The sequence below is a fragment of the Odontesthes bonariensis genome, chromosome 21, assembly GCF_027942865.1.
Source record: "Odontesthes bonariensis isolate fOdoBon6 chromosome 21, fOdoBon6.hap1, whole genome shotgun sequence".
NCBI classification, from domain to species: domain Eukaryota; kingdom Metazoa; phylum Chordata; class Actinopteri; order Atheriniformes; family Atherinopsidae; genus Odontesthes; species Odontesthes bonariensis.
The window spans coordinates 30,403,940-30,476,028 of NC_134526.1; the positions used below are offsets into that span (position 1 = coordinate 30,403,940).

At 40.9% G+C, this 72,089-nt stretch overlaps 3 protein-coding genes across 4 annotated transcripts in view; all 3 read left to right on the plus strand.

Annotated features, from left to right (window-relative positions):
- LOC142371662 (uncharacterized) overlaps nt 1–189 on the plus strand; it is a 6,395-nt gene extending 6,206 nt beyond the window's left edge. The window contains exon 6 of the mRNA XM_075454374.1: nt 1–189. This exon is cut by the window's left edge and continues 98 nt beyond it. The gene's annotated coding sequence lies outside the window, so the exon portion shown is untranslated.
- A 5,177-nt stretch (nt 190–5,366) lies between these two features.
- abcc1 (ATP binding cassette subfamily C member 1 (ABCC1 blood group)) lies at nt 5,367–40,853 on the plus strand. 2 transcript variants are annotated; one of them, XM_075454876.1, is made up of 31 exons: nt 5,367–5,517; nt 6,487–6,663; nt 8,412–8,540; nt 8,919–9,056; nt 9,253–9,378; nt 10,146–10,207; nt 11,160–11,291; nt 11,556–11,783; nt 14,912–15,089; nt 15,389–15,550; nt 15,841–15,933; nt 16,074–16,277; nt 16,575–16,721; nt 21,541–21,628; nt 22,045–22,114; nt 22,288–22,414; nt 23,655–23,831; nt 24,424–24,591; nt 25,501–25,675; nt 27,456–27,516; nt 28,950–29,079; nt 29,205–29,412; nt 29,631–29,941; nt 30,293–30,492; nt 30,689–30,815; nt 32,462–32,563; nt 34,061–34,207; nt 34,321–34,479; nt 34,651–34,817; nt 39,219–39,413; nt 39,608–40,853. In XM_075454876.1, exons 1-31 carry the CDS (start codon nt 5,470–5,472, stop codon nt 39,714–39,716), a joined length of 4,545 nt encoding a protein of 1,514 aa, XP_075310991.1. In that variant the 5' UTR covers nt 5,367–5,469; the 3' UTR covers nt 39,717–40,853. The 2 variants fall into 2 exon arrangements, with proteins under 2 accessions (XP_075310991.1, XP_075310992.1); XM_075454877.1 differs by having other exon boundaries at nt 28,953–29,079.
- Nucleotides 40,854–48,584: 7,731 nt separating this feature from the next.
- Nucleotides 48,585–60,720, plus strand: scaf1 (SR-related CTD-associated factor 1). Its single transcript, XM_075453779.1, has 6 exons — nt 48,585–48,757; nt 53,128–56,481; nt 56,910–56,992; nt 58,309–58,605; nt 58,708–58,836; nt 59,725–60,720. The coding sequence occupies exons 2-6, from the start codon at nt 53,214–53,216 to the stop codon at nt 59,881–59,883; spliced, it is 3,936 nt and encodes a 1,311-aa protein (XP_075309894.1). The 5' UTR covers nt 48,585–48,757; nt 53,128–53,213; the 3' UTR covers nt 59,884–60,720.
- The last annotated feature ends 11,369 nt before the right edge of the window (nt 60,721–72,089 follow it).

The window sequence follows — 72,089 nt, forward strand, 5'->3', positions numbered from 1 at the left end:
TTTTCCTTATCTTTGTCATTTCCATTGAGAAGATAACCCAATTGCTTTACAATGATTGAATGGAAATTATTCAAACAAACCTTAATATATTTGTGTACTGTTGTTAACTGACAAGTTGTACTTTTAAGGAAAATGTTATTAAAGTAATTCCGGATGATATCAAATAAAAAGGATATTTTCAGTGCTCAATCTCATTTTCAAATACTCTGACTAATAGTCAAATAGTCTGACTGTATGGAGCATTGTATTCAATGAAATAATCTTTATCATCTTTTAATGCACCACTTCAGTTAAAAATGTCCAAAAACCTCCTGTGTGAAATTTACTAAGAAGTAAATAGAGACATATTTCAACTGACTAAAACACTGACAGAATGAGTGGATTTAAATGACTGTTGAAAAAAGGAAACTCATTCTTTATTTTGATTTGTGATGGGGATCTGAAGGACAATCCCAGCTAATCCTGTGTGGGAGAGCAAAGGTGAGATATACGAGGTCGGACATTGTGGGTGACACTTCTTCTAGATTGACTTTAAAACTCAAATAATAAATCCACATACCGTGTGACGGCAAACATGAAGAAGATATTGTAAAAGAGATATATACGGTTAAAATTTTTAATCTAATTAATCACATGATTTCCCTGATTAATCACGATTAATCGCATTTGTACGCAAAATCCAAAAACTATTTCAAAAGTAGTGTATAGCTTTTAGCATTTAGTTTTATTTTAAATGTGCTGCCATATGAATGAAAGTGCCATAACATTTGTTGTGCAAACACACTTTTAACATCAGCATCTTTCTGTAGTTTTTATGTAGAAGCCTCGCTCCACTGTCTGTTTCCTTGAATGACTTGCTGCTATCAGTTGTGTGTTTTGCCTTTAAGTGATATTTTAGACTGGAACTACTACGCTGAGAAGACAATTCAACTTGGCAGTGTTTACAGATGACTTTGGTTCTGTCGACTCCGCCGTCTGGAAGAACTTTAAAATGAAAATGGCCGAGTAAAAGTTCCGTACCTTTCTCCATGTTTGGTGGATCCGCCGATTACTTTCTTTTCCGGTTCCGCAGCAGACAGCAGCAGACTTTTACAAAATAAAAGCCTGTGAGCAACAGACTTTTACAATAACAAAATATTTAATAAAACAGGGGTGGTCCGTGGCGTAGTGGGTTGAGCAGGAGCCCCATGTACAAGAGGCTGTAGTCCTCGTTGCAGCTGGCAGCTGGTTCGAGTCCCGCATCGGATGACCCTGTGCTGCATGTCGTTCCCCTTCTCTCTGCCCCCTGCTTCCTGTCTCTCTGAACTTTCAAATCCATTAAAGGCACAAAAGCCCCCAAAAAATAGAAAAAACAAATATTGGAAAAAATAGTGGAGCAAATATTTTTTTGTAAAAAAATATTTTAAATAAAATAAAATATTTATCAGCGTTAAATAATTACCGAGTTAAGGCGATAATAACGAGTTAACTTGCCCAGCCCTAATACGGTCATTATAAAGTATATCTCCAGAACAGAAGCTCTAAATTGTTCAGCTGCTGTTTTATAGTGCTCACCTTAGTGATGTTGACTTTTAGCGCAGAAATTTAAAGAGTTAAAAGAATTAGCATTTGTATTGTAAACATCTGCTTTTGCATTTCCCTGGTTTGCTTTGCATGTCATTTTACACTAGTATTTCAAGGAAATGACATCCTGCCCTGTACTTTTGCTCCAAGCACTTCATGGTGTGTACCGTAATATTGGTGGTACATGATAGCAGGAGACCCTCCACCATACTGTAACCTAACCCTAACCCTTTGACGTGTTATTTGAACGGCGTAAAATGATGCGCCAAAGTCTTAAAACATGTTTAAAAGACATGCACAAAGTGCCAAAAGCAGAGTTCTATTTATAAACATTGCCATGAGAGCACATCGGATGGATTTTACTCCAGAGCAAGACCCAAAACCTCCGATAACATTATTCAACTATTGTGAAAAAAAAGGCACATTGGCACAATGTATGGGATTAACATTTGGGAATAATACAGCATAGACAAAAAAATTCAATGAAATGAATATTTCTTTTAGCCCAGGCAGAGGTGGTAAAAAGCAGTGGGAGTCTGGGGAGTGGCAGCTGAATGGTTATTTCAAATCAATTTAATTTAAGAGACCCCCGATGGAACATACATACAGTTTAGCTTTTAAGTACATTTAATTATCTATTGGAGCATAAGTGGTGAAAATCTAATTAGATGTGTATAATGTATGACACTTTATTGGCATACACTATATTACACTATTATCATGAACCTCAAATGGCAGACTGCAAAAGCAAAATCTTTTAGATTTAACAGACCTAAATTTAACAGGATCATATTTTAAAAAGCATGAATTTGCTGCCCTTTCTTTTATTAGCTTTGTTTAGTTTGAGGAATGAACAAAGCAAACATTGTGACTGGTAAAGGACTGGTAATCCAGGGTTGTACCCCACTTTTCACCCAGTGGCAGCTGTGATAGACTCCAACCCCGTGACCCTGAGGAGGATTAAGCAGGTATGGAAAATGGATGTTATAGTGCTTTTTCTTCTGTAAAGCCACTGCTTACTTCCTCCACCACTGATGCATTAAGATTTAAAATGAGACTTATCTGACTGAGTGGCTCTGCAGTACCTTCACTGCCTGCTAAACTTTGCTACCAGAAACTCCAGATGCTTATTACACATATGAGAAGATATTTCTCATAGTTCAGAAAAAGATTCAAATACAACGTTAATCACATTAACATTTGCCAAGTGCAAGAACGTTTTTAAAATCTGTCTAATATTATTGTAATCTCTCTCGTTGGAATATGTGAAATACATGAGCTTAACTTTAAATAGCTAAGGGAACTATGAAAGATTTAAGCAAAAAGAGTGGTCCATAAACCTGTCCGTCCATTGGACATGAACGCACGAGCTCACACATGTAGGATTCTGAACAAGGAAGCAGTGCTTCCAAACCTGGGACAAAACATGATATGATCTATAACTAAAAAAAAATCACAGTGAGCACAGTTACATTTACAGAAATAATATAAAGTGCAGTTGGTCCGTTGTTACCACGTGTGAAAGAGTCTGCAGGGGGTCCAGGTGTCTGTTCGGTGACCAGATTCCAATTCACCAGATGTGGGACGAAGACTGTGTTTGTGTGGGACAATGTGGGACAGTATGGGACAATGTGGGATACCAATTGAAAGAAATAAACATCTCTATTCTGCCCCTTAGCTTGTAACATTACTATGCTTTGTCATCTGGTTGATTCAGTAGCACATAACAGACTGCAAATGAAAAATTAACAAATATATCTTATTCAAATGCAACTTCCTCAAGTTCTCTCATGTAAGTAAACATAGTAAACATGGAGCTTTCTATACTATTTCACAGTACCTTTCCAGTTAACACACCTGACTGTGCACAATTAAACAGAATAGACACTCAGGACTACAACTGTTCTTTTAATTATAGTGCTTGAATAAGGGTATGGCGTTCCTGTATTTTCTCTAACTGTCCCAGACTGGCCTTGTACTGGTTTCACCCAGGGCTATATAGTTTCACAGTCTTTGTTGTAGCTGCATTTTCTTTTCTTAGTTGTACGAGTCGTGCTTTCCTCCCTTCCCGACCATATCTCGTGCTGCATGCAGGTGCCGTTCTGACCCGAATTGCATTGTTTTTTGTCGGTGGGCGCGCCCTTAACCATGCGTCCGCGTTCCGGTTTGATTGACGTGATCAAACAGCCCTCACTGCTTTCTCTACACAGCCGATTGATAAATGCCAGATGATAAAACACACATTTCAAAACTGGAGTCTGACTGTCAATAACAATGCGGGACAACGTCTCAATTTGTGGGACGTGTGAAAAGTAATGAAAATGCGTGACTGTCCCGCACAAAGCGGGTCATTTGGTCACCCGAGGTGTCTGTGTGCGTGTGCGTGTGTGTGTGTGTGTGGGGGGGGGGGGGGGGGGGGGGGATGTGAGTGCAGAGGGTCCAGGAAGACAGCAAAAAACTAACTAAAAACATATATAAATAGAAAAAAAGCTTTGCGACGCCATCTTGGAAACCTGTATGTAGACCTGTATGCAATCTTACAATTATTCATGTTTTCAATTCAAATTCAAATTCAAAAATACTTTATTTATCCCAGAGGGAAATTAAATGTTGATGTAGCTCATATACTCATAATGAGTACCACATACCCAGGGTTTCAACATGATCTTTGTACGTTTTTAATCTCCACATCAGACGCTGGGGCAGCGCGCTGCGTGGGAAGATTACTGAGAAAACCTCATCACAACTAGTTTAACGCTATCTATAATAAGTATAACCCGACTTTAAAACTATTATTATACTATTATTCATCTTATTGTATTAAAACATGAGAACTTCAAGAATATACGAAAGATTACTTTTTTTTCTTCATTGTAAAAAGTTGCCTTTTGGAGAAATTTGCCTTGTGGTGGTAGCACCGTCACTCATGGTGTTATCGGCTGCAATATTACATTAATATTATAATATGTATTATATTAAAATGTATTACATTATTATTATAATACATCCATGCTGCAAGCTCACATTACAGCAGAGCTCTTAGATCCGAGGACTCAGGTCAGCTGGTCCAGTCCAGAGTCCAGACTAAACATGGAGAAGCAGCATTTAGCTGTTATGCTGCAAACAAGTGGAACAAACTGCCAGTGGAGATTAAACTTTCACCAAATGGAGACATTTTTAAATCCAGGTTAAAAACATTTCTGTTCTCATGTGTCTATGCATGAAATCTGAACGGTATCTTTTAATTTATCTTGACTGTTGCTTGTTTTGACAATAATGCAAAGAAGGATTTTGCATAAAATCAAGAGAATTATGGACAACCCTGAACATCCTCTCCATGAGACTGTTATCGGAAAACAGAGTCTCTTCAGTCAAAGGCTTCTTCAGTTTGGATGCAAAACGGACCGCTACAGGAAATCTTTCCTGCCCACAGCCATCAGCATCTATAATGACTCCTTGACTTAATTGAGCTACATCAACATTTAATTTCCCTCTGGGATAAATAAAGTATTTTTGAATTTTGAATTGAATTGAATTTTAAATTCATTTAAATGATTTTATTTGTTTCTCTTTATATTATTTTATGTATTTTTAATGCTTCTTACACTCCCTGCTGCAATGCTTTTATTTCATGTAAAGCACTTTGAATTGTTTGTACATGAAATGTGCTATATAAATAAATTTGATTTGATTTGATTACAGAGGGACATTCATAAAGTGTTGGTGCTATACACGCTGCTTCCGCAGATGGCGCTAATTATCCTTTAGTTTAATTCCAACACTACTCAAGAGGAAGAGGAGGAGCCAGCCTTCCGCTTTGCTTTTACAATCAGGTTACAAAACAACAGCTGTAGTCCAAAGACCCTTCAAACCGCGAGGACTTGAACTTGCATTACGTAGAGGCCAATGGGGCTTGATAAGTTCTGCAGTCTGGACAGTTCTGATCCTTTTTGGGTAAGTAATTTTTTTTTTCCACCACCTCAGCAACTCACCTGTACCTTAAGCGTCTTACAGTTGTTGTTGCGACCGGCACACATGCTAGTGGACGGGAGTTAGCCTCGGTAAGTCGCTGTGGGAGCACACCTGGACTCCCCGTAATAACCGAATACACCCGCGGTGGGTAACGTACAGCACACCGTGTTCCGACGGTGCGATGCTTCGCATGCACAGCACACAGTGTATCAGATTCTTTGTGGAACTCAGTGGTAGTTCACTAAGTCCAGTATAATGTTCTGTGTGTAACCCCGCGGTGTTACATAAATCACACTCAGTCTTACAAGCACTTTGGAATCATCTTTATAGTCAACAAAGTGCTCCTTTATTAATACGAATAACTGTGAAAAATCAAGCTTTGTTTTCTGGTATGGAGGCTCAAATATGGGTCTATAAGCTGCAAAAGTTAAATTTCTCTGGGCTTTTTTTGTTTGTTGCACCGTGTTAATAAAGAGCACCAGTTGCTTCGTTAGAATACATAACATAAAGTAGACAGGAGTAGTTCCCACATTTCACCCATTACTAATCAAAGTGCATATGTCTAAACACTGGATTAACTCCTGCTTAATTGGGATGAGCTTGAACCACTAAAGGTAAAAAAAAAAAAAAAAAAAAGGAAAACCTCATATTTGTACACCCATTATATCATCTTTTTTTGTATGTTTTTCAATGCTTTTATGTTCGTTTTACTATTCAAATCCATGTTTAAATAAAGCTTAAATAAGCAAATAAAAGCTTAAATAAGCATGTTATCCTCTGCACCTAATGGTAAAATGACATCATTCCGGCCTTATAGGGGAACTTTGCAGCAAACTAAAGTGTTACTTTATCTGATTTTTATTTATTTTTATATAAAATGTATTGTACATGGAATTACACATTGCATTGATCTTGCAATTTTTTTAATTTATTTTTTTTTACCTCCGGCAGGATTGGAACCATACGTGGCATACTTCTAATCCAGACCTCACCCAGTGTTTCCAAAACACTGTCCTGGTGTGGGTGCCATGCCTCTACCTCTGGATTGTTGCTCCCATCTACATCATCTACCTCTGCAGCCATGACCGTGGCTACATATGCATGAATCACTTCAACAAAGCCAAAACTGTGAGTGATTTGATCATTTTTAGAATTCCTCTTAATTTTGCCTGTTGTTTCTTATTTCGTTCATTCTTCTCTCTCAGTAATATAATATTCTCAAGCACTGATGCACCTTTTATATGGGATGTTACCGTGTAGGATATTGAAGTTAAGGCTGCAAATAAGTTGTTCATAGGATGTGCTGTCCAACATTATCAAAAGTGTTTGTAGTTTTTATGATTGGTTACATAAAAGAAGTGAAGTAAATGTGAATTGTTTTTATACTCCATGTTAGGGATGGGCGATAGACTAAAACATTTATCCCGGTATTTATTACGGTAACAATAAAAAATGCCAATTCATTTTTATTTATATAGCGCCAAATACAACAAATGTCATCTCAAGGCACATAAATAATAAAGTCCAATTCAAGCCAATTGGAATTCAATTCATTGTAATCATAATTATTTAAAAAATAATCCAATTCATTCATATAGAGCCAATTAAAAACAATTTCCAAGCTAAAGACATTTTCTGGATATCTTCATCCTCTGGTTTGTGCTTGTGTTTGAGACTGTGGAACAAATTAGTGGCGTTACTGTCCCTTGTTGGCACTTTTTGTTTGCAAACCGTGCACGTTGTGAATTGCTGCTCCGCGTCAGATTTATTTATTTATTTTTTTGGGGGGGGGGCTTTTTATGCCTTTTATTAGATAGGACAGTGTAGAGAGACAGGAAGCATGGGGCAGAGAGAGAGGGGGAACAACATGCAGTAATGGGCCGTCCGATGCAGGACTCGAACCGGGGCCAGCTGCAGCGAGGACTATAGCCTCTTGTACATGGGGCGCCTGTAGTACCCGCTACGCCACAGACCGCCCGGCGTCAGACTTTTTAAAGCCAAAGCACTTCCAGATCATAGAAACGAGCTCCTCGCTGCCCGGCTATCTGCTCCGCCTTCCGCCATGTTTGTCCATATTCCACACGTGTGGGCTGTGAGTGTGTCGCGCACATGCATACGTCATCGATGGGAATGTCTCGTTTTATCGTGGGATGACGTATTCTTACCCTGGGAAATGTTTTTGGCGATGCATGGTAAACATTGCTACTCCATGCAGCACAGATATCACTGTGGGTTCCCTGGCACAGCTTCCCTTGTGTTTAACCAGTCCAACTAAAACGTTGGGACTGTCCTGTTGGAAAATAAAGGGCCAGTGCAGCGTTTAGACTGCTCAATTCAAGCGAGAACATAAAAAAAAAATGAGTGGGCATTTTTATGTGGACTTGAAGCAGATGAGCCCTTCTTTCATTTTCCTGTTTAATGTTTTTACATCAGTTAATCTATTGATTTCTTTTATTTATTTTTTTAACTAGTTGACTAATATAACTAATTTATTCTTTAAATCTAGTAATTGTTTTCTGTTTAGTTGATTCACATTTTTGTAATTTCCTAATAGATAATAACCAGAACTTCCAATCATTTTTAAACTTCTTGATTAAAATTATGATTATTTTTGGTCAATATTGTGTTCATGATTATTATTATTACCAATTAGGCAGCTACTGTCAAAACAATGTTGAATTATTGTCTTTTTAAAGTAAATTCAATTTAGAAGGCCATATTCTACTGGCCTTCTTGGTGTCTCTCCTCAGACAGTTTATAGGAGTGCTTAATATGTCTCCATTGGACAGTGTTGCATTGTAAAGTTCTTGGTTTATTTAGCAGAATTTCTAAAAAAAAAAAAAAAAAAAAGCTCAGAAGTTGTTATTTTCTCACAGGCCATTGGCTTCCTGTTGTGGATCATCTGCTGGTCAGATGTGTTCTATTCTTTCTGGGAAAGGAGTCATGCTAACAGTGTCATAGCACCCATCCACCTCATAAGTCCAACCTTGCTGGGCCTCACGATGGTAAGTTTCTCTTTTCGATGTCTCGCACCTCTCTATAGAGCAAAGCTTCCGTTTGGTTTGTTCAAATGCTTTTTTATGTTCTTTTTTTAAACCCAATGTGCTTCAGATACCTTTACGTACGTTTCAGTGCATTTTCTTGACATTGTTGTTGTGTCATTTACTGGAAATTCACTACTTGCCAAAAGTTTACTATATCTTTGATGTCTTTGATGTGTAGTTTTGAGATTGATTACTGTACATTTGTTCAGTTTTAACAAAATGCAGCAGCCAGGCTTTTAACCAAAAGAAGAGCAAACGGGACTCCAGTTTTATCATCCTGGCTACCAGTTAATGTTAGAATGAAACTGAAAAATATAGTGTGTTTGATGTGTTCTGCAGCTGCTGGCCACCCTGTTAATCCAGTATGAACGAATGAAAGGTGTTCAGTCATCTGGAGTTATGCTGATCTACTGGCTGCTGGCACTGCTGTGCGCCACAGTCACCTTCAGGTCAAAGATCATCCAAGCCCTGGATCAGGTCAGTCCTTTATTAGCAGGAATGAGTTCAATCTAATAAATAGAGTTGGTAATAAACCTCTGGTTATCTGACTTTTGTTATTACCAAAATGATTCCGAAAATTCTATCAGCTATACCACAAACAAAGTAGTATCCAACTGTACTCCAGCAACTTTAATGGATTAAAAACGTACAGTTTTTTTTTGTTTTTTGTTAGTCAGTTCCAGTGTCTGTGTGGAGGTACACCACCTTCTACATCTACTACACTCTGCTTCTGACTGCTCTGATCCTGTCCTGCCTTACTGACGAGCCACCGCTCTTCTCTCAGGCCGTAAAAGACTTGGTGAGAAATTTTTCCTTTTCCTATCTCCTCTTTAAAATTTTAAATTAAAACTTTTACATACTTATAACTAGGGGTGGGCGAAAAAATCGATTCATGGACATATCGTGATTTATTATTTTTTTTTTTTTTTATTTTTTTTTTTTTAATGGAATGATTTTAAAAATCTATTTTTCTCCCCTGAATCGATTATATTACGTCATATCCGTGTCCAGAAAAACTTCATTAATTCATTACATTAAGTTATGTTAAGACTAGCCCACATTTGTGCTGTGTGGACATTTCAATTAATTTTGTAACTGTAAACTTTAAAAGATGCTGTCCATGTTAAGTACCTCTTTTTGTCTGTTGAAATAAATGTCAGCTGCTGGGACTGACCGACACAGTGTGATGTGCGTTGCTTATGGGAACGACATTCATTCTAGAAGTGTATGATTCAACTTGTTTTTAAGAAGGAAAAGAAAATTGCAATTACTGATTATATCGAATCACAATACTTGTAGAATCGCAATTATCAAGAATCGTGATACAATCGAATCGTGACCAAAGCATATCGTCCCACCCCTACTTATAACCGTTAAGAAAGATTAACCACACAGCTTTACAATGATAAACTGCCAATTCCCGGTTGGATGTTGCAGAAAGTCTCATAAGAATCCCTTCTGGTTCACATTGTGTGGTCAGCTATACATTACACTGTGTGTAACTTGTACTGATCATTATTTCAGGAGCAAAAAGTCTTTTGGATCTAACCATATGTTTGTGCACAGAATCCCTGCCCCGAGGCAGGAGCTTCTTTCCTCTCCAGAATCACCTTCTGGTGGATCACCAGGTAAGCACGCAGTCGCTATCCCAGTGATACGTGTGGCGTTTAGACTCGTAATCTGCCATTTCTCCAGTTTAGGAAAGCTGTAAAGAAATGATAAAATATAATACACACAAAAGACATGTGCCATTTTGTGTATTATAAAAAGAAAAAAATGTCATCCCTGAAAAGCTTGTTGAAGTTGCATATTAACTTCAGAAAACAGCTGGATTTTCTCTTCCTACACCATCTTCAGAAAGATGTTTAATGGCCAGTATAAACAAGAGGGGTGTTTTCAACTAGCACAGCCTGTTCTCTCCATCTCTCTATACATATATAAGTTGAGGTGTGTTTAATATTTAATCTTTACTAATACCATTTCATCTATTGAAAAAGACAGTAAGACCGCTCAGACAGTTAGAACCCGATCTAACAATCAGATGGTGACATTGATGACATTACTCTGGAAAACCTATTTCCTGGAAACTTGGAAAAGATGTTAAAACGGTTGAATAGTGTAAACAAGCAGATCCTGCACACACACTCATTCAGGGTTCGACTTTACGTGATTTCCTCAAGAGTAATGAAAAAAAGCTTCTTTGAAGACTTTACTATTTTAAGGCTGGAAAAAGAGAACAGGAATGATGAGTGTTTCTTATAGTATCTATCTAATATAACTAAATATTTACATAAGATTACATAAGACATTATTTTTAACATTGTTGGACTTTTTATTTCTATTTGCTATAAATATATTTCTATTTTTTATGCTTAGTTAGTTTTATTATTATTATTTGTATATTCTATTCCTTTTCATATTCTTTAAATGGTTGCAGCTGCAGCAAAAGAATTCCCCCTGAAGGTCAATAAAGTATTCTGATAACAGAAGCACAGTGGATGACAGTCCTCCTGTTTTGCTCGTGTCTCAGACAGCACTTCGTCCTTTCTTGTGTTTTCTAACTGGTCTCGTATTTGTCAGGATGATGGTTATCGGATACAAGCGCCCACTGGAGGAGAAGGACTTGTGGTCTTTGAACCCAGACGATCGCTCCCACAGAGTTGTGCCTCAGCTGGTGTGCCATTGGAACACAGAGTGCCAAAAGGTCAAGAGGTCAGATGGGGGGGAAAAATGCTGTTCACAGTAACTGTTTAAATGTTCACTTTTACAAACCGGAGTATACCTGGTAACTCTGCTGCTGCTGGATATCCACAATTATGTAGACGATGGTGACTATGTGTCCGATACGGATCATTTTCACCAGAAAGTCACCCTGGGCTACAGGTCTACCTTTTAGGATATATCAGACAAATCATTTCTGACTCCTCTCCACATAAATGTGTTTTGATTGAAGCAGTTCCATTTTTCTCTTCCCAGGACTGACCAGAAAACAATGTATTCCCCCAAGTGTCCCCCCCCTAGTGACTCCAAAGAGAGTCGAGCTGTCGAAGAGGCTGAAATCTTGATTGGGAAATCCCCGAGGAAAACAAAAGAGCCCTCTCTGTTTTTGGCACTGTGCCTGACTTTTGGGCCCTACTTTCTCATCTCCTGTCTCTATAAGGCCATCCAGGATATCCTCATGTTTGTTGGGCCTGAGATTCTCCGGTGAGAAACTTTGATTATCAAGATGTTTACATGCTTGGAGTTAAACTAACAGATCAGTTTAATCTGATCTTCATAGCTAAATACACTTTAGTATAGTCTACAAAGCAATTGAAATGTATCCTGTGTTGTCTAATCTCACTGAACTCTATGAACTCCAGACTTATAATTTACATAAACACACTGGTATCTTAGCTTATGACTATTACTTAGGTCAGGCTATAATACCAATTACATGTTCAGGGCACTGTAATACAATTAGATCATTGTTTCAAATGAGCCACTGAGAACTAACAGGATCTGAATAGACAAGTCAATGATAGATTTCTGGCAACATTAACCAGTGCTGTTTCAGTGAAGTGTTCTCTAAATGTTGACTGAAACTGGTCATTGTTGAGCAATTGGTCGCTTAGTTGATGTACAACACCTTTTTTAGCAGATTGAAAATGAAGAATAGGTTGGTTATAGGTCAATATTTGGCAAAACACATATCACTTCCAATCTCAAAGTGTTATTTGGGGGCGGTGGGGATCTGACTGGAATGAGATCCAAAATAAGTTATGATGGTTTTGTTGTAGCTATTGTTGTTATTGGCTCAGAGAGCTCAACAGGACAGAAACGATGAGGGTTCTTACAGGTGCTGGAAATCCTTAAACGATTTTAAGGACGTGTTTCCAAGGTGTTCCAGGGCTTGAATTTTGGATCTAGAGCTTGAAACTAATTGAACTGCTTTTGTAATAAATTGCTTTCAGTCTTAATACTTTTAAATTAAACAAAGAGCTTGCTTGTTTTACCTCGGACAGCACGGTTATATCATGTAAAGAAACGAGAGTGCAGACCCAGCACGGCAGGGCACCTTCGCGGGAGTAGCAACAGACATTACCTCCGCTTTTTCCTGCCAGTTTGGCACTTTTGTTAACTGCAGTGTATTTTCTATTCATGGAGACTAAAGCCTCTAACATGGTTGCCCCGTCTGCTAGCGCGAGCGGTGTTGATGACGTCACGATTCCGTGCCCGCAATATATAGTGGCGCAAATCGATGCACCAGTCGTTGCAATTTTCTCTGTCACAGAGGTACATGAAGGTTACCGCTACTCTACAACCACGAAAGTCGAGAAGAAAACAATGAAGAACAGGAACACTGCCATGATACTGCTGCAGTATCTGGATAATTTGAATTTTTTAATTCAGTTAAAAGAGGTGATGGTCTGAAGCCCCCGGCATCACCACTTTTTGAGTCCCTGCCCTCTTCTTTGCCTTCACGCATCTGTCCCTTAGCTTCCTCCACACATTCTTACAGAACTCTCCCTCTTTCCCCAAAGTTCTGCCAATCTCTGTTCACCAGTTTTGGGAGTTTGAATTGAATTGAATTTATTTGTCATTACACCTTACAGCATAACGAAATTACAGTTCCAGTACACCCATCCGGACAGACAAACATGGAAAACAGACAGGGGAGACAGGTGACCATGGCCATGCGCTCACCTGGTGCGCTGCCAGGAGAAAGGGGGCACGCAGCTCAATGGAGAGCGCAGCCACTCCTTTAATAAGAGAAAGAAAGGGGACCATGTTGGGTGAGGGGGAGGAGGGGGAAAAAAAGTCATACTTCACACTTTACCCTTTATCAGGATACAGTTTGAGCAAAAAAAAACCTCAGCATTAAAAAAAAAAAAAAAAAACATACACACAACATCATTATGCCATGGGACAGTGAAGTTTACGTTGGTCCCTGTGCTGTTTCACTGCAGTGTCGTACAGGTGCTGTAAAAACGCAGCTCCTGACTGAGCCTGGTCTCACATTGGTCCATCCGGTTTGTCATTCTGGGCGCAGCCAAGTTACAAAAATCGACTGGTGCACGACAACGCGATGCGCCGTCTTTTCAAGGCAAGCGCCAGGCCTGACACGTCATTTTGACGTCACGGGCCGCCACCGCCGTGACAGACGCGTCAACTGCAAATCCAGCTTAAGGGCACGTGCACCAACTCAAGTTTTCATTGATTCTCTAGTGTGTTATCAGGGCAGTGTGTTTGAGATTTAAAGATGAAAAATAGGCAGATCATTTATCAATTTTGTTTTAGTTTTTTAAGCAGTTAAGGGCACCTGTGTAATTTCAAGTTGATTTGATTTGTATACATTTCATTAAAAGATCTTAAAGTGATAGACTCTTTCTCAACTAATGTCCTCAGGTCTCCCATTTTCAATACAGAAATCTTTGGAATGTAAGTGATTGGTCATATGATCATAACGGTTTTAGAAGTTATAAAGGATACCAAGCATACTTGTATACTTTATATGATGTTTCCCCATCTGACTTATTAAATTTGGTTGTTTGTTATTTCGGTTGTCTCGAGGGTTTGCAGTATTGTTCATGATGTGCAACAGTCGTTTTTGCATAATCAGCCCAGGGAATCCAGATAGATCCAGATAAATTGCACTACAGTAACAGTGTGGTTGTAAGTAATTGGAGACAATTGATTTATAATCCGAGAGCTGAAGTTAAACTGCAGTATAAACACATTTAAGCTGTTTTCTGCCCTTCATTTGACTCAGAGACTGTGGGAAAATGACTGTGCTGTAGCTTATTTTTGTAGATGAATCAGGACGCAGCTGTTTCTGATTTATAGCGGTCCGTTTCCCCAATAATATGATGCGCACCATTCATTTGTTAAATGATTTGTTCAGGTGCTCTTCATTAATGTGTAATGTATGTTCATGTCACATGACCAGGTTTTATATTCAGGTCATCAATACTTAACGCATGACATAGACGATAGATAATAGGGTGGACGCAATATAGGAATCCAGCCAAAAACTTCACTGTCTTAAAGGTGGTTGATATTGGTATCGTTATTTGCAGCATTACTTAAAAAGATGAATTTACAGTAATAATTTACTGTATATATACATTGCCAGTCAAGTTTGAACACGTCCACCCAGTGATTTGCAAAGAGCACATATTATAAAGGCCTATGACATTAAACGGCTCCATTCGAAGATTATATGAATGAGTGCGAGCTTCTTGGCCACATGTAGATGCAGCAGCATTTGTTGTTGAATTGATGTTGACTGTGCGCAAATGTGTTCATACTGTTGCTTTTTTTTTTTTTTTTTTTCATTTAATTCCACACAGACTGCTTATCCAATTTGTCAACGACTCCAGCGCCCCCTCCTGGCAGGGCTACTTTTACACTGCCCTGCTCTTCATCTGTACCTGCGTGCAGTCTCTGATTCTTCAGCGGTACTTTCATGTCTGCTTCGTTTCCGGAATGCGTCTACGCACAGCCATCATTGGAGCAGTCTATAGGAAGGTACAGGCAAAAGCTGAATGTGGCTTCAAAGTGATTTTAAAATCTTGTTTGCTTGTGATAAAGATATAGAAATAAAGTAATGAATTAAAAGCACAAAATAAATGACAGTAAAATAAGTCTTTTTTTTTTTTTTTTTTAAACTAGATACTTTTCTCACTCTGTAAGAGGTTGCTAGTGGCTACACTTAGCCATAAAGAACAATACTTGGAGGTTATTATTGCACTTTGCTTTGAATGAGAATCTACAGTTGGATTTTAACCTTTGTAGGAACATTTCCCTCCCCGGATCTGCTCTTTTAGGCCCTGGTCATAAGTAGCTCAGCACGCCGCACCTCCACTGTGGGAGAGATTGTCAACCTGATGTCAGTGGATGCTCAGCGTTTCATGGACCTCATCGCCTACATTAACATGATTTGGTCTGCCCCCCTGCAAGTGGTGCTGGCTCTCTACTTCCTCTGGCAGGTGATATTCCAGAAAACTGTAAATTGGAGTTTTAGTACTTGATAGTACTTCGTACCCCTTTTTGATTGGTGACAGCTAACGAGTGTGGATTGCTTAATGGGGGTGGTAATGGAGGAATATGTATTTATGTTTGAGCGATCAGCTGTAAAATGCAAAAATACGAGCCAAAGATCTTTTGAAAATGTGCATTCTTGAGGCCATGGTGGTTAATTTGGTTTAACCTTATTCTAAAAGTGATCTCAGGGAGACTGCTTCCTTTTGCATTGTGCTTTTTATCTGCTGCTGTGCAGAATTTAGGTCCGTCTGTGCTGGCAGGAGTGGCTGTAATGGTTCTGATGGTTCCAATTAATGCAGTCATCGCCATGAAAACCAAAACCTATCAGGTGCAGTGTTTGGCACACAAACACGCTGTCACACAACATCACATGTAGAAATGCCTCCTAACTGGTTCCTCAGTTGAATCGGTTGCACAGAAGTAATGCGTGGCTTCTTTCTCTAAATGTTTTGGGCATGTGCTGAGTAGGTGGCTCAGATGAAGAGTAAGGACAGTCGCATTAAGCTGATGAATGAGATGCTGAATGGCATCAAAGTGCTGAAGCTCTACGCCTGGGAGCTGGCCTTCCAGGGCAAGGTGTCGGAAATCCGTGAAAGCGAGTTGCGTGTCCTGAAGAAGGCTGCCTACCTGGGTGCAATGTCCACCTTCACCTGGGTCTGTGCACCCTTCCTGGTGAGTCTCGCACGCGGGGGACAGATAAAATCCTTTCTGTCAGTCTTTTTCAAAATGACACTTAATTGTATATGTGGTTCAGATGGCTCAGACTCGGACAGTAGCAGCACTCATACAGACCAGACAATAATCTACAAGTCAAATAAAGCAGCGCTTCAATCATGGACATACATGATTTATTACACGTGCCTTATTTTTTCCAAATACAAACAGTCAGAATGAATTCTAAAGGGGCTAACGCAGCATTAATGGCTCCTTTCTCCTTCTCCCTTTTCCTCCTGCTGGGCCGCTGTGCAGGTTGCCCTGTCCACTTTTAGTGTGTATGTGCTGATTGATGAACGTAACGTCTTGGATGCCCAGAAAGCCTTTGTGTCACTGGCACTTTTCAACATCCTGCGTTTCCCACTCAACATGCTACCAATGGTCATCAGCAGCATGGTGCAGGTTGGTGTGCTCAGCATTCAGTCCAACTGCATTCTGTCATGCGTTTACTCAGATACTTGCTATATTTGATTTCCATGTGCTTAAGAAGGTATGGTATCGAGGAAATTTGGAGTTTGACTTGGGTTGTAAAACTTTGCTGTTTAAGATCTAAATCCTTCACCTCACACTGAGTAGCTACAGGAGAGACGTGCAGGATTGCTGTAAGAAAAACAACTGAGGGGAAGAAAATGTTTTATTTAATAGTTGGATATTCTGGCTTTGGACAACGCATCCAAAAAAAATCTAATAAAATTGTTGTAATTTTCTTTTTTCTTTTTTTTAAATTAAGATCAAGTAGAGGAACAGAATATGAAATCAAACAACTGTAAGAAAAAAATGACGGAATGAAGAAGCCCAAAGAAAATCCCACCGTTGCTTATTTGCACTTCCTCTGGCTTTTATGACAGCTCCGATTCTTTGATGCATTAAGTTTACGAATGAAAAACTATATTTTTCATCGATCAGTTTTCTTACTTCAGTTAACAGATCAGCTTTGCAGGTTAGAGAGTTGACATGGATTTCTTTTTAATTTTATATAGATCTATATCTACACATATATATATATATAAAATATGGATTGATCTAGACTGTTTGTCTTTCCTAAAGACATTTTTGAGTGCTCTTTGTTCTGTATCATGATGCATTATCATCCTGAAATGACCTCAGCATCACCAAAACTCTTTCAATTGATGGAGTGAGAAGTGTCCAGAAGTGAACAAGGTTCACTTGTGCATTTACTGTAGATGTATTGATTTAAAATGAGATGGATAGATGGATGACTTTATTCATCCCCGAAGGGAAATTAGTTTGTCATAGCACTCCGGTACTATAGAATACAATAGAACTGAGGTAGAAAAAAAAACAAAAAAACACAGAATGGGACAAATAATATACTATGAATATGTAACTACAATGTGTAAAAGATAAGAATATTTTATAAATATGATGTATAATATTAATATGGTTATATCGACACATATCACATATGATATGAAATAAGTGTTCCAGTATTTGAGGTACAGAGTACAAAAGGTGACGGATAAATTTAGTCCAGTTCGGTTGAGAGGAACAATTTCTGCCGTGGCTCAGTGGTTAGATTCCCACTCTCGCCACTCAAAGATTGGTGAACTGACAGCTGGAGGGGAGGCAGTCCACCTCCTTGAGCAAGGCACTGTACCCCCATGCTCCCCGGGCGTTGTAAATCGCTGCCCACCGCCCCAGTGTTATGGCACCTGTCTCCATGAGTGTGTGACCCTGTGCATGTGTGTGTCAACAGGTGCCAACCTGGATGGGTTAAATGCGGAGGAGTAATTTTGTGTATTTCCCCGAGTTGTTGCTCGGAGAAGCAGTAGAGGGGCCGTCGGGCGTGTGGAGGTTGGAGTTGAACCTATTGAAAAACTGTTTCAACTCGTTGGCATGTCATTCATTCCCCTCAGCTGCACCCCCACTTCTCCTCTGGAAGCCGGGGATCTCTCTCATCCCATTCCATACGTCCCCGATGTTGTTGTGCTCTAGTTTGAGCTCCAGCTTTCTCCTGTACTTGTTCTTGCTCTCCCTGATGCTGCGCTTAAGCTCCATTTGTACTCGTTTGAGTTCCGCTCGGTCCCCTGATCTAAAGGCCCTCTTCTTCTCATTCAGAAGGGCCTTCAGGTGGCTGGTTTCTTACGGTTTGTTGTTAGAGTAGCAGCAGACCTCTTTAGTGGGGATGGTGTTGTCAATGCAGAACCCAATTGTACTCAGACACAGTCAGTCAGGCCATCAATGTCCTCACCATGTGGCTCATACAGAGCATCCCAGTCTGTGGCCTCCAGCATTGTTTCCATGGCCTCAGGAGACCATTTCATTGTCCTCACTGTGGCCGGGTGCTGCTGAACCACAGGCTTGTATAATGGTGAGGGCAGGACTAGGCTGTGGTCTGACCTGCCCAATGGTGCCAGGGCAGTGGAGCTGTACGAATCTTTAACATTTCTTAAGGTTGGGAGTGTGGATGAGAGGGAAACATGGTTGAAGGCCCCAGGGTGTTTAGTTTGTGGTCCTGCCGTCACAGTGTGAATGACGTCACACGCTGCTTCTGCGTTCCCAGGCGGAGGAATGTGAACAGTGATGGCGATGACACTGGTAAACTCCCTCTGCAAATAATATGGACGAAGTCCAACGGCGATGTCTGGGCTGCAGACACGCTCTTTTACAGAGACGTGCCCGGGCTTACACCACCTGTTGTTCACGAGCACGGCAAGGCCCCCTCCTTTCTTCTTGCTGGTCGCGGTGGTGTCATTGTCGGCTCAACCCGACTGGAAGCCGGGAATGGTGATGTTGGAGTCCGGCATCTGCTCATGCAGACACATGATACCGGACTCTCTGTACTCCCTCTGAGTCCTGGCGAGCGCTTCCAGTTCGTCCACTTTATTTGGCAATGACCTCACGTTTCCAGTGATGACTGCGGGGATGTAGGGCTTATACCTCCTTTTCTTCATCCTCTGTTTAAGCCCCGCTCTGCAGCCTCGCCGTCTTCTCTGTAGCTCCTCCAGTATGGTGGGTCTATCTCCGGCCAAGAGGGTCGGGTACCTCAGGGCCGTCAGCTGGTCGCGGATGTAAACAATGCCGGCGGTGTTGCAGGCATGGCTCCCAGTGATCCAAAGAGACGCAAGTGCAATTAAGAGCAGTAAATTCCCATTGGTGCAACCACGTATCATCAATGATTTGGAAACTTTCTTGTTTTCTTCAGGGAGTCCTCATTGGAGCTCCACCAAAACAAAAGTTCCACTATCATGTGCTTACCCAATGCAGATTCATGACTCATCAGTGAATAACAATTTCATCCATTCAACCACAATCCATGACTGCTTCTCTTAAGCTTACTGTAGCCTTGTTTTCTTCTGTTTAGGTATTGGTTATGGTTAAAATTTGGCTTTAAAATCTATTTCCTTCAGCTGATTTCTTACAGTGCAGTAATAAACATCGACTTTTTCTCTCAGTTGTTTAACATATATGTTTCCCCTTTTTCAGCCCTCCCATTTTGTTGGTACCTACTCCAAATTTTACATAGGCCTACAATTGACTAGGAACAACCACAGCTTTTGCCATACTCCTGAGTTGAATCTCCCTCTTGAAGAAGTTTTTGTAATCATTTTCATAGTTTTCAATGACAGATCTTGTCAGGTGCAACGGCTCCTTAAGCCCCACAATAACTCGTATTTTTTTCCTATACTTAGTTTGAAAAAGGCACAGAATTTTTTTTACAAAGCCACAATGTCCAGCTGTTAAATGAAATTGTTTTGTCATGCAAGTCTTTTCTTTACAAAATTAAAAAACTGAATACTCTCCAAGTGTGGCGATTTCACAATTTTTGCCAGGGGTTGCACATAAAAATGTGGTCATGAATACTGGGAACTTAGAAAGACATTGGGCCTCATGCAAGAACATTTTCGTATTTTTATTCTAAATTTCTCTTACTTTTTTTCGTACGAAGGTCTCGTACAAACACGCCACGTCAAATTCAAAATACGCTCTTAACGCTTCCCATTGACCTTGTTATATACAGATTCAAATTAACCTTCAATTAGTGCATAATTTAAGTTAAACAGAATAATGTCAGCATCATTATGGGGTATAATGTATATATTTATTTATGTTTGCTTCAAAGTAATTAAATATACAATCCATTAGTCAAGCAAACTTGATTGGAATAACAGCAGACTATTTTACGAAACTCCTACGACACGTCTGGATCACTGTAAATTCTGTTCATACCTGAAAGAAAACGTAAAATACGAACAGATTGGTGAATGCTCAAATTCTCTTAAATCACTCGTACGGACGACTTAAGAACAAATCTGTGCGTACGAACGGTTCTTGCATGAGGCCCATTGTTTCAAAGACATGCAAGTGGCATACCAGTCCAAAGACATGGGCAAAATAAGCCTGGATAAGCTTGTAACCAAAATATTTCCTTGGGCTACAATGGCTGTGGAGCTTGCATTGAAATGACAAAAATACAGAAATCATCTTGCACCTTGTTTCCAGTTTTGAAATGTCCTCTAGTTCTATTCTCTGTTGTAGATGCGCACACAATAAAAAGTTAACAACAAAAATGTGGTTTAATTGGTACAAATTAAAGTTAATTAAATTTGTTAAACAAATCAAATTAAAGTTTATAAAGTTAAAGTTTCCCCCAACTAGAGTGAAATGCTTTAACGCTTTCCATTTTCTATACCCGCTAAATCCAACTTCGAGGCCCCGGGGGGCTGGAGCCTATCCCAGCTGCCATTGCATAAGAGTTGGGGTACACACTAGACAGGTCTGTTGCACATTATCCTAATGTTAAAGATTTTACAATGTGAACACAGCAGCAGATACAGGTACTACGTGAAATTCATCTGCAAACCAGAATGAAAATCAAGACATAAAAAAAACGGAAACTTAAAGTCAAGTTCATTGTCATTTCTATTATGAAGATATAAATTCTGTTTCTCTCTGACCCACAAACTTTATATTAACATAAGTTGGGTTGTGGAGACTCTTCAACAGTGTTGTACTGCTGTTTGACTGTTTTGTATTTGAAGCGGTGAGCATTGGAGTCCACAAATAGATTAAGATTTAGAAATGATCTGATAATATTTAGGGAAAGGAAGGAAATGTTTCTTTTGTTTGGAGTTTCGACATTGATGGAAGCATTGATTTAAGACGATCAAAAAGCTAGAAACCCGTTCTAAAACATTTTGAAGTGTCGGTCCTTGTCAAGCTTCCTTTCCTGTTCTGCCTCCACATCTGTCCTCCTCAGGCCAGTGTCTCCCTGAAGCGGTTGAGAGTTTTTCTGTCACATGAGGAGCTGCAAGAAGACAGTGTGAACCACAAAGCAGTAGCAGGCTGTGAGTTTTCTCTCTTTTACTTTCTTTTATGGCGCATTGAGGGTGTTACATTTCTGTGTATACGGTCAGCCATAACATGACAAACCTAAAGAGATTAGACAAATCATGGCATGCACAGAGGACATGTGAGGGTATGCTGGAGTGTCTGGTACTGGGATGTTAGCTGCAAAGCCCATTGCTGTCCTGCTGGGAGAAGCTGCTAATATGGAGTATTGTTGCCAAATGGACAATGTGACTGGTCTGCAGAAATGTTTTTACAGATGTCAAGTGACAAAGTAACATTCATGTCAGGGTGCAGGTTTTCACAGCAGAACATTATGCTCACTTTACCTGTCGGTTGTTTTAGTGTTGTGGCTGATTAGTGTATGTATACAGTGCTATTTCACACACTGCATTCAAATCTTTTGTCCTTCCAGCCCAATACAGTATTTCCATAGTGGATGGGGTCTTCAGCTGGTCTCGAACTGAATCGCCAACACTCAAGAGGTATGTGCCATCAGTTCAGGATCCTCAGGATATTTAAATATGTTTATTATTTCATTAATATTTGGTTAGCTTTATATATCCTATATGTATGCTTGTAATTGATGTTATTACAAAATGAATGAGAGTATTTGTGAGATGGATCTAAACTCCGTTTGGTCTCTGTGCGTATGAAGGTTGAATGTGTGTATCCCAGAAGGCTCTCTGGTAGCTGTGGTGGGTCACGTTGGCTCAGGAAAGTCTTCGCTGCTCTCTGCCCTGCTCGGAGAAATGGACAAAATGGAAGGAACTGTTACTGTCAAGGTGGCTGCTTTCACCCTTTCACACAAACACCAAGGCACCTTTAGTTTTAGCCTCTTTCACATATGCCTTTTCAAGCCTGGACCGATGGTGCCTTTGTTGCATATCGTGTCATATATGAAAGTACAGAGACAGAGTGGGGGGGGTTAAAGGGATAGTTCGCCTCTTTTGACATGAAGCTGTATGACATCCCATATTAGCAATATCATTTATTAAATTTGACTTACCTCCTGCTGCGTCCTGTGAGCCGAGTTCTGGCCGCGTTTTGGCGTTGACGAAGGTAGTCCGGCTAGTTGGCTGGGGCCACAAAAAGAAAGCGTTTAGCTACTCAAAACAATATGCGTTCAAAAGAGTAATACATTTGCATCACAAAATCGTTCATCCAGAAAAAGCCAGACCTCTTTTTTTCTCTCCTTTGTATCACTGCGTGCTGCCGCCTGCTGACAGCGCAACTGTTTCGGTGTTTGCTGCTCGGAAGCAGGGGACTGCTCGATCTGCATGGTCTGCACAGCCCGCAGTGATACAAAGGGAGAGAAAATAGGGCCAAGCAATTGTGAGATCTGACTTTTTCTGGAGAACGATTTTGTGATGCAAATGTATTACTCTTTTTGAACGCATATTGTTTTGAGAAGCAAAACGCTTTAGTTTTGTTGCCCCAGCCAACTAGCCGGACTACTTTCCTCAACGCCAAAACGTTGGGATATGGGATGTCATACAGCTTCATGTCAAAAGAACTATCCCTTTAAAGATGATCCACCTCTGAGCCGGCGGCACGGGCCGTGCTTGATGCACTTGATGATTGATGTGTTTATGGACACAGCAATGCATGGCTGAACCATCTCTGTTAGATTAACAACGTTTGGTTAACATCTTTTTTTTTTTTTTTTTCTTTTTTTTTTTTTTTTGCCCATGGGGCACAAAAGATATGTGAAAGAGGCTATTGAGAGGCATGAAGTGAACACTCTCCGTTTGTAGAATAGAATAGTACATTATTGATTTATTCCTTGTGTTGAGTAATACCATGAGATTCCCAGAGATTAAAGATGGTAAGTACATCAAAACTATCAGTTCAAAACCTTGGGAAAAATCCGAATTTCCTCATACACAGGCATTTGGGAGGAACATAAATAAAATAAAATATAAAATAAAAGATTAGACAGTTTAAAGAAAAAAAAAAATGCAATCAGATTTAGTATATGAATGCGGCTTTTTGTGCTTTGTTTTGTTTTGTTTTTTCCCAAAGGGTTCGGTGGCCTACGTTTCCCAGCAGGCTTGGATCCAGAATTCCACATTAAAAAACAACATCATGTTTGGTCAGGAGAGGAGGGAAGCCTGGTATCAGAGTGTGGTGGACGTGTGTGCCCTCCGGCCGGACCTTGAGATCCTTCCTGCAGGAGATGAGACTGAGATTGGAGAGAAGGTATCAGCAGATTTTATTAGGAAGCATTAAATGTTTCATAAACATCTGGGGAGAGCAGAAGCTTTCTCCTTCGCTCATGCTCAATTACTTCTTATTACTTAAGTTTCCTCTAATTAGGTTTGGTACGTTTTGTGTAATCTAAGAAAAAATAAACCCTAAACATTCTACTATCAAAGGAAAACTTGGAAAAAAGCAAAGGCACATGCTGCCATGCTTTGTGTCGTGGAAGTCCTTGTTCCTTCAAGCTTGCAGTTGCCAGTGACCCTCAACTGAAATGCATGAGTGGAAAGATGCTTCTTACTGCTACTCATGCTTCTTATCAAGTCAGTTACCTCGAGTGAGCTTTGTTTAGCACTTTGGGTTGCACTTCCAACGTGCACCATCAACAAAGGACAAGCATAAGACACAATCAAAGAAGTAAAACAGAAAGTAAAGATGTAACAGAAGGTGAAATTGGGTAAGGCTCTGTCCAACACAGAGTCATGTGCTGTTGAGGGATAAGCAGCTATGGCAGCTATGCTTCCTAAGTCTTTGCTGACCCTGATCCTGTATAATGTTAAAACATGATTTGGCATTTCTGTCATTTGGACAGGGTGTGAATCTGTCTGGAGGCCAGAAGCAGAGGGTGAGCCTGGCCAGGGCAGTCTACTGTGACCGTGCCATCTACCTGCTGGATGACCCACTGTCTGCTGTGGATGCTCACGTTGGAAAACACATCTTTGATCATGTCATTGGCCCACAAGGACTGCTGAAGGACAAGGTGTGTATGATATCCACCACAGCTATTCAAAATCTCCTTATGGTGTTTTCTTTGACATCCATTCATTCATAATTGTTTCTATACCTGTTTAATCCACTTCATGGTTGTGGGGAGCTGGAGCCTTTCCCATCTACCATTAGGCAAAAGGCAGGGTGCCCATCCAAAATGTACACAGATCAGCCATAACATTATGACCACTGACAGTGAAGTGAGCAACACTTCTCATCTTAATCCAGTGTAATGTTATGCTGGGAAAACCTGGATGTAATGGCAGAAAACCAAGTGTTTCTTAAAAGCATCAAAAAAGAATTTGATCATTTTTCCTCTTTGGCTCCCCCCACAGTTGTGGAATGTGACGCCTTTATTGTAAAAAACAAACCACCGTTTGAACTCCAGTGCTATACATGCAAATTTGTTGTCATGTTTTAGAGTACAGATGTCAAACTCAGGCCCGCAGTGTAATTATATGTGGCCCGCGAGATGATACCAAATGTCTACCAGCTGGCAGACAGGTAGACAGCCTATGTACCGCTAATACTACAAATCCCAGAATGCTCTGCTGATGCATTGGCACATCAGTCAGGACCCACAAGCGTCCCCTCCTCTGCATTCATGAAGCCAACATTCATTAGCAACCTCATGCTAGCAGTCACATTGGGCCACCCCTTCCAACAATGGCCAAACCAAAGGTGGAAAACAGGAGCTTTCTGGATAGGTGGCGAGCAGAATATCTGCTCACAAAAACAGTATTAGTATCATATTATACCACTGAAATTTAATGTGTGTAATGATAAATTATTTATAAATAAACTGAATTCAACTGAATTACATACATATCTGTGTGTGTGTGTTTTTTTTTCATATATATAGGAATTAATTCAACTCTAAATCTGCTCTGAATGTGTACAGACTCGTGTCCTTGTGACCCATGGGTTAAGCTACCTGCCCCAGACCGACCTTATTCTTGTCATGGTAGAGGGAGAGATCACAGAGGTGGGCTCATACCAGGAGCTCATGGTCAAAGAGGGAGCTTTTGCTGAGTTCCAGCGAACTTACGCCACTGTTGATCAAAGTGACAATAATGGTGAGAAACACAGCTCTCTCTCTATGTGTGTATATATATATATATATATATATATATATATATGTGTACGTTTACATGTATGTATGTGTGTGTGTATACACTATATTGCCAAAAGGATTCGCTCATCTGCCTTCACACGCATATGAACTTAAGTGACATCCCATCCTTAATCCGTAGGGTTTAATATGACGTCAGCCCACCTTTGCAGCTATAACGGCTTCAACTCATCTGGGCAAGCTTTCCACAAGGTTTAGGAGTGTGTTTATGGGAATTTTGGACCATTCTTCCAGAAGTGCATTTGTGAAGTCAGACACTGATGTTGGACAGGCCTGGCTCACAGTCTCCACTCTAATTCACCCCAAAGGTGTTCTATCATTTATAATGCAGGTGGTCTAGCACGCAGACCACGCTGATGTAAACGGTTTCGAATGGTCTGACATGACACTTGGGTGCCTCTCACCTAGAAGTGTCTGGAGTTGAGTGGCATTCATCATCCGGTTCCACAGGGCACCGTTCACAATGAAGCGCTCATCAGTGTGGGACATGGCCAAAGGACATCAACTTCTATGACTTTCTGTGACTCTTCCAGTCTCTCTGTAGCAACCTGCTGATGACACTCTGTGACACTCTAAAGCCTCGTTCCCACTATGCAGTCCGGTACGGGTCGGGTCGCTTTGGGGTCAGCTTGCGTTCCCACTGTACAAAGGGGACCCTCAGGGGTGGGCGGAGTGCGTGCTGAAGCGTAAATAGCAAATAACAGCAAATAACATCCATAATTTGGAACCACCTCCAAGCTTCTTCAGCTTAATGCCACACCGGCTCGCGGTCCGGTTGAAACCACACTCTGACATTTTTGCGGCAATCAGCTGGAAAACTTTTTGCTTTGGCACAGCGCCATCGAGCTCCCGCTGCACAGCCTCCTCACCAACAACAGAGAGCAGAGCCTGGAACCGGTCCTGTGTGCCAGGTACCCCAAGCAGAAGGGTTACAGACATGGTAACGGTTCCATGGGACCGGTACGCTTTGGTGGGAGTGGAAACACTGAAATAAGTTCTGAACCGACCCGTACCGGACTGCATAGTGGAACCACTAAGCTCAGTGGCCACATCCTTCTGAGAACATCCTCTTTGAAGCCTTGCAATGGCGAGGAACTGTTGATCAATTGTTAGGTGTCGTCTTGGTCTCATGATGTTAAAATGTGAACAGCACGATGAGGAAGACTGTTTAAATACCAATTCTAATTGAGCGAGGAAATTTATTGGTCCATTCATGGATCAAACACCCGTTGTTAATTTTGCCGTTAAGCTCCTTGTTAGAGAACAGCAATTTGAGCAAAAAGTACTGAAACCCTGAACAGTTGGACAAAAGTTTACAGACTGTCACATTAAATTCACCTGTAAAAGTTCTAATGCATTTTAGGTTCATCCTGAAATTTCACCCGAAAGCCAAATATCCCTAACTTTTTGTGAGTAGTGTGTATGTGTGTGTGTATATATATATATATATATATATGCGTGTGTGTATATGTGGAAGTTTTTTTGATTTTTTTTTTTTTTTTTTTTTTTAATATATCATGTCATTTTACCCTATCTTTTAAATTTTTTGTTAAAATTATGTCCAAAAATGGAATCTGAAACATGGCTGCAGATACGTTATCAATAGTAATGTTGGAAGTCTAAATATTGTCAATGTTTTATAAGTTTTGGTTAATTTTCAGGGATCAACTCCCTTCCATTAAAAAAAAAAAAACATGAATCTTTTGTTTCTTGCATTCATGTAGAATCTGTGCCAAAGAGTGGAATCGAGGCAATAGAGAATGGCAGTGTGGCCACTCTTGTTGGGTGAGTGAATCTAAAACCATTGAATCTCTAAATCAGTAAGATATGATAAGGTTTGGACATGCAAACCATTTCTCTTAGGGGAAATTTATTAAATGTATACCTATTAAAACAGTTATGTTCTATAATTTGGACAACCCGTAGCTGTGTGGTTAAAGTATGTTTTCAATACAGCACTGGTGCTGTGTGGAGGTCTGTTTCCCCGTCGATCTGTCCAGAATTTCTTCCCTGGCTAAATTGTGAAATATAGGTATCATTACACAAGTTTTAAGGTATTATCTTTATATTTGTCTTAAATCATCACATATTCCCTCGCAATGAATAAGTGCAGAGATTATAATTCTGCATTTTGTCCATTTAGTCTGTAAAACCGTAGTGTGTGTGTGAATTTGGCATGTAGCTGTAAATTTACCATTTATGAATTTGATAGCTGTGTGAATCTCGTGCCCATCTACACAGGGGAGCAGTATCTGATAGGGAATTTCCAAGCTCTCGGGATGTGTTCCCCCTGCTATAATAGACAAATTAAAACTTCATGGATGTAAATTTTAAGATTAATTTGTGGTGAGGTCGGGGTAACACAGGGGTAACTGTATCTGATATTGAATTTCTATGCCACCAGGATGTGTGTCCTCTGCTTTAATGGACAAAAAGCAGGATTGGAATCTCTGCACAGTATCTATTGTGAGGGAGGCAGTGATGGTTTCAGGAGAAAAGAAAAAAAGGATGATACCATTAAACTTGTGTAAAGATTCCTTTATTCTACAATTCAAGATTTTATCTTGAAATTCTGATTCTTACAACGTATCAGTTGAAGGAGAAAAAGCAACACATGATTAGTAATAACACCATGACATGTTTAGCTAGGACTTAAACATATTTGTACGAGTATACATTTCCCAATCAAATCTGCGGTCAAAGAGAAAACTCTTAAACCATTATAAAAGTATTGTGTACATTACAATATGTGACACTGCTAAAAACAGCAGTTTGTTTAGAAACTTTTTCAAACTGCTTTCACCTTTTAGAAAAGAAAATGCTGTAGAAAACCATTTTGGGCCTTCACACTTTGCAGAGTAACGCTGTGATATGAGCGCAGTACATCGAAAACAAGATTTCAGTGAACATGCGTCTCTTTCGCTGTGTGGACGCAGCTGACAAGTAAGGGCTTGTCAAGTGGTCCTCCAAAGATTTTGAGGACCACTTGACAAGCCCTTACTTAGGGGATTTTTTTTGGTTTCTCCAGCACATTTGCTTTATCTACTGTATGCTTTGTATGTTTTTGTTGTTGTTCTACTTTTTTTTTTTTTTTTAATATGTTGTTTTTATATATTTTTTCATGTGCTAATAAAAAATAATAAAAAAAAATGGTAATGTTCTCACGATATATCGTAGTTGTTGAACATTTCCAAGTACGTGTGCTTCTTTACTCACAGCAGTCCAGGTTCTAACAGTGTATCTAAAGTGGTTCCGACGGTCAAGGGTGATGAGGAGGAGCAGAGCAATAAGGCCAAAAGCTCTGAGGTGGGAAAACTAACCGAAGCTGACAAGGCCAGAACTGGGAAGGTATGTAGATGCTTCACACGGTCTGCCACATCAGACCAAAGAATGAAACATACACAGTACATCTTTGTTGTATGTGTGCATGTCCAAACTGCAGCCTGATTCCAGCTTGCGCCCTCCGCTCACAGGTCAAGCTGTCAGTCTTCTGGGCCTATGTGAAAGCCATCGGAGTGCTTCTGTCCTGCATCAGTCTCTTGCTGTTCCTTGTCCATCACCTTGTTTCCCTGTTCTCCAACTACTGGCTGAGCCTGTGGACCGATGACCCCGTGGTTAATGGCACTCAGCCTAACAGACTCATGAGGCTGGGGGTGTATGGGGCTTTTGGCCTGTCCCAAGGTAAGAAGTGTTGATGGGGAGGAGAAGAGTGCATTTGGGGGTTCTTATTCATTCAAACCTTTACTGAGGACATACTCACTCATTCTAAATAAATACAGAATCAGAAGGCAAAATTGGAAAATGGTAGTCTTTTTTGAGGTTGACAACTGTTTGTAGGGGCAATAGTGTGACAGACGGGCAGCATTCTAATTCTTATAACCCACACTGCTGTTTTGTAGGTGTGGCAGTCTTTTGTTACTCCCTCTCCATGTCCTTTGGTGGCATCCTGGCATCCCGCTACCTCCACCAGTGTATGCTGTATGATGTGCTGCGCTCACCGATGTCGTTCTTTGAGCGAACCCCCAGCGGCAACCTGGTCAACCGCTTCGCCAAGGAGATGGACACCATCGACTCTGTGATCCCAAGCATTATTAAGATGTTCATGGGATCTATGTTCAGTGTACTAGGTGCTTGCGTTATCATTCTGATTGCAACACCCCTAGTAGCGATCATCATTCCTTTCCTCGGTCTGTTCTACGTATTGGTGCAGGTCAGTTAACCCTTTAACGAGCACTCTCTGAAATACTTTGAAATTGAAAGTTTCAACCCTTGTGTTGCTTCTGGCTCATTCCTGATTGGTCAGAGCCCATAACATCACCTATTGTGATATAGTCAGACCCTTGCTGATTAGCTGGTGAAAGTCATGTGACTTTATTCTATTTCCATGGCATGTTCCATTTTTTTTTTTTAAAGCGTCCCCAAGTGATCAAATAATGGTGACTTGCGCTACATCAGGCACCGTGCATAGAAAAGTGTACAGCATCTGTGATGCTGCTTTGTTTTTGACTTTGTTTCATGCATGTGATTGCAGTTCTCATACGATTCTTCTCTTTTTGTCCAGAGGTTTTATGTGGCATCTTCTCGACAGCTGAAGCGTCTGGAGTCAGTCAGCCGTTCGCCCATCTACACCCACTTTAATGAAACCCTGCTTGGCACATCCGTCATTCGAGCTTTTGGTGAGCAGGAGCGATTCATCCATGAGAGTGACCAGCGGGTGGACCATAACCAGAAGGCCTACTTCCCTAGCATAATAGCTAACAGGTTAGGGATACCAATCCCTCTTGCAACACATAGTACTGGTTTAAAAATTGACAGTATTTATCTCCATTTTCTTTGGAACACACCAAGTTAGTCTGTTTTCAACATTTCCTCCTATCTTTCTGTATTTACTTCAGTTGCTTCAAGCATGCCTATTACTTGTGTCCTCAAAGTTTCAACAAATTTCTATTTGTCGTAGGTGGCTGGCAGTTCGCCTGGAGTTTGTAGGGAACTGCATCGTGTCATTTGCTGCTTTGTTTGCTGTTGTAGCCAGAGAAAGCCTCAGCCCTGGCATCATGGGGCTGTCCATCTCCTATGCCCTTCAGGTAAACTCTGACATTTTTGTGCCTGTTGTTCTCTTCTTTTGGGGCATAGACAAGGAACTGGCTAAAAGCTACTCGATGCTATCGGATGCTCTGTGCAGTGGTTAGTGTATTACATCATTCAGTGTACGAATCCTTACTTTTCTTGATCTTTTAAGGTCGATATCCCTCCTCGTGATTCATTTTCTGCACACAGAGATTTAAAGCAATACTATGTAACATTTCTACCTTAAAATAACAGCTTGAAAAAAATTGTGCGGCTAGAATGAGTTTTAATATTACAATTGGCCTGTCTCCTATGCCCTTCGGGGGTCTGAGTTGGAAAAACTACGCTATGTAACTTTGCTGGACCGGCCCGGGAGCTGAGCGGAAGTACTTCGACTTGCTTTCTGGCACACCTACCGCAAAAACCAATAGACCCCTCTCACGCTCCCAGGTACATTTGATTACTCTTACCTTCTCGGTCGACATAGCTTGCACCTTCTGACTCCTCGCCGGTTCGTCAACAAACGTGAAACGTGAAAGCGAAAGGGTGTTGTATTTACGACAGTGTAACCGTACATTACCTCCAAGCCTGTAGGGGGAGCTCCATAATGGGCTTTTTGAGAAGTTACATTGTATTGCTTTAAGATATGATGACAGCTGACATTTTTCTAATAACTAAAAAAAAAAAAAAGCTCTGCTCATATTTTTTTTTTCTTCTGAGTAAAAAACCTGTATTGGCAGCAGCAGTTAAAGGCAGGGTAGGGGATCTTTTTCTGGAACATTTTTTTACATATTGCTTGAAATACTCTTCACACCCCCATTGCAACCAATTAATTAAAAGTTTTGACACAAATATGAAAAGTTTTAGTGGCCTCTAGAACGTACAATCTAGGAAAAACACTATCCAATCATACTGAACGGACCGTTCACAATGATTGGATTCTGATGCCGTCTATCAAACTGCAATCTGCTCCTCCCTCCCCCTCCTTCCCCCTGTGTGCGTACCCTGCTCCGTGAACGAAGCTTGGCAGGAAGCTAAACTAGAGCCAGCTTGGCTAGCACCTAGCATTATTAAACGTATAGTTAGCATATACTAAATACTAAATACGGCAACGATCGATGCTTGCTGTCAGAACAGCGCTCGTGCACCTTCGTGCTCGTGCGCGTTCATGTACTCTAGAGGCGTGCCTTCGGGGGGAAAGTGAAGAAAAGGGTTGGGACTTTTTACCGGTGTATTTTCAAAATGCAGCTTCGCTGGACTCAAAATCCAGGATCTCCTACCCTACCTTTAACACACATTAAATTAAAACCAAGTAGCCTAACACCACCATCAAAATGATCCAAACCTAGTGGAATATTTAATAATCCATACTTCCAATTATTTTAATGTTGCAGTCTTATCTAATACCATTCAGTTAGCTTTTTTTAATGTGTGTGTTTGTGTGTACTTTCCCACATGGTGGAGATCAAAAGACTGCACAACAATTTTTGGGGATTTCCTGATTTTCGAGGGTTAAGACTTACTTTTAGGGTTTATGGTAAGGTTTAGGATTAGGCATATAAACCAGACCCTGGGTTGAGTGACAGTTTTTTGTAATCTGTAAATTGATCCCAAAAAAAAACATATTTAACGCTAACCTTGCCTTTCTTTGTACTTTGTGTAGCTGACTGCCTCACTGACCTGGCTGGTAAGGATGTCCTCTGACGTGGAGACCAACATAGTGGCTGTGGAGAAAGTAAAAGAGTACTCTGACACAGAGAAAGAGGTAACTGGAATCAAACATTCCAAGGACCGAAGTAAAGACTAAACTTTTCTGTTGTCCTCTTTACTTTCTTGTGGTGCTAAGTTGGGTCCAAAGCATTGTAAGTCACATGAAACATCAAGCAGCACTTAACTGAGCTGCTTTTTTCCCAGTCCAAACAGCATGATGGTATTTTGATGCTTTGATTAGAAGCTAATCATATTGCAAACATTCTTACTCCAAAGGTTTGATGACCTTGTATATCTCGAGACAATGTGGCATACATGGACTTCCATATTCCTCCCCACAAGTTTAGACCATGAGAAAACCCTTGGCAAAAATGATGGAATCACTACATGTGGAATATGTTCATTTTTGTTTAAAAAAATAAAAAATTAACAAAATACATGTATGACACAAAACAATTTAATACTGGACTGGCTTTGGAAAACATGAAATAGTTTTCTTTTTTTGCAGTATTTTTTTTTTTTTTTAGATTTAGTAGAGAAAATCAGTATTGAATCCCTCAATGCCTAGAAAGAGAGTATGCAACCACCTTGAAATCTTCATTCGTAAAACAAGTATCGGCACAAATCTAAATATGCAAACAGGTCTGCAGTTAGAAGAGCTCGCTCGCATATCAGTGACGGATCAACTTTAACACTCATGCTGCTTCTGTACTGGCAAAAATGCCACCAATGTGCTGCAAAACTGCAACAGTCCCAGTTTGAATGACATGTTTGAAAAGGCATCTGGAGCAATGCAACGGATGATAAAACTTAAAACACAAAGGTCAATGTTTGTGACCAAACTGTAAGAAACCAGTTGAAGGAATTGGGATTCACATCAAGAAAAGCCAAAGCTAATGCTCACCTTAAAGTTCAGCCATTTTTAAGCATGATGCTGTGACCTTTCATTGTGAAGGCTTGTTACCCCGGCAACTTGTCATTTCTTCCACAAATTGAATCTGTCCTCATTCAGGAAATGTTCACATTTCCCAGCTGACATTAAGTTTGAAGAGACTCAACCTTCTGTAACTTTGTTGTTTGCTGATATGATAACTTCTTCCAGAAGTTAAACTTGACACACCAGGAAAATCAGTGAAATAAAATTTAAAAAATAAAAACGGAAATACCAACTTGTCCAGGGGAAGAATTAGTTGATTTGAAATAAATCTGCATGTGTTAGTTTTGGTGTAAAAGTGTCAGTTTGAGTAGACGCTAGCATTATTTCAGAATTATTTCAGTTTTTAAAATGGCACAGATGGAGACTATTCTCTTGCACACAATAAGTACTTTTGATTTTTACTCTTTTATTTTGGACAGAAGTTTCCACTAAAGAGAAACTTACAGATCTGACCTCTGCCGCACTCTTTTCCTGGTGTGACAGAGAAAGAATCTGTTGAAGGCAGAAGTCTTTTTACTGAAGATATCCAAATGAAAGTGTTTGAGACTGCTGGGGTGGGATATGGAGAAATTAAGCAAGTTTTTTTGTATTTCCATGAATTCCTCTGATCACCAGGCAGAGTGGAAACATGAGCCCTCCTGCATTCCCCCAGGTTGGCCCACTGAAGGCTGCATAGACATGCGAGGCTTCGGCCTGCGCTACCGCCACGACCTGGACCTGGCCATTCGCAACATTACGATCACTATTAATGGCGGAGAGAAGGTGGGGCTTTACTTCGCTGCACTGAAGGCAGCAGTCTTTTTACTTACTGCGAATGAATGTAGACGTTATTAGATGCACTGTTTGTGACTGCGTGTCCTGCTGCTTCCCACAAGGTGGGGATTGTGGGCCGCACTGGTGCTGGGAAGTCCTCCCTAACACTGGGATTATTCCGGATCATTGAGGCAGCAGAGGGTCAGATTTTGATCGATGGAGTGAACATTGCCAAGCTGGGTCTCCATGACCTCCGCTCCAGAATTACCATCATACCACAGGTCAGTGCGGAGAAGAACACTTTATCAGTCCACCACCTGTCCGTCAATGCAGTAAAGTGATGGGGCTTATTTAGCCCAGGACTTATCCTTATCCAGGGCAGAAATCCAGTTGTCTGAATTGGTCTCTAAAGTGATGTTTTCCACTGACGCAGCTGTTTCCTGTCTCTTAAGGACCCAGTGCTGTTTTCCGGCTCTTTGAGGATGAACCTGGATCCTTTTGACTCCTACTCTGATGAGGAAGTATGGAGAGCTCTGGAGTTTTCCCATCTCAAGAGCTTTGTGTCTGGCCTGCCTGACAAACTCAGTCATGAGTGTAGTGAAGGAGGAGAGAACCTCAGGTATAACTGCTTTAACGCAGGCATGCAAAACAATAAACACTGTGTTTATCTAAACTACATATAAAACAGGCTTTTGTTTTGAACTAAAACATTTTATCACTTGAGGCACATTACAGTCACAGAAATCTTTATATTATTATTAACAGTACATGTCGCTGCTGAGAAAATGGCAAAGCTAAGTAATAGCACAAGGAGTTCTTTTTTTCCTTTTTTTTTCTTTTTTTTTTTTTATTATTCACTTGTATTAGTTTTTTTTAATGTCTTAATGCTCTCTCTTATTTATTTATTTTTTTTTTTTTTTAAAGGAGTTCTAAAGGAAGTACAGTTGCCAGCAAAATTATTTAACCCCAATTACTTTGGATTTCCTAAGCAATGTGTGTTTTTTTGCTATTGACTATAAATAATTTATTCACAGCCACACAGTATTAATTTCTTCTTTTCCCTTTTTGAGCATTTTTATATATATATATATATATATATATATATATAGAGAGAGAACAACCTGGCTCAACGCTCTTTCAGTGGAAGCTATAGCATCAATTTGAAGTAGAAAGTAAAGACTGACTGACTGACTGACTGACTGTCTAATAAATACAGGATGGGTTGTACAAATGTCTGTAGAAATTGCGTAACTCCGGTTGTTAGCGTTGCATGACTGAGACATCTCGCTATGGGAGACATTTCTCTCTGCATGTTCCTCTGAGCCATTTATCTCATTACCCCAGTACAGACTGGTTGGTGATAATGATTGCCACGTCATATTTATTTAAGTAGTTTGTGCTACGCAGCAGCATCATTCAAGATAAGTACCTCACCTTGCTTCGCCCCAGCAAGAATTCTCACTCACGCTACTCTGAGAACTGGGATTATGCAAGTGACCTAAAGTTCTCATTCACCGCATTCATTTTGATGTCTCACTATGGGATATGGAAACTCCAAGTTTCTAACCAAGCTTATCTCAGGCAACCACTAGTACTTAAGGAGTGGCTCTCTGCTCCAGCGAGAGCCCAGAGCTCAGCACAGCTTGAGCCACGCTAGGGGCCGACACATCCAGTTTATAAATTGGGAAAAGTTAGAAGTGAAGACCAACTTGCAGCTGGTTAAATGTCATGAAGGGAGACCCATTTCAACAGGGCCCAGGACACAGCCAGGCCATGAGTGGAGTGAGTACACAGACCCGCAGGTTGCCTGCAAACCCTGACTCATGGAAGCAAGAGCAATTTTTCCCACACTCTAATGGAGAAACTGTGGATTTTTCACAGGCCTGCCCATATGGGTCTGGGCTATGAAACAAAGAATTGGTCACTTCTTCGAAACCTCTTTGTTCTACCCATGAACACACGCAGAGCGCAAACTGGACACAACATATGCAGCCGCTGTTTTTCAGACACGGAAGAAGGCAGTGTAGAGAATGCCACAATGACAGTGAGTGAGTATATGCGTATCACCAAAGCAAGTGGCAACACGGTCTTTAGAGACAAGTGTTGGGGGTCAATATCATCTGGTGCCTCAAAAGGAAGCCTGGATAGACTATCCAGCACCACTGCCAAATCCCATTAAGGTGTCAGGGGCCTGGAGACAGGAGAAAGCCTATGTGCCCCCTGCATGAAAGGGCAAACCAAACGATGTTGACATGCCTTCCCTTACCTTCAAAGCCCACATGGCATGCAGAGATGGCAGCCAGGTACACCTTAATTAGGGAGAAAGCCTTCTGTTTGTCAATTAGCTGCTGTCGAAATGGCAAAATCCCGCCAACAGACGCCAACAGAACACTGACAAAAGGCGTGACCATCTCTGTGGCACCATTCCTCAAACAACCTCCATTTGCAGTTGTAAAGACTTACTTTTGGCGCTTTTCCACTAGCTCGCTTCGGCTCATTCATCAGCCTGACTTCCACCTACTTTGACTGTTCCAAAAAGAGACAATCGTCTAAATAGTTTGTTGGCACTTTTTTGGCACTTTGTTGGCACTGCACATGCACCAGGTGTTTGTGCAGTGGCAGATTCAACAGCATTCCACATCCCACAAGGGGCCATAACCTCATAATCCTCCGCGGTGGTAATACTACAATTCTGTTAATGCTTTATTTTTTAAACATAAACAGAATGTTCTTATGCGAGTTGGAGGTGTCCCTAAGCGGCATTTTTTTTTTCTCTCTGGCTGGAGAATGTCGGTGATGCTTTAGCAACAGGAATATGAGAGAAACTGATGAAGCTGGGGATCAGAGAGTATCCACCATCTTAACCAGCAGAGAAAATGGGTGTTGCTAGGCCACCCTTCTTCTTCTTCTTCTTCTTCCTAGATTGCGGACTGCCAGCCTGTATGGGTCGTTGTGTTGAGCTGCTTTCAGTGTTGGAGTTTTTCTGGGCCAGCTCAATCTCACCTCTTACCCAGGCGAAGCTATTGGGAAGGGCTCAGCATTTTACCGTTTCCACAGAGCCCAAACAAAAGATTTTTCCTTAGGAAAAAAGATTGCTCTGTTAAATTAATTTAAAAAATACTTTTTTTTTTAATCCCAAAGGGAAATTAAATTGTTGCAATGCTCTTTTTTTTTTTTTTTTTTTTTTGTCGTAATGCAATCATTGTAAGCTTTCATTCTAAACACTTATTGCTGCTGGCAGGAAGGACCTCCTGTATCTTTCTTTTTTTTGCATTGGAGCTGAAGAAGCCCCAAACTGATTACACTCAACAATGCAATAAAGAGGATGGTCAGTGTTGATCTTTACTTTAACCAACTTTAACAAGGACCATGGCTTCCTTAATAAGTACAGTTTGTTATGTTCCTTCTTGTAGACAACCTCAGTGTTTCATCTCCATGCTGTTGTCCAGGTGATCAGAGTAGTTCTGTAGATGACAGGACTAAGGTCAGGAGTTCTAAGTAAAGTCTGAGGTGTACAGAGTGCCCTGTGCTGCTGCCCACATTCTCAGACACATAACCCTTCAGTCTCACAAACTAGTCAGTTTGTGAGGTAGTCAGTAATCCAGGAGGTTGTGGAGGCATCGACCTGTATTTTCTGGAGCTTCTTACGTCACAGTGCAGTTTAGACTGTATTAAAAGAACTGGAGAAATCAAAGGACATGATTCTCATCAAGCTGCCTGCTTTGTCCAGGTGAGAGGGGGGATGCTGAAGCAGGTATATGATGGCATCTTCAACATCACCCCCAGGATGATGAGCAAACTGTAGTGGTTCCGAGGGGGAGGGGGAGGCAGAGGAGGTTTCAGTGAGTTCTGATGTTGGTGAGGCTGTAAGCCATGACTGGAGTGGAGGGTGACCTTATGGAATCTAATCTAATTAATCACATGATTTCCCTGATTAATCACGATTAATCGCATTTGTACACAAAATCCAAAAATTGATTCAAAAGTAGTGTATAGCTTTTAGCATTTAGCTTTATTTTAAATGTGCTGCCATATGAATGAAAGTGCCATAACATTTGTTGTGCAAACACACTTTTAACATCAGCATCTTTCTGTAGTTTTTATGTAGAAGCCTCGCTCCACTGTCTGTTTCCTTGAATGACTTGCTGCTATCAGTTGTGTGTTTTGCCTTTAAGTGATATTTTAGACTGGAACTACTACGCTGAGAAGACAATTCAACTTGGCTGTAAATGCAGGAGTTTTTTTTATTTATTTATTTTGAAATACGTGCTTTTATGTTGAAACAAGTAAAACAGGAAGTAGCGCCGGTTAGCTCCGTTAGCTTCACACAGAGACCGAGGAGCACCTGTAGCGGTGATGTCCAACTTTAAAATGAAAATGGCCGAGTTAAAGTTCCGTACCCTTCTCCATGTTTGGTGGTTCCGCAGCAGACAGCAACAGACTTTTACAATAATAAAACCGGCGTTAATGTGCGATAAAATATTTATCGGCGTTAAATAATTAACAAGTTAACGCGATAATAACGAGTTAACTCGGCCAGCCCTAGTAGGGTGTGGTCTATGTTCCTGGAGGCAGGTGAGGAGCATGCTGAGTGTTGATCTGAGCTGAACTTATACATATGCAGTTCAATGGCTCTGTCCAAGCTTCAATCAGTCTGATCCTCTGCTACCTTAAAGCCTGTGTTCTTTTTAATTCCTGACCACACGTCTCACATTATTTTGCAGCAGCTTTTTTTCCTTTTTTTTTTCGGTGCACCTTCTTGCACTCAGATTAAATTCAATTCAATTCATTTTTATTTATATAGCGCCAAATACAACAAATGTCATCTCAAGGCACTTGAGAAAGTCCAATTCAAGCCAATTGGAATTCAATTAATTGTAATTAATTCAGTGGCAGAGATGGCTCAGACAGGTTTACTTCCACATATTTTTAAACCAAGTACACGATAGTGACTCAAAATGGTCTCTACCAAAATGTAAAGTACGACATGAAAGGGTTAAGCAAATCTTCTTCTCCTCAGTGTGGGTCAGCGGCAGCTGCTATGCCTGGCTAGAGCTCTACTGAGGAAGACCAAAATCCTAGTGCTGGATGAGGCCACAGCTGCTGTTGACATGGAGACGGACAACCTGATTCAGTCCACTATCCGATCCCAGTTTGAGGACTGCACTGTTCTGACAATAGCTCATCGCCTGAACACCATCATGGACTATACCAGGTGGAGTATTCAACACATATTCTGCTTTGCATGTTTCATTTTCTAGGTCTCTGCCATGCATGGAGTAGATTTGAGCCTTAAGTCCAAACAAATGTTGAGGTAGCTATTGAAGTAATAGCAACAGCTCTAGTTCAGGTACTACACTGTGCATCCTGAACAAAAACAAAATGAAAAATCGTTGTTGTTTTCTTTAGGGTTCTGGTGTTGGAGAAAGGCAAGCTGGCCGAGTTTGACGCTCCTTCTAATCTCATCACTCAGAGGGGAGCTTTTTACAAAATGGCCAAGGATGCCGGGCTAGTCTGAGGCAGGAGGCGGCGTCTTCATCTTTGTTCAGCAGCTCCTCTTGAAATGACCTCAAGAGGGAGATAAACAGGCTTCTTTTGATTTGGAGTGTTTTCGCAATGATATTAAGAGCAAGGGGTTTAGCTTGACATGCTCAATCACAACTAATTTATGTTTTGGGGGAGAAGATCACTGTTTGGGCTGAAATGTAGAAGAAAAAGTGTTTACAACATGTTTTGTTTTGTACATTTTCTTGTGTGTGTTGCCTATACCAATCATTGTTGTGTGTTGGTTTACATTCTCCAACCTGCCATAAATTTTAATGATGAGATTAGCAGAATTGTGTTTTTCTCAAAAGAAAATTGGTACCTGACTTGTTTAGAAAGTAGAGCATTGCCATCTATGAAACGGAGATGCACTAAGTCTGAATGTATGCTGGCTTTGAATGGAAGCTCGATCGGAGTAACTTGTTTGAAAGAGAAGTGTTAACTTTTTCAGAACATTATCAGAAGGAGAAAGGGGTGATGGGATCAGCTGATTTTAAAAAAACAACAAAAACAAACACACAACAAAATTACAAACGCACAAACCTCTTTTGTTTGACTGTTACTGTACACTCGGTACTGTTTATTTATTGCGTGTTTATGTTCTTTCAGAAGCAGATTTTGTATGTGTGTGTATGTATATATATCTATATATAGATGTATATAGGTTTGCCCATCACTGGCAGCATAGCATGTGGTATATGAGTATATAAATGTATATAAGTTCATTTTCGTCACTTTTTGTCCAGAGTCCATCCTGATCAGACTAGTTGGTGGAAACAGGATGGTAGAACCTCTGTCACCAAAGTGGCCTCACATCTGTGTGCCATTCTTTGGGTAGTTTGGGACATTAAGTTGTAGACCACTTATTTGTGTCTTCAGTTGAAAGGCTGATGGTAACTACTGCTAGTGGTCCATGGCAACATAAAGAGTTAGGTCTGTGCTTTTGACAGATTTGTATAGATTTGTGTGAAAAGCTTTAGCTGTGTATCGCCACATATAAAACATATGTGTACTGAATGAGGCATATTTGTTTTAATGTAACTGTTATACTGAAGTGATTACTTGATGCTTTATACATGCAATTCTTTATTAGTTAAACAGTTTTGAAATAAAAAAGGTTTGTTGAAAAGTATCAGTTTTATTTACTGCAAATAACACATTTCTTACTAAATGTCATTAAGAAAAATTTATTGTGACAAATTTTTTTATCTTAATTCTTTTTAGGTGTTGGGGGACATTCTGCTAGCCTGGGCGAAAGCCGACTGTTGACTCTGTCAAACTGTCTGGAAAAACCCAAGAGGAATCCGTTTCCATGGAGGGTGGGACCTTACCCAGCAACTTAAATTCATTGGAGTTCCCTTAACCAATCAGTAATGTTTAGAAAGGACGTAGGTTATGCGCCGAGGTTCATGCTTTCTCTCGCGAGGCTCTAGCTCGCGAATCACGCTTCCCACATCCGCTTTCATTATACCGGTACCATTTGATAAATCAAACTTTTCCCAAAGCCAGTTGGAAGGAGAGCTACGACATCCTTGCCACTAACAAAATTGACGAGGCATTCCTCTTGCTCTTGTTTTAATTGTGTAATGCTCTCCGGAGTTGAGACAACTTCATGGATAGCTTCTAGCGTTCTTCCGTCGCCATGTTTATTTCCGCTGCGGTTGAACTACAATTATATGGACTACAATGGACTCCGCGCGTGAGTTCTGCGGCACCACTCGCAACTGTTTGCTGATTGGCGAAACACTGAGCGAACCGAGGGAGGGGGATTTGGCCAGACTATGTGCGGAGCCAAAATCTTTGGGCGGAAGTACGTAGGATGGCGTCACCAGGCTAGCATTCTGCATCAATTTGACAGCTTGTCATTTTTTTTCTGTGGTTTGAGAGCATGTTTCTGGGTGTCGACTAATCGTTCCAAAACACAGAAAATAAATTCTGTATGTGTACAGAAAATATTCCAGAAAAATACAACCCTAATACTTTAAAAAATTATTAAGTGAGATGTTTATTTAGAGGTGATTGTTATATTACAGACCCTTCTCAGAGTAAAATGATAAATTGACTATTTCTATAGCACTTTTCTGGTACAATTCACCTCAATAAGGGCTTTTACGCTACACATTCAAATCCGTATCTGGGTGTCCAGTTCTGTGGCCTCGTGTACAAAGGGTGCGTACGTACAAAAACGTGGCTTATGCTTTTTTTCACGGCAAAGTTCAGATGTATCAAGAGTGAAATGACCGTGGAAATGTGCGGTGCCTCACGCCAGCACGCATGTTTCTACAGCTGTTGATTCTTTGGCGACACTTAGAGGTGATGTTGGGAAACTGTTATAATAAATAAATGTGAAAACAATTAGTCCTCAGACTGAGTGATGTGCAGATTTGAAACATGAACAATTAACACACCCATGTGTCTGCAATTACACAACTGGATATAAAAGCATGCGCAAAGTGGTGAAATGCAAAAACAATGGCTGCTTTAGCAGTAGTGGAAGACTTTGCAAATGCTGCAATTTCGAAGAGAGCGTGTGTTCAGAGACAGAGAAGATTTGCTGGCACATGATGGCGACTGGCTCAGCAGCCACTTTCGGTTCCCGAGGGCAATCCTCCTGGAACTGTGCGCTGAGCTGCGGCCGGCGTTGGAGCGCAACACAGCGAGGAGCCATGCACTGCCTGTGCCCACAGGTGATGTGCACACTGGGGTTCCTATAGCAACCGGGGCATTCCACAGGTGATGTGCACACTGGGGTTCCGAGCAACCGGGGCATTCCACAGGGAGCTGGCCGAACGATTGGAACTGTGCCAGACAGACGATTTGCTCAGAATGTATTCTGTGTATTTTACATAAGTAGTCAGAAATTTGTTTTAGTGGCCATGTTGTTTTGTTTGTTGTCTGTGTTCATGTCAGAAAAATATTATTTAAAAAAACGTTCAGAAGATTTCAAATGAACACGTAGAGCATTTCAAATCTTTGCTCCTTTCACAGAAAAACAAATTGAGACAATTGTCACCTGAGGCCTGAGACCAAACAGTCAAATCATATGACTTATGTGAAAATCAGGATTTAAAAACAGCAAGGCCACACAGTCAAATGTCAAACAGTTTGTTATCATCTAAAAGCAGTTGCCACTGCAGCTAAGATGTGGAAGTCTATAATGAACTCTGCTAAAGAACAGTTCCCTTGCCTTGAATTCAATGACCTCATAGCTGCATTAACCTGACGGAGAGGGTGGTCGAATGTCCTCCTGAAAAGAGTTAAACGGGACAGAGTCAATTGAGTGGAATTGAAAGAAAGGCTAGTGACCAGTCCAGCACTTTATCTTTTAATAGCTCTATGGTGTAGGAAATCGAGGAGTCTGTGGAAAAGGAACGTGGAGAACGAGAAAAGGCTAGTGAACACTGGAGTGGAGGGGGGCGCAGGCACAGACACTGGGAGATTTGAGTAAAAGGCAAGGTTTATTCAAAGGAAGGTGAACCGGTGAGAGGATCCAGGGAAACGGGTGACTCTGAGAGGAAAGGGATGGTTAGAGAGAATCACAGCGAGTACTTTGTCCAAGTGAAGGTGGGGGTTGGGGGTTGGCTGTGGTGCAGAAGGTAAGTCAACGGTGGAGTCTACAGAGGAAAGCTAAATCATTTCGCTTGGAAATCCAGAGCGAAGCGAGCAATGGAGGAACAGATACTGGGACTGCAGCAGAGTTATTATTCAATTTATCTGTTCAGAGCAGTAAAGTGATTTTCAGAAAGGTTTAAAGTGAGTTAGTATTAGGATATTAAAAAAAATAAATGTGTGATTTGTGAATCTGATATCACCAATGGCTTTCGTAAAGAAGAACACAGAAATGTAAAGGCACCTGTCATAACAAGTCAAGTCAAGGTTTATTTCTATGGTGCATGTAAAAACAACCACGGTAAATATAAGTTTAATCAAACAGTAAACATTGAATAAAATGAGTGAAGTAGAAACAGTACAAACTGTTTTCATGATAATCAGAAACAGAATACTTTATTGATCCCCAGGGGGAAATTCTTTTGTTACAGCTGCACCCATTTAAAGAATAGAATAGAAAAATATTTTATTCATCCCCCAATGGGGGAAATTCAAATTAAGTAGCAGCAAGCATTGTGTGGAAATATTTTAAATATGAAAGAAGTGATGAATACTGTGATGAAGATAGTGTGTTCAGTTGGTGCCAGGAGTCTGCAGAGAAGCCTTTTCCGAGCTCACTTGGAGGAGAATGATGCTGAGCACACAGACCTGCTGCTTCACACGGATGTTAGGTGGTTAAGCAGAGGTAAATTTTTGGCCAGATTTACGGAGCTGCTGCCTGAAATCAAGGACTTCATAAGGCTTTCAAAACATGTGGATTACTAAAAAAGAAATAAGTCCCAGGCACTCAAAAGTAGAACAGGAAGAAGGTATTAAATTAAAAAGCCTTTAATGACTTTGGCTAATCATAATAAAATGCCAACATGTTACAACCATCTCCGTGGTCTTCATCAGGGCAAAGCAGAAGACAAAGAATGAACAACGGTTAAAACAGTTTAACCCCACACCTGGATCAGGTGTATAATTAGTGTGCCACCAATACAATTGGGAGAGTAAGGCGCACCTATCATAGAGGAGGGAGGGGGGGACATGTGGATTACCATACAAAGCTAGAGGACCACCAGTGGGTTTTAGATTTATCTTTCCTCACTGATCTCACTGGCAAGCTCAATGAATTAAATTTAGAGCTGCAGGGTAAAGGCCTCAGTATGCTTCTCCGTCACTATCCGTCAGCTCTCCGCCCTTTCGATGTTCTCCGTCGGGATGTCGGATACGCAAGGCAATTCACCTCCCGATCAGTAGGCGTCGCTACGTTAAACGACCCAATCTCGCGACGTCTATCGTGAAAGTCGTTGATTGATTGTTTACCTTCCGGCCCCGTTCCACTCCTCACAGTGAACGATGGCGAGCGAGAGAGAAAGACTGTTGTTGGAGTTGGAGCTTATTATTTTGAAATGCAAATAATTTTGTGCCAAATGCTGACCGGCACACAGTAAATTCTTTCAAAAATGGCGGTGTTGTTGTTGTGAGAGGAAGGCGCTAAACCGGAAAAGTGATTCCGGAAATTATGTTGTTAGCCGACCAATCACAACCATTGCGGTCTCCACGAGTCTCCGTCACACGCAAGCGACGGAGAGCGTCTCCGGGAGGCTCTCCGTTGACGGAGAGGGCTCTCCATAGCCTTCAGGGTAACGATGTAGTCACATGATGAGTTCAGTAAACAAGTTTAAAAGAAAGCTACAGCTGATGTCAAGCAGACTGAAGCGTGGTAACCTGCGCAGCTTCCCTCACATGCAAGCAGAACTACAACGTCAAGGTAAAGGTGTGACACAGCTTGACAGTGCACGTTATGAGGAGCATGTTCAGAGCATCTCGTCAGAGTTTGAGAGGCGTTTCACTGACTTTGCATCCATCGAGCCTGTAGCCAGCTATATGTGTTATCCATTTGGTGCATGATTTGATGTTGGTGACATTGCTGCCAAATTCGAATAACTTTATGACCTGGAAAGCTCCAGCTCTTGAGGATGAGATTCTGACATTGCAAAATGACATTGAGATCAAAGCCAGATCAACATCCGCTCAACCAGCATGTAGTGTTCTGGAAACTACTGGTGGAGAAGTATCCCAATCTCAGAAGATGGGCTTTGAACCTGACAGCTCTTTTGGATCAACTTACTTGTGTGAGTCTGCTTTCTCGCACATGAAAATCATCAAGTCCAAGTACAGATCAACAATGACTGATGACCACCTTGCAGCCTGCATACACCTTGCATCCAGCTTCTACACTCCTCACTATGATCTACCTGTTGTGTATCTGGTTTATTTTTCTGTTTGGTTCATATTAAGGTTAGTTTAAGTGAGTTACTGCAGGCTGGGAATGATGTGTGTGGGTTTGCAATGTTGACACTGGACTGGTAGATCTCGGGAGGTTGGCTACTTGAAAAGTAGATCTTGGGTCAAAAAAGGTTGGGCACCCCTGCTGTAGAGGGAGTCAGTGTTCTTTGCCCAGTCCAGTTTATTGTCAACGTTTACTCCCAGGTATTTGTAGTCCTGTAAAATGTCCACATTGTTCTCCTCAGATCCACAACCAGTTCCTTCGTCTTTGCCTCGTTGAGCTGCAGATGGTTCTGTTTACACCATGTGGCAAAGTTGTCCACAGCAGCCCTGTACTCACACTAATCACCTCTGCTGATACATCCAACTATGGCAGAGTCATCAGAAAACTTCTGAAGATGGCAGGTCTCTGTGCAATAGTTGAAGTCTGTGGTATACAGGGTGAAGAGGTCATTATACAAACAACTGCCAGGAAGACCACAAGGAAACTCTGATTCTCAGCGTGACCAAGGCCAACCTGGAGCAAGAGGCATGGTGGATACTTGGGCTTTCAGTATTACATGATGACCAGAAAAGTCATATATGGAGCCATATGCTAGATCAATGTTGGTCATTTTGAATCGAAGTCTTATTTTACATGTAATTCTGGCTTTTTTGTAAGACCTTACGTACATAACTAACTCTTCCTACACATTTTATCATATCAACCTGAAACTTGGTCAGTATAAACATAAGCCCCTCGTCATTACAAGTTATCAAAAGCTTTACCTTTTACAAATTGAATTTTGATGTTTTGCCATTTTAAAGAAAGTTGTTTACTGGACCTTTGCTTACTTTCATTACTCTTAACTTGTTTGCCACAGCAACTTCAAATGTGTTGTGCAGACAGGTAATAAGTTGACTACCCTTGTCCCTTATTATGTAAACTGGAACTTTTTGCTGGATGATGTGTCCATGACAGCATGGTGAATCTTGATTTCTCGCTATGGAAAAAAAAAAGGGACAACTTATATTCATTATAGCAGACACATAAAACATACAATCTGCACCAATTTCAGATGGATGGTCATAGTACAATACTAAACATATCTACTTGTCAATATTATTTTATTTAAGGTTGCTGTAATTAAACCTTGACTTAAAAAACCTACTCTTGATTCAGAAGTGTTAGCTCATTATAGACCTATATCCAATCTCTCTTTTTTTGTCTAAAGTTCTTGAAAAAATAGTTGCTGCTCAGCTTTGTGATCATTTACACAGAAATAATCTGTTTGAAGAGTTTCAGTCAGGATTCAGAGTGCATCATAGCACAGAAACTGCACTGCTGAAAGTTACCAATGATCTCCTCTTAGCCTCTGATAGCGGACTTGTGTCTGTGCTTGTCCTGTTGGATCTCAGTGCTGCAGGTTGCTTTAAGTCATATTTATCCGATAGATTCCAGAGTTTTCATGTTACCGCACAATGTAACACTTCTGAATCAAGAGTAGTTTTTTAAAGTCAAGGTTTAATTACAGCAACCTTAAAAGGCTGAGGTACATATCCTGTCAACAAAGACAGATTGATTAAATCCAATATGGAAGTGTTGATTAATGGGAAAACCTCCTTGAACAGTCTGGTTGGGATTGGGTCTAAAATACAAGTTGATGGTTTAGGAGAGACTTTTGTTGGTTTTAGCTCAGAGAGATCAACTGGGCAGAAAAGAACCGTAAGAAAATAAAAATGTGGTAGCAGCGTAGCATAGGAGCAAGGAGAAGAGAGAAGTGCTCAAGAACTTGAGCACTCCTCCACAGAGTCCAGACCAGGGAGGTCACCCAGAGCTGCCAAGATCTTCGAGGTTAGGGCAATGGGTAGTCAACAGTGATGTGTTATGGAAATGATTCACAATGTCATTTTAGAAACAGGGAGGGGAGGAGGAAAATGGCCTAACCTTCCAGACAAAAAAATCAACTTTTATTGTTTTGTTTTTTATGGTGGCTCGGAAGAAGGACAGAAGAGAAAAAATAAGCTCAAGAGGCAAATAGCTGAACTACAAGAACTTGAAGAAGAAAGAAAAAAGAAGGAAAAATACACAAAAAAAAAGGTGCCAACGTTCAAAGAAATAGAATTGTTACAGAATACTGTATGGGCTTAAAGTAAACTCCCACACAGCGTTGTGCTATTTGAATGGAGGAGGACTGACAGACACGCCCTCTATTCAAACGAACCAACTGGAAAGCAGTTTTGACGATTGTTCTGCCCTTTAACCCCTTCGCCATGTTGCAAATATGTCCTATTTGTTTTTAGACCAGGACTTTAGGATGCAATAGCTTTTGTTTAACATGCTCCACATTCTCCATTGAGGGTTTAAATTCAAGTAGATACTTGGGGCAAGACATCCAGCCAACTCCAGCTTTTTATTACCTTCATTAAGTTTACATTTCAGATCATTATATACAAGGTTACAGGTTAAGGTTACGGAGGGGGGAAACACGATAACAAAAAAATAAAGAAAGCTATAAACTTTGCAGATATATGCTTTTTTTAAATCACCACCTGCATTTATTCTATCAATACAAGACACAAACAGAGATAATAAATCGTGGCCTTTTTTCTGGCCAGTTTTCTTTGGATGGACAGGGCATTTCTCAGGGGGGCAGCCCCCCACCCCCCGTAGCCACGCCCCTGTGTACGTGTATTATTAGAAAAAAAGATGAATGAATGAAACACCACTGTCAAAATACCACTGGCTAAATATTATCACTGTAACTTTATTGGATAAGTGTAATAATCCACCCCAAAGGACCCCAAACCGTTTCTCAGTACAGAATACATCTTTAAATATATTGCCAGCAATGCTGCATTGACACGGCAAGGCTGACTTGGAGTTTCTGCATTAAATCTCCACAAGAAGTCTACAGAGTGGCCAGAGCTGCGGTGGCTGCAAACAAAACTCGATTTCCCATCATTCTTTGTCATCCGATTTGAGGGGAAGGAAGATGGCGGCGACTAATGAAATTGGGCTGTTGCTGCGCTCTTAAAACGTTAAACAGCTGTTGTTGCTTTAAAAAAAAAAAAGATTGACTCATTCTCTTATAAACTGTATGAATGCAAGACGGGGGCCGTGATCTTAGACGGAAGATTAGCGGACTGAAGGTAACTCAACAGCACTCAGCCCTTCTTACTGCCTGATTGTTGTGATGCTAAATTAGCTACCTTGTTAACTGAATACCTCCATTACATATATTTTTAAGAACATATGCGTCTCTAAACAATTCAAGTATATTTTAGAGCAGCCACAAAACCTGATATTTAAATGTACAATAAACAATTCAACGCAAATATTGTAAAATATGTCAGTCAACCAGCGGCTTTAGCTAACCTGAAAGAGTCAACCATAATGCTAACATTGCTGAGCACAGATGCATTAACTGTCATTTTAAAACAAATTCTGTTTATTCAAACCAATAAAAAGTTACACCGGCATTCAAGTTATACACTGCATAAGACAAGTTATACACTTGTCTGTTATACTCCAGAATAACGTTGATGTTGAACACGTATAATATGATGATATCGAGTTAATGTTGAAATAGTATTTTATTGGATCAAAAGCTGCGTGAAATGGAATGAGCATGGCTTTTGGTGCACGGAACACTTACTATATTGCAACCGACTCTAAGGGGTCTTGCATCCCAACTGTCGTGGCCTGCACCTGGTTCACGGAGCAGAGGATAAAGCTCGCCTAATGGTTGCTGACAAACCTCTGGAGGACTGTCATATTTATTACTACAATATGTAGGTAAACTAAATTCAGTCAGTGATAACTTCTATGGGGTGGGAGAATCGACAACGACCATTGTATGGGAATAGAGGTAGAATTCCAGGGGGAGTAGCCATCTTGTGGAACAAGAGTCTTGATTCCTTATTAAATGTGTTTAGGCCATGGATGTATTGGTTTAGGCCCGGTGTTGCCTGGTGTTTTTGCAAATGAGCTTATGAACACCAAGAAGGAGTTAATTGCTATTAATGTATACATGGCTTATGAAAACTATCTGAATGCAGGTGGATTTTTAAATGAGATAGTTTTTAATCAGTTCTTCATTCAAAAGGATGTTGCTTCTGGTATCTATATTATTGGAGACCTTAATGCAGATGTAACAAATAGGATCTCATTGTTTGCAAATCAAATACCTCAGTGTTGTCGATATAATAATTTTATCTTGTTAATTGGATAACGCTGACAGTTATATTAGAGGGGCTTGTCATATAATCTCATGGCTGGATCATTGCATTAGTACAGCTCATGTGGATGCTGCAACTAAAAGTACGAGTATCCTATCAAGATGGGTTGCAATGGTCATGTATGTATGTATGTGTGTCTGTATGTTTTAAAGCTGCAAGATTTAGGAAAAAATGTATTGGGCTTGTTACGGTCAATATCGGAATATGTGATACGATACATGACATATTATGCAGATTAGTTGGGTATCAAGAAAGAGTCAAATAAATGAGGGTTGCTGAAATGTGTAATTCAGAATTAACACAATATCACAAACAACAACTGAAATGCACAGGGCTATGAAAATAAAGTTAGAAAACGATCACAAAATTAAAAAACCGAAATCACAAATGGAAAAATAAAGAAAATAGACATTTTGAAATAAAAAAGAAAGATACTGCTTTGCATTTTGTCTAAAACGGGAACACTTCAAGTACATGTAAAATGTGCATGGCATAACAACATCGGAGTCAATGAATAGAAATGACTCTCTCAAGCTTCTCGAACATTAGAGATGCACCGATCAGGATTTTGGGGGCCGATGCCGCCGATCACCAAAAGCACTATCTGCCAATCCCGATATTACCGATCACAGCGTCAAATCCATAAATTCTTCAATATTGTTGTCTCATGTACACAACATTGACATTATATTATTAAGTATAAAAATTAGGAGATGAGAAAGTATCATGAATTGACCACTGTTTTATTCCAGGCTGTGCCATATTTCACACAGCCTCCCTCCTCGAGGTATCTGCTTTGCACACGCCTTGCAAACTGCAAATTTGTTGTCATTTTCGGACAAATTGTAAAACTCCTATACCGGCAACGCCATTTTCAGCATTGATGGGTTTTTTTTTACTCTCCCCCTTCCTCCTCGCCTGCCCAGCTTTCGATGTAGACTGCCACGCCCCCTTAGGAGACCTTGGTCTGAGAAGTGGGAATGCATGCCCTGGCGGCGGTTTGTTGTTGTATGTATAACGTCATCTGATCGGCCTGTTTTGATCTATTTTGAGAACTCCGATCAAAACCGATAGGGGCGCGATCGGTTGACCGATGGTGCATCTCTATTGAACATGGCCATTTTACTCACAACTTCACTGTGTACAAATGTTTCCTTTATCAGTTCACAGGTTATTTTCCCAGAAAACAAGCATATCAACCTTTTCAGGTTTCAGACAGGAGCGATGCGCTTTCCACATTACCACGAGTGGTAAAAGCTCTTTCTGATGCAGAACTTGTTATTTTTGTGCTAGTTTGAACAACCTAGGAAGGTTCATTTTGTGGAACTTCCACCATTTTAGTGAATCTTCTCTGTGGTCTACAGATGGCATGTAAATAGATGGATAGAAAGATGACTTTTTTCATCCCCGAAGGGAAATTAAGTCATCATAGCAGTCCAGTACAATAGAATAAAAAAAACTGATGTAGAAAAAAATTTAAAATAAAAAAACAGAATGGGACAAATAATATGCTATGGATATGTAACCAGAATGTGCAAAAGCTTAGAATATTGTATGAATATGATATATAATATCAATATGGTTATATCGACACATATCACATATGATAAGAAGTAAATGTTCAGTATTTGAGGTACAGAGTGCAAAAGGTTACAGATAGATTTAGTTATGTAATAATGGGTTGTAAATATGGATATAACTGTAAATACAGTTGTATTGAATACTGCTAAAAAAATCTGTCATTACACATAGACATCGATAGTATAATCACTTCTATACCATGATGGAGATCAATCAATTGATGAGATAAGATGAGATTCAACTTTATTGTCATTACACATATACAAGTATAGCATAACGGAAAGTAGTTTTGGCATCTCACCAGAAGTGCAAATAGCAGCAATAAATAAATTAAGTAATGTGCAAGTGAAAGCAATAATGTAATATAGTGCATTTTTACAGATTAGTAATTACAGATGCAATGAAATACAAATAAATATACGGATTAAAGTGCAGTGGTAATATATACATCTATATTGAGAGAATTGTCACCTGTTTTAGTGACTTCCTGTCTGTGACGGAGCAGTTACCATACCACACAGTTGGTCAGGATGCTCTCTTTCACACAGCTGTAAAAGTTTCTGAGGACATCTGAAGACAGGTGGTGTCGCCTCAGTGTCCTCAGGAAAAAGAGGCGCTGGTGAGCCTTTTTTTACAAGACTGGAGGTGTTAGTGGTCCAGGAGAGGTCCTCCGAGATGTGGGTCCCCAGGAACTTAAAGCTGGAGACACGTTAAACAGCCATCCCATTTACGTGAATGGGGTTGTGTGTGCTCCCTCTTTTTGTCCTGAAGTCCACAATGAGTTCTTTTGTTTTGCTGGTGTTGAGGTGCAGGTTGTTGTTTGAACACCAGATGCTGTACCTCCTCCCTGTAGGCTGTCTCATCGTTGTTGCTGATGAGGCCGATCACCGTTGTATCATCTGCAAACTTGATGATGGCGTTAGACCCATGTACAGGTCTGCAGTCATAGGTGAACAGGGAGTAGAGGAATGTGCTCAGAACACAGCCCTGTGGTACGCCTGTGTTGAGTGTGGTGGTGGTGGAGCAGGTGTGTCCTGACCTAACAAACTGGGGTCTGTTGGTCAAATCCATTATCCAGTGACGGAGATGCTGTGACCCGGGTCTCTAAGTTTGCAGTTTAACTTGCAGTTTAACAGTTTATCTTGGACAGTGTTGAATGCTGAGCTGAAATCAACAAACAGCATCCGTGCATATGTGCATATGTGTTATTATTGTCCAGGTGTGTGAGCACAGAGTGTAGCGCAACGGAAACTGCATCCTCTGTGCTCCTATTGCTGCGGTAGGCAAACTGGTATGGGTCCAGGGTGGGTGGGAGACAGTTCTTCAGTTCTTCTTCTTCAATTAGGAAGATAAATTCTTTATAATATGATGTCATATTGCTCAGCCCTACCAACATGACTAAAATTCTACATTTATTTCACGAGTTACATATTCTCAAATATTCAATCTCATTTTTCTCTCTTTAATTAGGTTAGCCCCCCTCCCCATCTCTCTCTCTTACTCTTTTTCTGGTTTTGGCTTATGGTTCTATAGTTTGTTCAGCTTGTTCATAAAACATGTTCTTAATTATTAATTACAGACTTAAGTGAAGTCTTACGTTTTATTTTCTTACAAACATTAATGCTTGTGTATTTTGGTCAAGAAGATGTCAAAATTCTTTACAAAAAAATTGTAACTTGAATACCTTTCTTTTTTACTAGGTTTTCTCCTGGAACCTTTTTTTGTCAAGTAAGGCCTTCTATCCTCTAATTCCCAAAGGCTTCTACGTGGACAGTTTTCCTAGTTCATGGACTTGACTCCAACACCAGGCTTCAAAAGGAAGCCATCTACCACTTTTTACCTTGTAAAAAGTCAGAAAGAGGTGGGCAGGGTGTCCTCCTCTTCCACCTCTTTAGCTACTCAGTCTCTTGCCAAACCTCCCTCCTATACCACCTCTTTGGATTACTTTACTCACATGCCAATGAAGCAAAGTGTTGATTGTGAAGAAGATGGCAAGAAAAGGGAGATACGTAATTCTTTTAACACAACTGATGGAGATAATGAAAGAAGGGCAGAGGGTGAGCAAGGGGAAGGGGAGAAATATGACCCTTTTGACCCCACTGGCTCTCCAGCATCAGATGTGGATGACAGAACAGATGAGGAAGGGAGGATGATGAGAAGAAATGCTGAGGTAAACGATGGAAAGAAAGAGGAAGAACCTCCAGATTCCACAGACAATTTGACTGATCTGGGAAGTCAGACAACCCACTTACCTCAGAGGAGAAGAGTGGAAAATAGCACCAAAAAAGCTAGAAGACAGATGGAGAAAGTTGACTCTGATTATTCTGAGATCGAGGAGGGAGAGATAGTCGGAATTGTAGACAGAGATGGAACCAAGAGACCTGTTGCAGAAGTGTTGTCCCCAAATACTCCAGATATCTCCTACTTTGGATCAAACCCAGAGCGCATTCTCCGGGTGCTTGATGGAGATGAATTTGTGTCTGTGTGCACTGAGGCAAACTGGGAGGATGATGGGAAACTTGAGGATGAGCCTGTGGTTAGAGTGGAGGATCTGAGAAAGAAACTTGTCAACAGGAGAAAGGAAAGATATCTATCCTTTCCTGCTTCTTCTCCCCTCTCTCCTCAGCCACTGCTGCCTCCCTCCCTTCCTCAAGCTTCTTCATCTTCTTCCCCTCTCACACCACCTGTCGAGCAAAACAGCAAGAACCACAAGTCCTCTGGGGGTTCCAAGGATCGCGGCAAACAGAAAAGCAAGGAAAGGAATGCTGGAGAAAAGGAGGTTCGAAGAAAAAAGAAAAGGAAAGGCAAAGAAGGAGATCAAGAGAGGAGCAAAGAAAAGGAGCGAGAACACAAAGCTGGGAAGGAGGTTAAAGCAAGGAGGAAAAGCAGGAGCAATAGTCCGAAGAGGAAGAAAAGACAGCACGGTAGCCCAGAGGTCTCACGACCCAGCAACTCTTTAAAAAAAGGGGGCCACTCTAGGCGCTCTTGTTCTAGCTTATCGGAGGAAAGACACAGAGACAGGGAAAGAGATAAAGACAGAGACAGAATTGGAGAGGGAGACAGGGAAAGAGGCCGAGATAAAGGTAAAGGCAGAGCTAGAGACAGAGAGAGAGATCACAATCGAAGCAGTAGCCATAGAAGAAATGAAAGGCTACCAGAATCTAGCTCTAGAAAGAGTGAGAGGGACTTGAGGGGGAAAAGGCATTCAAACAGCAGAGAGCGGGGTATTTCAAAGAGGGCCAAAAGAAATAGGGAAAAGAAGGAAGGTGGTAGAGACAAACACCACGAGAGGGAACGCCGACGGGATGGCCGTCCTGTTGTCCCTCCATCTATTCAAGATCTCAATGGGTCTGACCTCTTTGCTATCAAGCGAACCATCACAGTCACTACCACTACTACCACTACCACTGTACCTGGCTCTCCAAGACTCACCCCATCATCTCCCTGTCGTTCCACGCAGGTTGTCGATCCCTACAAGAGAAAGAAAAGAAAATGGAACTTAACTGGAGACATGGAGGACCAGGGAAGTTGTCACAGCCAATCACGGTCACTCTCACCACCAAGGTATCACAGCTACATGTCAGACCGCTACTCAGATAAGTTGGAAATTGACATGTTGTCATTGGATGGTGAAGCTTTGGATTCAGACTACCCCTCTTTGGAGGATACACCTCCTGCACCTCTGCCTCCAGAACCACCAATCCCCAGTCCTACAGCTAAAACTGCCCCCAAGACGGAGCAAAATCGCCCAAAAAAGAAGTCTTACGCACTAAAGAAATCTGAATCCTCCACCAATAGAACCACAAGAAAATGCCTCTCTTCGCTAATGGTCACCTCCGGCTCCGCCTCTATCTCATCAGGCCTCCCCCTAGTTAAGCGTGCAAGAAAAGTGGGAAAAGACAAAGACCGTGACAAAGGTAGTAGAAAGGATTTTAATCGTTCTGTTAAATCCAAAAAAGAGAGTGGCAGTGGTCGGAAAGGTAAGCTTCAGTCAAAGGTGTCTGTGCTGGTGCGTGAGGGTGTGAGCAGCACCACAGGAACTTCAGTTGGTTCTGGAAAGCTAAGCATGGACCTTCTAGGGACAGGAGGTACAGGAGGGGGTGCTGGGAGCTCAGTGGTGGGTGGCTCAATTGCAGTAGTCTTCTGTAGGGACAATGAAAGCAGGTCACCATTCCTCAAACCTTGCTCAGAGCCACTGTCACTGGGTGGTCGCAGTAAAGTGGTGGCTGCACCGCCATCATCCTTAACCAGTCCTTCAGAACTGAAATCCAAGAAAACAAAACCTAGCTCCATCACATCCACCTCCTCCTCTGCATCCTCTCCTTCATCATCTCTTATAACCAAGCGCCGCCGTCGCTTGGTCAAGAAGACTAGAGAGAAAGGTGGAACTGTAAGAAGGACTGATAGAGATGGCTGCCAAACAAAAGCTATGTCTGAATGCTGGGGTGGATCCTCCTTTGATGTTCAGTCAGCTGGTGGAGAGGAGAGCAAGTTAGTCAGTCCACAAACTGGCCAACCTGGCCCTACACCCTGTTCCTCATCCTCCTCTACATCCTCCTCCACCAGTGTGCTCCCACCCCCCACCTCTCCTCCACACACCCCCCCACCATCTATTGTTTCTTTGCGTGACACCAGGGAGTCTTCACCAGACTCTCAGACCGTGGACAGTAGCTGTAAGACACCAGACCCTTCTTTCCCAGCTGATGATCATCCTATTCAGACCAGCCCCGCTCCCCTAGCCTATAGTCCATCCAGCCTACCCACTTCCCATGGAGCTAGTCTTGGCAATGCTTTGTCTACGCCAGCTGCCAAGCCCCCACCTCCAGATGATGTACCAAAATCTCTGTCCTCACCTCCTTGCTCATCTTCATCAGCAAGCTGCGGTCTTGCTTCCCTCTCTGTTCCTCTGTCTTCATCAGACCCCTCCACCTCATCCTCAGTGTCCTCCTCATCTGCAAGTAAGCCTCCTCCTCCCCCTGCCCCTCTAGCAGCATCTGCCCTCCCCTGGAGTCTGCAAACTGGAGTGGACTGCACAACTGGTGGTGTTTTAGCATGTAAGTTTCCCTTGAATGCTGTACAGAAGTTTGCCATGAATATTGTGGAATATTCACACTTTCAGTGAGCTAACTGTTTTGAAGTTAATACATCTTCCACTCATATCAGTCCATTTCTTTTTCATTCTAGCTTTTGATAGAAATTCTGTACTTCAAGTGTTATTCTTTATCGTTGTTTTTCGCTATTTTGGAAGACCTAACTTGACATTTAGGTCATTCAAAAGTTTAGCTGTGACCTATTATTTTCTTAACTCACTATGATTTACATACTTCTCACATGTAGGCTACGGGAGATGCCAATATTAGATTAAACTGCATTGACTGGCAACGTATGTTTATCCACAGATGTGTAGCCCTATAAGTACAACTCCTTTTTTTTTTTTTTTTTTTTTTTTTTAAATAATGATCCAAATCTTTCCTCCTTTCAGTGACTGCTCTACTCTTCAAAATGGAGGAGGCCAATATTGCCAATAGAGCAAAAGCGCAGGAGTTAATTCAAGCAACAAACCAGGTGGGATAATCTGAGCAACAGATGCTGTCTTAAAGGGATAGTTCGCCTCTTTTGACATGAAGCTGTATGACATCGCATGTTAGCAATATCATTTATTAAATTTGACTTACCCCCTGCTGCGTCCTGTGAGCCCAGTTCCGGACGCGTTTTGGCGTTGACGAAGGTAGTCCGGCTAGTTGGCTGGGGCTTAAAAAATAAAGCATTTTGCTTCTCAAAATAAAATGCTTTCAAAAGAGTAATACATTTGCATCACAAAATCGTTCTCCAGGAAAAAGTCAGACCTCACAATCGCTTGGCACCATTTTCTCTCCCTTTGTATCATTCCGCGATTGCCACTTGCCGATAGCCGCGCCTGTTACGGTGTTTACTGCTCGGTAGTTATGGGCTAAGGTTGAAGGGGTGCTGTAGAATCCCACATAGCCGTTCTGTTGTGCAGGCGCCCCATGTATAGAGGCTACAGTCCTCGCTGCAGTTGGCCCGGTTCGAGTCCCGCATCGGACGCCTGTTGCTGCATGTCATTCCCCCTCTCTCTGCTACCTGCTTCCTGTCTCTCCAACTGTCCTGTCCATTAAAGGCATAATGCCTGTCTGCAGCGGTGCAGTTAAGTTGTGGGTCAACTTGAGAATGAGAAGAGTGCACTCTAAAGCCTCGTTTCCTCGCTTTGGGGTCAGCTTTTCGTTCCCACTGTACAAAGGGGACCCTCAGGGGTGGGCGGAGTGCGTGCCGAAGCATCACTACGTCGATCGCTCCGAAGCTTCTTCAGCTTCTTCAGCTTAATGCCACACCGGCTCGCGGTCCGGTTGAAACCACTCTCCGCCATTTTTGCGGCAATCAGCTGGAAAACTTTTTGGTTTGGCACAGCGCCATCGAGCTCCCGCTGCACAGCCTCCTCACCAACAACGGAGAGCAGAGCCTGGAACCGGTCCTGTGTGCTCGGTACCCCAAGCAGAAGGGTTACAGACATGGTAACGGGTTCCATGGGACCGGTACGCTTTCGTGGTAGTGGAAACACTGAAATAAGCGAACCGTTCTGAACCGACCCGTACCGGACTGCATAGTGGAAACGGGGCTTAAGTATCAATACTACTACAAATTGATAGATTTGAATTTTCAGGGTCAATTAGTAGACAAGTATTGTTTGTTTCTTTTTTGTTTTGACATCCCAAATAGAATGTACTGAAACCCCTTCTTTTCAATCTTTGATGTCCCAAAAAACTTTGAATGAAATGGTTTTTAATAAGAAAACAAAGCTGAGCTTTGAGCTTGAGCTTCAATGACTTGGATGGCTATTGATTTGTACTTTTTCTCTCAAGCAGATCTTCTCACAGTCCAATCAGAGCCAATCCCAGCAGCACGCCCCATCCTCAGCTTCCTCTTCCTCACAGATCCCTCCCCCTCCTGCTTTGCCACCTCCTGGTCTTAGCCCAGCCCAGTTCATCCTCCACAGCTCTCTCCCATTGGTTGGCTGCACCAAAACTCCACCTTCTCACATACACCCCTCCATAGGTGGTGGATGTGCACAGACCCCACCCTCTATGTCTGTGGGACTGTCAGGAGTGACTGGGAGCTTTGGTGATGCTGGATGGGACAATGAGAGCAAAGACCCAGATAAGGTACAGCCGAAACTCATGACTCGATATTGTATTACTTTTGTCTTTAATGCTGTTATGTGATTATGATTGTTATTTTAACATGACTGCTGCATAATTATTTAGTATCTGAAGAAGCTACACACACAAGAGCGGGCTGTAGAGGAAGTGAAGCTTGCTATCAAACCTTACTATCAGCGCAAAGACATCAACAAAGATGAATACAAAGACATCCTCAGAAAAGCTGTGCATAAGGTCAGTCTCAGTACACTAAACCAATGTATTTTTAAAATGTTTGTTAAAACTGGGGGCGGTCGGTGGCGTAGTGTGTTAAGCAGGCGCCCCATGTACAGAGGATGTAGTCCTCGCTGCAGCTGGCCCCAGTTCGCGTCCCACATTGGACGGCCCTTTGTTGCATGTCATTCCCCCTCTCTCTGCCTCTTGCTTCCTGTCCCTCTTCAACTATTCTGTCCATTAAAGGCATAAAAGCCCCAAAAAATAATTAAAAAAAATAAATGTTTGTTAACCTTGTAGCACCCACAGTTGCAGATATGCAACAAGCTTTTTATTTATTTACATTATATTTTTATTTACATTGCATTGCATTACATTGCATTTTTTTTTAAATTTACATACATTATTTACATTCATGTGTAATATTTTTTTACATTACATTTTATGTGCCGACAGTTGTCACAGCAATTATTTTCTTGGGTCAGTGAATTACACTCTGCTTTGCGGTGCTCTGTTCTAGTTCGTTCTGGTCTCGTTTGGTGTGGTTTGGCTTTGTCCACCTTTCACAGCGGTCTCCAAATAGTATTATTACAAAATTAATCAGGAAAGCCCACAGTTGCAAATATGCAACATTTCCTAAAATGATCAAAAATAGCCCAATCCCAAAAAATTCCAAAAATATTGGTTTATTCCCACCCAAAAAGATGCAAGAAGAGCCAAAATGATTTTTTTTCAATGATTATTCATATGCTTGGGTGCTACAAGGTTAAAACTGGGATATTGAGTAGTGCTTACTATCTTGCTAAAAATCTTACAGTTCTAGTCTTTCAGTGTAACCACTTGAATAAAATGCAGAACAATGCCCTCCAGTTAACACAGGCCATCTAATCCGAACTGTTACCCCCTCAGATCTGCCACAGTCGTACTGGAGAAATCAACCCAGTCAAAGTCAGCAACCTTGTAAAGCTGTATGTCCAACGCTACAAGTACTTCCGGAAACATGGTCGTAGGATGGATGAGGAAGAGAGGGATGACAGGGAGCCAGGATCACTACATTCCTCTGCCTGATAAGACTTCTTTCTTTTTTTCTTTCCTGACTGTCCCACTCACACAGCCCAGAAGGGCTGAACATCCATACTGTCAACTGATTGTTTTCATCTAATATTTTTATTGTTTTCCAAGGCCATTTTGTTTGTACTTTCATGTTATTGTAGAGTTCTGTTCCTGTATTTCTATATTCTAATTGTAAATACATCTCAAATATAGTTTGTATCATGAATAGTTTCAGGAAGCTGTCTTGTGTGAAATACTACGGCTCAATACACAACCTTGCAATAAATATCTTTTCAGATCTTTTCTTTAGTTTAGGCTGAGGGGAGATGAGATGCCCTCCATCTTCCCAACATCTGCCTGTCTCTTTGCAGGCTGTATGCAAGCGTAAGCTTTCAGTGAGCTGTACAACTGAATTTTAACCTTTGAGTTCTCTTGTTGTCTGTATTTTATGCATGTGTTACTGAGGTTGACAATGTTATAAAATCTCTTTATAAAATAACTTGACCAACCAAATATAAACATGTGACCTGAATGACTCTCAAAGTGTAAATGTCCCAACAACAGCTTAACAGCCTGAAACATATGGGGGAATTAGGGGATTCCCAGAGGAAACCGTATTCAAAGGCATCATTTCCAGATATCAGGATGATTTTCACTGGTTATAATGAGCAAATTAAGACAAAGCAGAATAAAAAAAAATCTTACGACTTAAATATTAAGATGTTACAAGTTAGCAGTATGAATTTCAAAGATGCCTCATTTCTGTCTAAGGTTATCATCTCATGTTGACACATTAAAGGGATAGTTCGCCTCTTTTGCCATGAAGCTGTATGACATCCCATATTAGCAATATCATTTATTAAATTTGACTTACCCCCTACTGCGTCCTGTGAGCAGAGTTCCAGCCTCGTTTTGGTGTTGATGAAGGTAGTCCGGGCTAGTTGGCTGGGGTTTAAAAACTAAAGCGTTTTGCTTCTCAAAACAATATGCGTTCAAAAAAGTAATACATTTGCATCACAAAATCGTTCATCTAGAAAAAGTCAGACCTCAAAATCACTTTGCGCTATTTTCTCTCCCTTCGTATCACTGCGTACTATGTAAACTGTGCAGACCGAAGTGCAGAGCGAGCAGTAAACACCGTAACAGGTGCAGCTATCGGCAGGTGGCTGAACGCATTGATATGAAGGGAGAGAAAATAGCGCCAAGTGATTCTGAGGTCTGACTTTTTCCTGGAGAACGATTTTGTGATGCAAATGTATTACTCTTTTGAACGCATATTGTTTTGAGAAGCAAAACGCTTTACTTTCGGGACCCTAGCCAACTAGCCGGACTACCTTCGTCAACGCCAAAACTCAGCTGGAACTCTGCTCACAGGACGCAGCAGGGGGTAAGTCAATGTTCATAAATGATATTGCTAATATGGGATGTCATACAGCTTCATGTCAAAAGAGGCGAACTATCCCTTTAACCCCCTCTCCCTCCCTTTTTAAAATACTCTTTTAACCAAATGGGCTATTTGAATACAAGTGTGCGTTCGAAAAAGTTGAATCTGTGGAAGTCGGCTTTGATTGCTCAACTTCTGTTTGTTCAATTTTGTATACTGTATATTTTGAAAGATGTTTTCATTTAAAAATGATTGTTTTGGTCCGGTCTGAGATACAATTTCTTGCATAGTGTACCTATAACTGCATATACTTCATAAAGTGTGCCTTGAAAACCCTTATTTTCATAAATTATAGGATTTGTAATAAAAACCATTTGTAGAACAAGCAGAACTTGCAAACTCTACACCGGAACTCCCAGCTGGGAATCGAACCTCCAACCCTTTTGCTGTGAGGTGACGGTGCTGTGATTGAATTAAATGAAAAGGCAAAGAAAACTTAGCAATGAAGACAAATGTAGCATTACCATAGGAAACCAACACATTCCAGCCTAGAGTTCTTGTGTGATGTCAGAACATAGACTAGCAGATCAACAGCTGACTGGTACACAGATAAGGTAACTACACAATTCCGGTGTGCACTTCTCCAATAACTTGTCAGAATAACCTAATAGTTGTTGATATTTCTCACTTTCTTCCTCAGTTGTTATGAAAATTTTGATGGTGCTTTATAGAGAAACTTATGGAGGCAACTGCCACCAGGAGAAGGGGAAAAAACAAAAAAAATAAAAAATCTGTGCGCACGGATTATCATTGCAAAACTTTATCATTGCCATTTTCCCTGCAAAAGCCCAGTTTGCACGATTATCTAACAGTATATTGTAAGCCTATCATGACGTCTATTATATAGTCAAACACTGACGTAGAGTAGTTTTTTTACTCTGCCAGAATATGTATCTCCTCTCTATAATACAGTGAGTTTTCAAAAAGTTGACAGGGGATACAAAATATGCCAAACTGGATTTTTCAGTCAGCAAGAATCTGTATCTCCTTGTCCAAATAAAGATGGCTACAGAATATGAGCCCTCACTGGCAGCCATAAAATGCCTGGATAATACGGTGGAAGACTTCGGTAAACAACTTAAAGAAAGCTCTAAAAATCATGCAAAAAGGGTGGAGCTGAACTTCATGGACATCTTCAAAACAAGACTTCACCAAGATACTGTGTGGAAAGAAATGAAAAATTCTCCTGTGTGCAAAGGGCAAGGACTCTGCTTGGCTCAGGACTTCACTAAAGACGATCAGCTGGCCAGAAGAGACAGGTTGAAGATCAAACAAACCAGATCACATGGTAAATTTGCAAGCTGTTGTAATCCATGGTTCCAATATTATAATTTGAGAAAACCTCAGTGTAAGAGCCATGAAGCTAATCTATAAATACTCATGTGGTAACACTGTTTACATATCATTTGTGATGTTGGTACAGATGGAATTAACCTTGCATAGTTTTATGCTTAGTATTAAGCCCAGTGCAATGGCATTACACACAAGAGCAACAATGTGTGAAAAGTGAAATGTTCATTATTCAAAGACTGTTCGCAAAATGTTTTAAAGGAGGGACCAGCTCTACATGAAGGTGAGAAACATTGTTTTAAGTTAACTGCCTTTAATTTCCTTTGTTTTCTTAGATGTCAATGAGGTAATCTTTTAAACTAATAACAGTAAATGCTCATGGCCTAAGACAACCTAAAAATAAAAGTCATGTTTTCATATTGTAGAAGCAAAATCCCTTAAAGAAACACTTTTGGATCACATTGGAAAGATTCTGGTCAACTCAATGAGGGGATGATGTGTATATGTATGTATGTATATATATATTTTTTTTTTCTTTCAAATATCAAAGTAAGAGTTGCAGTTCTGTTTAAATAGAGGGAAAATTGCGATGGAAGAAGTAAAGATGGTTATCGGATTTTTATGTACCACATATGGAGAAGACCCTAGTAATCCTGGGGAATATTTATGGATCCTGTGATACAACCTGACCCAGAAACCAGAATTTTTCATTTAAAGAATTAAAAAGAATTCCTCACATTTTAAAGAAAAAAGTAATCCACACAATGTAATAATTAGAAGGGACTGGAACATGGCTTTAGATGAATGGATTGATAAATTCCCCAGCAAAGTCACAGGCTCTCATGCCAATGATATGTTGACTGACTTCTGTAATCACCTAGGTCTTCATGGCTCTTGAAGAGAAGAAATTCCATCTCTTTGAAAATTCTCCTGATTAAAACCAAATTCCTCATCATTTTCTACAACAGATTACTGGTTAGTGGCAGATGCTATGCTTAATCAGAAAAATGAGACAAGAGAGGAACTGCATTAAAATTCTTATGATAAACAGTAGTGAATGCCCAAATCCAACTACAATTGGGAATTAAATCAATTTTTTTTTTTAACCAGAGATTGTAAACCTTTATTGTATGAAATTAAAGATTTTATTTGCTGCACTGACAATGATTTGAAAGAAGAATGTGAAGCAGGGTTTACAACTGAACTGGATAAAGGAGTCAATTGCTCTGCTGAGCCAGTTATTCCTTTAACTCTCAGCAGTGATGATTTCATGAGCTTCTTTATTAATAAAATTGTTTCTATCAGAGAGAAGATTGATGGAGTTCTTCCCACTATTATCAGTGATGTATCATCAAGTACAGCAGCTTTAGAAGTATCTTTAGAACCTGATTTGTATTTAGACGGCTTCTGCCCAGTTGATCTCTCTGAACTAACAACAGCAATAGTCTCTTCTAAACCATCAACTTGTGTTTTAGACCCAATCCCAACCAGACTGTTCAAGGAGGTTTTCCCATTAATTGACACTTCCATATTGGATTTGATCAATCTGTCTTTGCTGACAGGATATGTACCTCAGACTTTTAAGGTTGCTGTAATTAAATCTTTACTTAAAAAACCTACTCTTGATTCAGAAGTGTTGGCTCATTATAGACCTATATCCAATCTCCCTTTTATGTCTAAAGTTGTTGAAAAAATAGTTGCAGCTCAGCTTTGTGATCACTTACACAGAAATAATCTGTTTGAAGAGTTTCAGTCAGGATTCAGAGTGCATCATAGCACAGAAACAGCACTGCTGAAAGTTACCAATGATCTCCTCTTAGCCTCTGATAGCGGACTTGTGTCTGTGCTTGTCCTGTTGGATCTCAGTGCTGCATTTGATACGGTCGATCACAGTATCTTATTACACAGACTTGAACATGTTATTGGGATTAAAGGAACTGCATTAGGCTGGTTTAAGTCATATTTATCTGATAGATTTCAGTTTGTTCTTGTAAATGAAGAGTCTTCCTCACACACCAGAGTAAGTCATGGAGTTCCCCAGGGTTCTGTGCTTGGACCGATTCTTTTCACTTTATACATGCTTCCATTAGGTAACATTATTAGACAGCATGGCATAAATTTCCATTGCTATGCTGATGATACTCAGCTGTACTTATCTATAAAACCAGATGAACCCAATAGGTTGGTCAGACTACAAGCATGTCTTAAAGACATAAAGACCTGGATGACTCAGAACTGTCTGCTTCTAAATTCAGACAAAACTGAAGTCGTTATCTTTGGACCTGAGCGCTTCAGGGAGAAATTGTCTAGCTATATAGTTACTCTAGATGGTATTTCCTTGGCTTCTAGTTCTACAGTGAGGAACCTTGGAGTTATTTTTGACCAGAACTTATCATTTGACTCGCATATAAAACAGGTTTCTAGGACTGCCTTCTTTCACCTTCGTAATATTGTTAAAATCAGGAACATCTTGTCTCAGAGTGATGCAGAAAAACTAATTCATGCATTTGTTACTTCAAGATTGGACTACTGTAATTCTTTATTATTGGGCTGTCCCACATATTCTCTGAAAAGCCTTCAGTTGATCCAAAATGCTGCAGCCAGAGTTTTGATGAGAACTAACAGGAGAGATCATATTTCTCCAGTTTTAGCTTCTCTTCATTGGCTCCCTGTTAAATTCAGAATAGAATTTAAGATTCTTCTCCTTACATATAAAGCTCTTAATGACCGAGCTCCATCATATCTTAAAGATCTCATTGTAAGATATGTTCCTAACAGAGCACTTCGTTCCCAAACTGCAGGTTTACTTGAGGTTCCCAGAGTTTCTAAAAGTAGAATGGGAGGCAGAGCCTTCAGTTATCAGGCCCCTCTATTGTGGAATAAGCTGCCAGTAAATGTCCGGGAAGCAGACACCCTTTCCACTTTTAAGACCAGGCTTAAAACTTTCCTTTTTTATAAAGCTTATAGTTAGGTCTGTTGAATCTGATAGTGTGTCTGCTAGTGTGTCTTGTTCTGCCTCCACCTCTGGCACCCTCTATACTTTCATTACCCCCTACCCGAACCAGGGTTTGAATCCCATTCCCGCTTATCTTACCTCTTTTATTTCTCCCCCTACCCGATCCAGGGTTTGCATCCCCACCCCGCTGTGACTGGTGTGCAGTTGGTGAGAGGCTGAGGTAGCTTGTGGCTGTAAAAAGATGGTTGTTGTGGTGTGAGGAGCAGATCTATATAGGGAGTATAGGGAATTACTCACTGAGTCTGGTCCTTTATTTTATTATTTATTTTTTCGTTAGCACAAGTTTCTTGTGTTTACCTTGAATAGGGATGGCTCAGGTAATCCTGAAACATCCCATAGTTAAGCTGCTATAGGCCTAGACTGCTGGGGGGCCTCATCTGTCACACCTTTCCTCACTTTACTCTCTTTATGTATATGTGATATTATTGTGGTCATTAACTCGTGTTTCCCTGTTCCAACAGATATCCTTTGAATGGTGTTACAGTGCCGCCGCTGCGGCCCTCCCCCCCTCCCCCCCTTTCTGTCTTCTCAAACCCCAGCTGGTGGAGGCGGATGGCCACCCTTCCTGAGTCTGGTTCTGCCAGAGGTTTCTTCCTGTTAAAAGGGAGTCGCTCCTTTCCACAGTCGCCTCAGGCACGCTCAGGCCGGGAGATTGGACCGAAAAAGAAAAAGTTTTCAGTGCAATCTGTTGGTTTCCTTAGCTAGGAAATTGTTTTTGAATTGGCTCTATATGAACGAATTGGATTATTTTATGAATTATGATTATTATTAATTAATTGAATTCCAATTGGCTTGAATTGGACTTACTATCTAAGTGCCTTGAGATGACATTTGTTGTATTTGGCGCTATATAAATAAAAATGAATTGAAATTGAATTGAATTGCCTAAAATTAGATAAATTATGTCCTCGAGTGTGCATTTCTGGGATGTACTTTGGGATTTTATGTTCCAAGTTTTTAGATAAATCATTATCAATTACTCACTACCAGCAAATAGGAAACAAGGAGTTACCACACTCATTCTCAAACTAAACAAGGATGGCTTGTTTAGCTGATGATAATTATCATTCTATTAGACTTGATAATGATTACAAAGTATTGACCCTATATGTATGCGAACAGATTTTAAAAAAGACTTCACCTGATAATTAGGTAATCACAAAGTAAATTTGTTGGTTAAAGGTCAATTGGTCAGAGTGATGCAGAAAAACTGCTCCATGCATTTGTTACTTCAGGATTGGACTACTGTAATTCTTTATTATTGGGCTGTCCCACATATTCTCTGAAAAGCCTTCAGTTGATCCAAAATGCTGCAGCCAGAGTTCTGATGAGAACTAACAGGAGAGATCATATTTCTCCAGTTTTAGCTTCTCTTCATTGGCTCCCTGTTAAATTCAGAATAGAATTTAAGATTCTTCTCCTTACATATAAAGCTCTTAATGACCGAGCTCCATCATATCTTAAAGATCTCATTGTAAGATATTTTCCTAACAGAGCACTTCGTTCCCAAACTGCAGGTTTACTTGAGGTTCCCAGAGTTTCTAAAAGTAGAATGGGAGGCAGAGCCTTCAGTTATCAGGCCCCTCCCTTGTGGAATAAGCTGCCAGTAAATGTCCGGGAAGCAGACACCCTTTCCACTTTTAAGACCAGGCTTAAAACTTTCCTTTTTTATAAAGCTTATGGTTAGGGATGGCTCAGGTGATCCTGAAACATCCCATAGTTAAGCTGCTATAGGCCCAGACTGCTGGGGGGCCTCATCTGTCACACCTTTCCTCACTTTACTCTTTTTCCCTGTTTAATTTCTCAAATGATATCATGTACATGTGACATTATTGTTGTCATTAACTCGTGTTTCCCTGTTCCAACAGATATCCTTTGAATGGTGTTACAGTGGTTGTTGTCCCCTCTTTTCTGTCCTCTCAAACCCCAGCTGGTCGAGGCGGATGGCCACCCTTCCTGAGTCTGGTTCTGCCAGAGGTTTCTTCCTGTTAAAAGGGAGTCGTTTCTCTCCACAGTCGCCTCAGACACGCTCAGGACGGGAGATTGGACTGAAGACAAGTTTCGGTGCAATCTGTTGGTTTCCTTAGCTAGGAAATTGTTTTTGAATTGGGTCTCTATGAATGAATTGGCCACGACCCGACCCACGGATTAAGCGAGTATAGAAAAAGGATGGATGGATGAATGAATTGGATTATTTTTAAATTAATTATGATTACAATGAATTGAACTCCAATTGGCTTGAATTGGACTATACTCTTTAAGTGCCATGAGATGACATTTGTTGTAATTTGGCGCTATATAAATAAACTGAATTGAATTAAAGCCAGAGGTTTGGATGGAATAGAAGAGGTAATAGAGCAGTTGGTGAGGATGAAATACAAGACTGCGCCTCTAAGTTGTGCCATGGTAGATCCATTGATTTGAACCAAATCAAAATTTTATGGATATGTGCTGCCCAATAATACAGTTGGAAATTTGTAAGTGACAGTCCACCGCTGAATTTACATCTCTGAAGTCTGGATTTGCGGATCTTGGGTGCCTTTCTGCATCATATGAAGTCAGAAATAGTTTGATCAATCGTTTTTAGAAAATGCTTTGGCAGGAAAAGTGGGAGACAAAGGAACAAAAATAGGAATTTGGGCAAAATGTTAATTTTAACTGCATTAATTCTTCCAATTAACGCGAGAGGTAAACTTCCCCATCTTTGGAGGTCAGATTTAATTTTAGACATTAAAGGTGAAAAATTAGCAGAAAAAAGAGAGTTTAACGTTCTGGTTATGTTGATCCTTAGGTACTGAAAGCCAGAGGGCCTCAATTTAAAAGGAATATCAGACTGTGTGAGCTGTAATGCTGAAGTATTGATAGGATAACATTCACTTTATAGCTATCACTCCCTCCAGGAAATACGCGAGACAAGTTCTTCAGTTACTGATGGATTTTATTTTCTTCTTTAATATCATCATCCACCGTCGAACTATTAAAAGCAGTAACAAAACACAACAATAAATAGACAGCCCTATAACCCAAACAAAAGTACAAAACGACAAAGGCATCATACACCATAAAACACACACATACCTTGCTGGCTGCATACCACTGAGAGGGAAATGAGTAGATATCCTTCTGGCTCAAATATAAAAATATAAAGCAAAGAAAAAATAAACAACCCACAGTCAAAGAAATTTAAACAGCTAAACTCCCACCAAATCATTTAATGATTTATCTTAAAACCATATTTTAATAGCATGACAAAAACTTATTTATGTGCAAATACTGCATTATTCTGCCTCAAGTAGCAGAACAATCCTTTTAACAGGTTGGTCAAGATACACAGGTTTAGAAGTACGCTTCCCTGAGTTGTCAATGGTTGCATCACTCATCAATAGCTTGACCTTCCTGACCCTTTCGTCACAGCTAGGATAGACTTCAGCCACCCTTGCCAATTTCCACTGATTTCGGGGTGAATTATCTTCTTGGAGAATGACTATATCACCAACTGCTATTTTCCGACCATCCTTCAACCACTTTTGCCTCTGTTGCAGATTAAGCAGATATTCCTTCTTCCATCTACCCCAGAATTGATTGGCCAAAAACTGCACCTGTCGCCATCTCTTGCGCAGGTACAGATCCTGACCAACAAACTGACCAGGGGGAGGTGCGACAATAGTTGATTTCATCATCAAAATGTGATTGGGAGTAAGTGGTTCAAAACTTGTTGGATGATTTAAGTGCTCCGTTGTCAGTGGCCTGCTATTTATAATAGCCATCACTTCATACAGAAAAGTTCTTAATGAAGTAGCATCAACTCTTTTGCCAGATTTATCAAGAATTGCAGTTAGAACACTACGAGTGGTCCTTATTTGCCTTTCCCATAGTCCTCCCATATGGCTCGCTGATGGAACATTCATAATAAACTCACACCCATAGTCCTTCAACTGTTCATGATTTTGAAACTCCTTCAATGCATTAGTGAATTCCCTTCTGGCACCCACAAAGTTGGTCCCTTGGTCACATCTCAGCTGTCGCACGTTCCCACGTATTGCAATGAATGTACGGAGGGCATTAATGAAGGCATCCGAAGTCAGATTATCCAGCATTTCAATATGTACAGCCCTTGAACACATACATGTAAAGAGAAGGCCATACTTCTTCAGCTCCTTTCTTGCTTCCTTCACGTAAAAAGGACCAAAACAATCTATGCCAGCATAAGTAAATGGGGCAGTTGTTTCCATTCTTTCAATTGGCAAATCTGCCATTTTTGGTTCCTGTGTACATCTTCTGTACTTCCTACAGGTTGTGCACTTAAAAATATGAGTTGCAACTGCACTACTGCATCCTATAATCCAAACTCCGTTGGCACGTAATTCATTAATAGTTATTCTTCTCCCTTGATGATGTACCCTTTCATGGTAGTACTTAATGAGCAAGGAGGATACATGACTAGCCTTTGGCATGATGACAGGATGCTTAATGTGAGGGTGGAGAGTAGATCTTGTCAATCGGCCACCAACTCTAAGGATGCCATGTTCATCTATGAAAGGGCTCAAACTGTACAGCTTATTGGCCTTGTCTTTAGAGCTTACTTCATCGCCCCTTTGAATACTCTTTATTTCAGAAATGAGTGCATTGTATTGAGCCAATTTAATAATAAACAACTCTGCTTCTTGTCTTTCTTCAATGCTTGTAACATGGCTATAGTTGGATTTGCGGCTACTGAAGTGCTTCACATAATGCTTGAGACATGCAACAGCCTTAACTGCCCTCTTCCAATCAGAAAACTTTGCCAATCGATCTAACAAGGTCCTTTCTTCCCTTGCCTTAGTGCTGAACACTTGGACAGCTTTAAGTTCTGGATCACCTCCGCTGACTTCTCCCACCTTATCATCTCCTACAGGCAGCTGGCTCTTCCACAAGAAGTCTGGACCGCTGAACCAATTAGAAGACATGAGCTGGTCTGCCGTTAGGCCTCTTGACGCATGGTCAGCAGGATTATCCTCTGAATGAACAAAGCGCCATTGCTGTGGGTCAGTAAGGGACCTTATCTTTTGAATTCGGTTTGCCACAAACACATGAAAACGTCTAGCATCGTTATTTATATATCCCAGGACTACTCTCGAATCTGTCCAGAAATACTCTTGCAAGCCCTCTAGTTCAAGTTCATTCCTCAACATAACACTTGTTCTAGCTGCCACTACGGCTGCAGAGAGCTCGAGGCGGGGTATTGTTGTGACCTTAGTAGGGGTGACGCGTGCCTTGCCCATAACAAATGAGCAATGAACATCTCCACTTGAGTTGATGGCTCGAAGATAAGAACACTCTCCGTAACCTGTGACACTTGCATCAGAGAAATGGTGGAGCTCGTAACTCCTCACATCTGCAAAGGTTGGAGGTAGGTAACACCTTGTCATTCTTGCTTTAGACAAATTTGGAAGATCTTGTAACCATTGCTCCCACTGATATCGTAGGCTGTCCGGGAGTGGCTCATCCCAACCTGCTCCCTCTTGACAAAGCCGTTGCAGAATTTGCTTGCCGCGGAGTATAAAAGGTGCTACAAACCCCAACGGATCATAAATGGAAGCCACTATTGCCAGCACCCCCCTTCTGGTCATAGGTCGTTCTTTAACAGTGATTCTGAACTGAAAGTCATCTGAAGACACGCACCATTGGACACCAAGAACTCTTTCCATAAGAGGTTTTCCAAGGTCCAAATCTCTAACACTTTGAGCACACTCTTCCTCTGGAATTGTTCTCAACACTTTCCTGCTGTTAGAGATAAACTTGTGCAGACGAAGTTTGCCTGTGCCACAGAGTTCTCTTGCTTCCTCAATAAGTCGAATTGCCTCAGTTTCAGATGACACACTTGCCAGCCCATCATCAACATAAAAATTTCTTTGAATGAACTTGATGGTATCTTGGCTAAACTTCTCCTTCCCCATAGAGGCCAGATGTTGGAGTCCAAAATTGGCACATCCAGGTGATGAAGCTGCACCGAATAAATGGACCTTCATTCTGAACACTGTTGGTGGCACCTCCAGATCACCGTTCTCCCACCATAAGAACCTTAGGTAGTCTTGGTCTTCAGGTCTTACATAAAATTGGTGGAACATTCTTTCCACGTCACACATAATTGCAATAAGACCTTTACGGAACCTACAAAGAACCCCAACTAAGGTGTTTGTGAGCTCTGGGCCGGTTAAAAGGTGATCGTTTAAGGACACATTCTGAAACTTTGCTGAGCAATCAAAAACGATACGAATTTTTCCTGGTTTTTGAGGGTGATATACCCCATGATGGGGTATAAACCAGGCAGGGACATTATGAACTTCTTGTTCTGGGACCTTCTCTGCATCACCTCGACCAATAAGATCATTCATGAAATTGACATAATCTGAGAAATAACCATGATCCCGTTTAAGCCTCCTTTTCAGGCACATCAGGCGCTGGTCTGCACAAGGTTTGTTGCTAGGCAGA

Excerpts from the sequence above, each read along its gene's own strand:
- abcc1 (XM_075454876.1), top strand. The coding sequence starts at position 5,470 with ATGGGGCTTGATAAGTTCTGCAGTCTGGACAGTTCTGATCCTTTTTGG. Across the intron at positions 22,115-22,287 it reads GAATCGCCAACACTCAAGAG|GTTGAATGTGTGTATCCCAG; the intron begins GTATGTGCCATC and ends GTGCGTATGAAG. Across the intron at positions 22,415-23,654 it reads AAGGAACTGTTACTGTCAAG|GGTTCGGTGGCCTACGTTTC; the intron begins GTGGCTGCTTTC and ends TTTTTCCCAAAG.
- scaf1 (XM_075453779.1), top strand. The coding sequence starts at position 53,214 with ATGGACTTGACTCCAACACCAGGCTTCAAAAGGAAGCCATCTACCACT. Across the intron at positions 56,993-58,308 it reads TAATTCAAGCAACAAACCAG|ATCTTCTCACAGTCCAATCA; the intron begins GTGGGATAATCT and ends TCTCTCAAGCAG. Across the intron at positions 58,606-58,707 it reads AGAGCAAAGACCCAGATAAG|TATCTGAAGAAGCTACACAC; the intron begins GTACAGCCGAAA and ends ATAATTATTTAG.